The sequence below is a fragment of the Papaver somniferum genome, unplaced genomic scaffold (assembly GCF_003573695.1).
Source record: "Papaver somniferum cultivar HN1 unplaced genomic scaffold, ASM357369v1 unplaced-scaffold_24, whole genome shotgun sequence".
NCBI classification, from domain to species: Eukaryota; Viridiplantae; Streptophyta; class Magnoliopsida; order Ranunculales; family Papaveraceae; genus Papaver; species Papaver somniferum.
The window spans coordinates 4,453,853-4,525,941 of record NW_020634374.1 but is presented as its reverse complement, the minus strand read 5'-3'; the positions used below and the strand labels follow the sequence as shown (position 1 = coordinate 4,525,941).

The window sequence follows — 72,089 nt, the reverse complement described above, 5'->3', positions numbered from 1 at the left end:
AAATTGATTGATCCTTGGATATTGGTCTTTGGTACCATCCAAGTTTATTATCCTTGTATTTGATAAAGACTCACATATTTCTATTTACTTGAGTATAAATCAAATCAAGAGATAGAGATATTAACTCTTTGATATACTTTTTATTAAGATTGAGTCTGACTGTCTAGTTGATTCTCTTAAAAGTATATTAGAGTTCGTCCATACAGATTGCTAATCGAAATATTGGGTGTGGTTGTTAGACCCCCGCTTTTTCAATTAGGGTTTACACGTTCCATAACCTAATTTATTCTTCCTCACAAGATCATCACCTAGAAATAATCTAGTATCTAATGTTTATGAAAGTACCTAGAAAACAAGTTCTGTAACTATCACATAAGATAGCTTCCATGTGCTTTATGATCCCAAAGTAAAGTCTTTTGGAACCTCCTATTGTTCGTGAAGAACAAAAATGTGTGGAGAATAACCTTATGCAACACACACACAATTTTTCAAGGGATGGTTTGTGTGGTTACATGAAACCTCTATTTATAGTGAATAATCAAGGCTAGGTTGCTTGAAAACAAAACAACCTTTTATATGAAAGAAAATACCAATTACTTGACTAAAATAGGCTTTTAGTCACGTATTTACGGTTTTAGTTCGCGAACTATTGTCAAAAGTTTGTGTACAGTTTTCTATTCACCGAATCAACCTCAGCCATACATATAAGTGTTACTTTAATAAATCACTCATAACTTCTTCGTTATAACTCGGGATTGAGTGATTCTTGACTCGTTGCATTCATATTTTCATTCACTATAACATGAGGACCTTTCAGTAGACAAAGGTCATTGTCACTAAAGTATTAGGCTCAACTATCCTCAAGTGTATAGATAAATGTGTATTTACTTTCATAGGAATTGTTTCATAGAGTGAGCACTTGTTTTGATAGATAGAGATGTAGGGTGAACAAGAGAATCAATTGTTTGTTACTAACCTTTAATGAAGTTCTCCAATATGTCTTCGTGTATTCTTACAATATCCATTCTTCAAAGATAATTTGATTCTATATTCTACTTTTAAAACCTTATCTAGTCCGAAACTGACTTTTAGAAGACTAAACCAAGAATGCGTTTTGCCATCTAAATTTGATTACTAACTTGATACACCAACGCCAATGGTTTCAACCGAGCAATCCTCTAACATTCTTGATAAAGGCTTACAACCTGCTAGAATCATGAATTCAAAAAAAAACAAAAAAAAACTTGGAATTCCTCCATCAACTGCTATTGTTGATCATCCGAAATCTAATTCAAAGGGATCTTCTAATCGATCCATAAGGGAAGATCTTAAGGAATATAACTTTCAGCTACTTCAAAATACTCTTGTGAAAGTGTTAAAAGCAGTATCTTATCTTAAAGATATGGAATATCATTCTGCGGCAAACAAAGTATCCAAGTCTCAGATAAAACCTGTCAACTCTAAAGATCATGGAAAAAGAGTTTATAATCTCTTTTGGAAAAATATTGCTCCACATTTATGTCGGGATAGCCATGACTCACATGAAGGTTTATCACCTGTAGAGAACATCCAGAAGAAAAAGGAAAAATAAAGATTCTACCACCAAGGGAATCACTCAAAAATGGGTTCCATCATGACTTCTGGTGAAAGGACTGATATATGTTATAAGGAAATCCTTATAATGAGAAAATTTTATGAAAATCTCATTGACATAATAAAAAGAGATCTTAAGCTTCCGGTTATATCAATTTATTTCTTATTGACGATCCTCTTTGTAGCATCTCAAGTAAAGATCAGAGTGGAAAGAGGAATGATTATCGTGTTGGGCATAAATCCTTCAAGAGAAACATGAACAAAGTTTCTAATACTCTTTGTAAGCTTGGGACGGCTTACTCCAATGCAACCTAGTTTTATTTTGAAAGTGCGCCCTCATCTAATTAGTGCTCGGATAGAATAAGATGTGGAATCACATTAAATGAGAGCACAAATTTCTTGTGTTTGTAAATATCAGAATATTGTTTACTTTCAAAGTTTATCTTGATCAAGTAACTTAATTGTGGCTATGGGTCAGGTATTTACTGTTAGAGCACTGCTCGGTCGAACTCGCAAGCGTTGCTATCTCAAGCTTGTTTGTCAAGTTTAGTTGCTAAAACTATAAGTCTTGATTTCTAGTCTACTTATAGCTAAGTCTCGGACTAGGATAATAAGTGTAGTTGAGATCTAGACTCCACGACGTTCATAATGCAAAGACGAAGAACTACTCAAGGAACTGGTGGATCTTCATCGACAAAAAGGTATGTGTAGACTTGAACTTATCTATCACTCAAAAGTCTATCTACTCTATCTCCTATCTTGAGACAAAAGTCGTTTTGCTATATAGACTATGATTATATAAATTTGCTATTTCAAGCCGAGTTTATCTCGCTTATCTATTTCTCGAAATATGTGTTGGTAAGCTTTCGCTTTGGCCAAGTTCATCTTTACTCGTGACGAAAGTCATGTTGATTATTTCAATCTCTTGAAAATCGATGATAAATAGTTTGTGAATAACAACTATATAACATCCTCTAAGAATGTTTCAATGATTGAAATGAGAGTTTAGAATATATAACCATGAATGGATATAAACATTGTATGTGAACTCATACTTGTGTAAGTCCAAATTCCTTGAACCAAAGTATGCGCACTTTACTGGTTTAGGATGACCGGAGCTAAGTCCGCATACCTGTACGCGTACTGTCGGAAGTTCACATCCCTTGAATTTATGTTGGAGTTTGTAAACTAAAAAACAAGCTCAATCCGGGTACTTAAGTATGTGTACCGGTATGCGTACTTAGGTGGGTTATTTTCTAAAAATGGCTTATTCGTGAACTAAGACATTTATAAATTAAGGAATGCAATCTTTGCAAACCGTGGCTATAATGTTCATGAATTGATTCGAGTGAATCAAAATCGTTTTTGCTTCGACTGTATATTATGTACTTCTATGAGATCTAAGCAATTGAACAACTCTCTAACTAGTTCTTTTGAGTCATTTGAACTAGTTATGGTAAATATAGAAAAATAGTCACAAACACCTTCGTCTCATCGTTTGTAATTCCACAATATCTTGTTTCGCTAGTCGATTAAGATTATTGTGAGGTGATTGATATATCTATGCTGTTCTTCGGGAATATAAGTCTGGTATATCAATTGGTTCCTATTCACCTTGATTTATCAAAAGATGGAACAAAACTCATAGGTATTTATGTGGGAGACAGATTTATCTATTCCTGTAGACTTTTCTGTGTGAGACAGATTTGTTTATTAAAGTCTTCGACTTTGGGTCATAGCAACTCTTAGTTGTGGGTGAGATCAGCTAAAGGAATCAAGTGTGTAGTATCATGTTGGGATCAGAGACGTAAGGAGCGCAAATGTACCTTGGATCATTGTGAGATTGATTGGGGTTCAACTACAGTCCAGACCGAAGTTAGTTTGTAGTAGGCTAGTGTCTGTAGCAGCTTAATACAGTGTGGTGTTCAATCTGGACTAGGTCCCGGGGTTTTTCTGCGTTTGCGGTTTCCTCATTAACAAAACTTCTGGTGTCTGTGCTATTTCTTTTCCGCATTATATTTTGTTATATAATTGAAATATCACAGGTTGTGCGTTGAATCGATCAATTGGTAAATCCGACCTTTGGTTGTTGATTGAAATTGATTGATCCTTGAACATTGGTCTTTGGTACCTTTCAAGTTATTTCTCTTGTATTCAATCAGGTTCACAAATTTCTACTTGTTTTAGTGAGGAGTGAATCGAGAAATTGAAATACAACTCTTTGATATACTTTTCATTAAAGATTGAGTCTGACTGTCTAGTTGATTCTCTTAAAAGTATATTGGAGTTAGTCCATACAGATTGATAAGTGAAATATTGGGTGAGGTTGTTAGACCCCCGCTTTTTCATTTCCTTTGACTTAATGGGTAACTACAAATCCATAATGTCTAGGTTCATGTTAATACCGATTTTCGGTATTTAGAGTTTCGAAAATAAACTTCGATTTCGAAGATTATTGCCTAATGAAAAAAATTATATCTTCTTCTATATTTGAAATTTTTGGACAACAATTTTGTTTTTGAATTTTGGCAAAAAAAATATGCATATTTATTTTTGAATATCTTTCTCAAGAGAAACTCTTTGCTACTTTTGTAGGCAAAAATATTTTTCATTCCTTTAAGAAAATTCCTTACTTATAAGTATTTATAAACTCTTGTATAACTATTATTTAAAGCTTTGAACATTCCTCTTATAACTAGCAGTTTCACTCAGGCAAACAAAGAAGAAGCTCAAAAGGTTAAGAATTATCACGGGTTCAATACAGATAGGAAGCAAAAGATTGTCCCTAACACCATGTATGATTATTATTCTGATAGTTCTGAAGGATCACAAAAAGAATCGTGCATGCTTATTTTTTTATTATCAAGATCCTAAGGTAACCAAGTGGTTTTATATTGATGGAATGGGTGATTACATCGCCAGTTTCGAAGAACTATGAACTAATCTCATCATGTCGGTTCAAAATCAGGATTGGATAAAAGAAATGATTGAAGGGACTGCTACAGATCTTTCCCTGATGAAATAACAAGTTGAAAAACTTGAAAAATAAGAGATGATTGCTGACAAGTCTCTTGAAACTTGTTTTAAGAATTTGAACACTAAAGAAACTTCAGTAAACGACCAAATAGTTAATGGTAAGCTTTATTTAATGAATTTTGTATAATTCTTTTGATAGTTTGATTCTGCAACTTGTTTTCGTTCATATGTGTCTTTGCTTTGCGTTCTGTTATGAGATAACTTCATGTTTTCATTAACTATAAGCTTATGTTTCATATTAGCAATTTTATAATTTTGTGACTTTTTGATTTAGCGGATTTCATACATAACCTTTCGGGTTGCTTTATCAAAAATCATAAGAAGATGATGGTGATTAACTGATGTGTGATGTCACATTTATACTAATATCGATTTATGTTCTATAAATTGTGTATTTGGTATACACATGAGTTTCGGTTTTACTTTGTGACAGGTAATGACTAAGATCTATCTTTGTGAAACGAGTCTCATATTCTAGCTTTCTTTTATATGATTGAATGTAGTTATAGATGTATATTCGTCTATCGCACAAATCAACTATAAGATCCTTTTTTTTTGTTAATATTATAGATGAATATCTACATAATGCATTTTTGGAAAGGGGTGAAATCTTTTGTATCATGTTGTGCCTATTAAAGTCATGTTGTGATGGTCACAACAAGTTCACCTAGTTTTGCAAAAACGGGCAACTTTTTATATTAATTTATATTTGTAAGCCTTTACATCTCTACTGGATTACAAAAATGGTATATTTGTCACTACTATTTTTCACCTCTTGTTAATACAGGTTGTTACACAAGCTTAGCTATAATTTGTTTTTTATCTGGAAAAAGTTAAGGGTTGGCTTCCAATACAATGATGGAGAAAGATCGCAAAAAATTGCAAATAAATACTCATTGGCAGAAATAGTGATAATACCTCTTTTCCAGAATCGGTGGTAGTAATAATCAGACCCTAGGACTGAGAAAGTCCTGGCTACTTAAGCTGGCTATTATGGAGAAGAGAAGTAGGATGATTTAGACTTAAAACCGTGACATACAAAAAAGTTCCCTTTCTCTCTGATCGAAAGCAGGGAACAATATAGGAAAGATAAACACAGGCGAGGATTTAGTCCTCGTTGAGAAAAGTAAAAATGAGAGGTTCCGTTCCTCGCGAACTAATTTTTTATTTAAGACAATCTTATAAAAATATTATTAATCGATTTTGGTCCCACTTTTAAATAGAATATATCTAAAAAATCTCAAAAAGTAAATATAATATATTTGGGAGAGGATTTGATCCTCCCTCAAATAATCTTTCCCTCCCACACCACTAGACTCGGCCATTCCCCCTGCTCTACGTGGCACCACCGTACAAGTGGTAGAGGGAACTCCCCACTAGAGTCAGCTTTAATGACATTGACAGATCGGTTAGTAGGTACGGGTACACTCTCGTAGGCAAGGGGCAGTATTGACAAATCAAAAAACTATTACCGATCATTACTGGACCATGTCATCTGTTTCATTTATGTTGTACACTTTTTTCACATGATTGAATCAAAAATGGTGCTGCTATTACAAGAAAGCCCCGATTATTGCGAGAATTCTCTCCACCATAATCACACAGTGAGGAGAATTTCAATATCTCAATCGCGAACTTTAATTCGTGAAACCCTAACTCATAGATCTTCTAGTTTATAGAGAAATGTGATTTTTCGTCGTTACCGTAATCGTCCTACTTCTTCTTACGATTTTACTTCCTCCTTAAAGAATTCAGGTTCGTTTTTTTCCTTCTGTAATTAAATGCGTCTTGATTCTTCTATAATTTGATCTTCTTACAATTGTTTGCTAAGATGAACTTGATCGATCAATGATTGTAATTTTTTATTTAATTTTCTCTAATTTAGGTAATTATGGAGCTTTTTATTTATAAGGATTATGTTTTGAAATCTTTTAATATCAAATTCTAATGAAAAATTAAAAATTATGGGTCTTAGTTTTGTATAATTCATGCATGGAAAAAATATTATGTTGGATTCAAGGGTGGTGGAGCCGAGTTAGAGCGAGAGGGCACAGTTGCCCCCATTTTCCAAACTGGCTCTTAAAGGCTATTCATACCTATTTTATGTAAAACCCCCTTATTCACTCGGAGATCTTGGTGATGCTTGATCATGTTTTTTTGGATTGGATTTGTAAAGAAGACTTCTTAGTAAGTATAAGAGCTTGGTTGAAAGGGATACAACATGACCCCTTCCAATAAAAAGTGCATATTCAATTGAAGAATTTACTTGGGAGGTTGGAGCAGTACGAGAAAGATACGGAGGAATATCATGTATGTTTTTTTTTGTTGCTAGGTCTATTTTATTATTTGATGAAGTAATTGTTTTTCTGAGGCTCAATGTACTTAACTGGATTACAATAGAGCCTGGGATATATTCTTTTTATAAACCACTTGGTCTTAAAATTGAAATACTTACTAAGTGTATCTCTAGATTTAAAGGTCTTGCCACTGGTCTATGAAATAGCTCCATAAGTCCATCTTTTATCATCTCCAACCATATAAATCTCTGCACGAGAAACTCGAAATTTAAGGAGGGAACTTACAAGTAATAACAAAGCAACGACTTGGATGACCATGTTTACCCGAGACATCTCAAGATGAAAACTCAAAATTGAAAAACACACACACAATATGAAATGAAAATCGGCAAGAGAAACTTATGATGAACATGAAGAGAAATCTTAGAGACATTTATAAGGCATGGTAGATAATAATTAAGTAATCGGTAAATCATAATACATAAAATAAATTAAATCATACTGTCGTAATTATATACCAGAGAAAAAATTATATTATATTGTAGTAATCATCCAATGGCACCTTAATTGAGTCGTTGACCAGGGGCGAAGCCAACCCTAACCCTTGCATTCCCCCAACCCTTGATGGGAATTGTGTTTTGCAAGCCCAAAAAACAAAAAAAAATAATATTTGCACCCCCTAAAATCTCAAACCAAAAACAACTTTTTTTATATGTTTCTTTCTTCCTTTTAATTTATGTTAACTTGGCTTTTTTGGTTTTAATACTACTTCCATCCCAGGAAAAAAGATATTGTTACTTTTCATTTTAATAAACTAAAATTTAAAAAAAAATGATAATATTATTTTTTTTCTAGGATGGAAGTGTTAACAATTTTCAGTGTATTTGATTTTGAGGTTAAAAAGATAGTATGAGCCATCAATTTCATTTAAGGAGATGCCAAATTAGTATTCAATATCTGAAATGAGAACTTAAAAAGTTTAGATCTTTCAAAAAGTTTACATATTAGAATCACCTTTTGAATCATCTATGCAACAAGCTAAACAAGAAAAATTGTACTTTTACTTTTTAACATATGTTTATTTCCTTGGTTGCATATTTTCATTCCAGGCACTTTATGGTTTTCAAGATAGAAAATATAACACATGATGAATGTTTGGTTTATTCGTACTGAAATTAAATAATCCACCTTAGAAGGAACGTTACTAGTCCTTTGAACTCAACACTTCAAGATCTTTTACAAAAACATGGACGTGAACTTACAATGGTTGACTCTTTATTGAGTAGCTCCTCTAGAGCATTCATAAAATTGCCTGATTCTTCCAATAAATATATCTGCACTAAAGATATAAAAGGCAAATAGGTGTTAACCAAAATAACTCTATATGGAACTTCAAACAAATAAAACAAAAGAACATATACCCCACACAAACAAAGCTTAAAACTAGAATCAGAGAAATGTTGTGATAAAGAGTTCTAAATTTGTGTACATAACCTATAGAATCAAAGGACACCCTTTGTATAAAAAGATTTCTTCGTGTTTATCGACCATTGATTCTTTGATAATTCTAGGACATAACTTTCTTTTAAACAACTGTTGTTGCAAAATGGAAGAGTAATTATCGAAAACACAATAAAATTGTTAAGCATATAACAAAATAATGATCGCTAAGAAAATCATAATTAACTGATTCTTCAGTCGACCACAGAGTATTCATCGTATTACATACTTCTTGTTGATGTGGTGGGAGATTACACATGCAATTTGATGGGAGTACTCGATAGACTTTAAAGTAAAAATCCGACATTTACTCTCCAGAAACTTTGGCAGATCCCTAATTTTTACCTATTAATATTAAAATTGAATTAGGAACAAATTACCCATTACCGATAGAAAAATGATGTCTTTGATGATTATGAGAGAAAACAATAAATGGAAATAAGTGAACTTGTAATACCGAAATGTAAAGCAGTAGCTCAATATTTTTTTCAGTGTTGTTGACGGGATTAATCTCAATAGATTTATGAAAACATTCGATAGCCTCCGCATAATCAAAGTTGGATTCACATAGGAGGCCGAGAATTATCTAACATAAAGTACTTTGACGGTTTTCCTGCATAATTGCAAAAGATGAACATAGTAAACATAAGATACTTACGTAAACTATGTTTATATAAAGGCGGTCTAAATCATGAAAAAATGCGACAGCACGAGCACATTTATATGCCTCTAATGTGTTTCCCATCAGACTCCACATTAGTTCCTTGAATTTATGTTAATGCTTCTAACACGGTAAAGCGAATAAGAATTAGAAAATGATGTATGAAGAAAAAAATAATAGTGGGAAAAAGTTTTCAAACAACACTATTTATCAAACAATCTACTGAACTTACCTTTATGATTGTTTTGCATTTATCTTAAAGATATTATCAACCTCCTTCATGGTCGATTTATAGTTTTTGTTTTCATAGAGATTATTTCAACAAATAATATGTTAAGAATTTTAGCTCATACATGGTAAAAACAACACACAAAATCATGAAACCAATTACCGAACTACCCAAGATAAGAAAATTAGTAATGCTCGAACATTTCATATAAGAAAAGACAAAAACAGATTAACAAATATACTTCAGTTTTTGGGGTTTAAGCTCATTCATAGAACTAGAAACTAAATAGCTGACATACTAGATCCGGATGTAAGGAAACCGTCTCTAATTAGCACTTGGAGGGGTGAAATGTCTAACTTCCTAAGTCATTTTATTTTCTAAGATAATATAAATAATAGAAATGAAAGTAGCGTTGCTACTGTTAAAGGAACCACAAATGTAAGTCTGTTGTCAAAGGTGCTTATCAGAAAAATGTTCCATTTTGATAGTCTGACAACATTTTTGATCCTTATTGTGGTTCTTTTTATGTTTTTTTTCTTATGTTGCTTGTATTTCTGTTTTTTTTTTGTAATATATTATCATATTTATTCTCAAAAAAAGAAGATAATGATAAAATTCAAATTAATTAATTAATGCGGTAAATCATGCGTTGTTACAGTTCGGGTATGTAATTACTAGAAATAAGTTGTGCCATAACAGGGCTATTTCAATACGATCTACAACTAATGTAATTTTTCATTGATCATTGTTTCTTATTTTCAATACGATCTACAACTAATGCAATATATCATTGATCATTGTTTAGATAAATAAGGTTTTCTTATTTTCAAAGGTTAGTTACAGTTTATTGAATTTTGGGTAATTTCATAGCTTAGTTTCCTAGGTATGAAGTTTGATTACATTTGATATATACGAATGGGTATATGCTCATAACTACTGGAAAAATTCTTTTGTGTGTGTCACTCTGGACTAGTTCTTGATCATTTTTTAGATAAGTAAGGTTTTCTTATTTTTTTTGAAGGTCATTTACAGTTTATTTAATTCAGGATAACTTCATAGCTTAGTTTCTTTGATTACATTTGATATATATGGATAGGTAAATGGTCGATACTATTGGAAGGATTCTTCTTTGATTGGTCGTGATGATTGTTAAGTTTTTCTTTGTTTTTGTTTTGTTTTTGAAAAAGAAGGTTATATGAAAAGAGAAAAGTGTTTACAACAATATAATAAAGAAACTAATGCTTCAAGAAAAAAAATAAAGAAACTAATTTTAAAAACCATTACATCTGTAGAACTGAGCTCCAATACAATTAAACAAAATAAGATTTAAAGAAATATCTTTGAAAACATTAGTTTCAGACAACCAGAAAACCAGAGTTTTCCTAATCACAAGGAAAAGCTCATCCATCTCTTTATCTCTTCCACCAAAAGCTCTAGAGATCTTATCTTTCCAAAGATACCATAAGACTGCATAATAACCTGCTTACCAGACTTCCTTAGACATTCCTTTTAGATTATTCTGCTTCCATGCTTCAAATTGACCCTTAATATAGAATTAGGAGAAACCTATACCACTTTGAAAGCCTCCATAAAGATAGCTAGACCATTAAAATCATAATTGCATTGAAGAAACATATAATCTGCAGTTTCCTCCACAAAATTACAGAACAATCAATTATCACTTTGCACATTAATTCCCCTATTCTTAAGCATACTTAAAAGTAGGCAATGAGTTATGAGGGGACATGTTTCTTCCACAAATACTTATCAAAATCACAAACTACATCTTTCCGAAGCTGAATTTCATAACTTTTCTTTACTGATAATCCATCATAAAACTCAAATAAGTCAACATCATCATTCAAACCATGCACATGACCCATCTCATTGCACAACATGTCCCGCTCCAATTGTTCAACACCATACGGATTCCCTTTAGTACTACAATAAAATCATCCATTCACAATCATATCATCTACAAAAGCAAGCTTGTTATTATTTTATAGCTTCGCAAAAGAGGTCCAATTGTCCCATAAGAATCTTAATTATTTATCATTATTCATCTTAAAACTCATAAGTTCTTGCAAGAAAACAGATAAAATTTTTGGATCTTTTTCCATACACTCCCCCTATTAGGGCTTCACAACGTCACTTGGAACCAAAATCTATGGGTTATTGTTAAACTTTTCTTGAGCCAATTTCCTCAATAATACATTTCCCTCCTTTGTTTATCTCCATATCCACTTAGCCTTGAGTGATTTTCTAGTACATCTAAGATTCTTGATACCCAATCCACCAAACTTAATTGGTTTACAAACCTTCACCCAAGAAACCTGACACATCTTCCTTTTCTCAGTGTTAAAATCCCACAAAAATTCCACATAAGCCAATTTTATTTCAAAACCTTATTTGCTGGTATGTGAACAAGAAAAAGAAAGTAAATTGGTAAACTAGATAAACAACTTTTAATCAACACTAGTCTATCAGCCTTAGACGAAAACTTCTTTTTCTATGGAGCCAGTTTAACTTCCAATCTTTGTGCAACATCATCCCACACAGAAAAACACCTAGAAGTAGCTCCTACTGGTAATTCCAAATACTTTATTAGCAACTTATCCACCTTACAACCTAACCCTAAAGTGAAAAACTTCACCATATCATCATTTCCAACACTAATCATAAAGCTCTTCTTAGATTCAATTTTAACCCTGTCAACAATTCAAAAGTATTTAGGATAATAAAGAGACTTCTAATATCTTCAACATTTGCATCCAAAAAGATCAATGTATCATCTGCAAATTGCAAATGAGATATCATAATTCCATTCTCCACCACCTTAAACCCATGAATTTGACCTTTAAGAGTAGCATCCTTCAACAATTTTAACAAAACTTCCACCATTAACAGAAAAAGAAAAGGAGATAATGAGACTCCTTGTCTCAACCCTTTCGAGTGCCTAAATTTTTCAGTTGAGCTACCATTCACAAGAACCGCAATATTTTCAGAAGTTAACACCATCTAATCTAAGAAATCCGCCTCCTTCCAAAACCATGCTTCTCAATAATCCTCAATAAAGACTTCCACTTCACATGATCAAAAGCCTTCTCGATATCTGTAGCGCCCCCTAAGTTATCAGCTGACTAACCCAAGAGATTAACTATAACATGAGGCACTAAGGATCTAAAACATCTAATAAAACACTAAGAAAGAAGTTCTAAACAAATATTAACCCGGATCCAAAACCCTCTCTAAAATAAATACAATAACTCCTCTCAGATGATACATATATAATAATGATTTGGTTTGAAAATAATTTATAAACACAAAATAAACATAGCGGAAGCTAACTAACTAACGAAACTAAATCCTCGAAGCTTTCATCGCCACGTGCACATCTTGATCTGTCTCTGAAACTGAAAATGGGAATTGGGTGAGCACATCATCCCTAAAAGGGGTGCCTTGTAGGAATAACATTTAACTTTTAAGTAAACATCGACATGATTTGGAAAACAATCCATGTTTTCCCAAATAATAAAAGACAACCAACACACTAAACTAAACAACATGTATATGGAACTGACTAATCCAAGAGATTAAATATAACATGAGGCACTAAGGATCTAAAACATCTAATAAAACACTAAGAAAGAAGTTCGAAACAAAGATTAACCCGAATCTAAAACCCTCTCTGAAATTGAAAGTGGGAATTGGGTGAGCACATCATCCCTAAAACGGGTGCCCAGTAGGAATAACATTTAACTTTTAAGTAAACATCGGCATGATTTGGAAAACAATCCATGTTTTCCCAATTAATAAAAGAAAACCAACAATATCTATCTTACAAAGAACTCCAGGCCTATTGTAATACCCCGATATTCAGCGTTGGGTGGCCGAATGAAATATAAGTAATGGTTTGTCATTTCCTAACACCGAGGCCTTTTCAGCACAATTGGTTTCGGAGTTGGAAGAAAAAAGCGTGCTCGAGGGGGAGCAATCCAGGAATGGGTGATCTCCCGGGAAGATTCTGCTGGATGACCGCAAAGATGCCCGTGGGAAACCCTACACTGCTGGATAACCGCAGTGGCTAAATGGGGACAATATCGGTGGATGGTCGGGTCATTGCAAATGGTATCAGAGCATACGTTTCGATTTTCTTTGGGATTTTCGTTATTTTGGATAAAGTATTTTCCGCAATTTTACTCTGTTTTTTTTAGAATTTTGGTTATTAAAACGTTGATTTCATTCCACGTTTTTTAAAGAAGTGTTAAAAATTTATTTATCTTCGGAAATTTGAGGAAAAACAACTAGATATTGTGGTATGTGGATGATTGGGTTATCAGTAATGAGTAGTTACTAACAAAGTTAACCTTTTAAAAGTATGATTTGTTGATGTCAAATAGTATAGGTTCCGCTCGTTCTACTCAGGCTACGAAGAAGAAGGGTCTCAATAAGAGAATTGAGATTCTTGAAATGAAAAAGACTAACAAATTTGTGAAAGTTATTTGGCAGCATTACAACTTCGAAAATACAACTTGGGAGATATAATCCGAGATCCAGGGAAAACATCCAGAGTTACTAGGAGGTAATTCATAGGCCTCTTTCTTTGTATTGAATTTCGGGACGAAATTCTGTTTAAGTGGGTAGTATTAGGGTGCGAGCCCTATCCTTTTGGATTAGAAGACTAGGAGTAGAGCAATGTGGAGCATGAAACCTAGTTGTGTTTCGGTTGCGGAACACTTGAATTTTTCTTGAGAAAACTATATTTATTTTCACGTAAGCCTGGTCATAGCTTGTACGGACGCTAATACAGTTGTTTATACTTGAATTTGCAACAAATCGACACTTTCCTCGGGTATGTGCCGAGTTTAAGTCTAAAGAAGGGATTTTTGGACATTTAAATTTCTTTGATAAGCTTTAACTGTTGAATTTCGATTAAAATTCACATCTTTCTTTTCACTTCTGATTTTTCATTCTTCCTACAACAAATTAAAAAGAGAATTTATCACAAAACTTTAAATTTGAAGCTTGTTTTACATCGTTTGATTTGGTTTCTTTGGAAGCTATTGTTATACAAAAGGTTGGGGAAAATTCTTCTTTGGAATTGTTTTGATTTGATCTTCATGATTTTAATTCTCTGATTTCATGTTCAATGGAATTTGAAGCTTCTTTATACTTTTGTGATATTCTATGTGATGAATTAGAGATGTTGAAAACAAATTTATGCTTGTTCTTCTTGATTTTGTTTCTAGGGTTCATGAAATAAATTAGGGATTTTTTATAATTTGATGTTTAGAACCATATTACTTCTAAAAATTAGCTATTTTGACTCTCAATTTATTGGAATTGATCTTTACTTTATCTTGAAACTCAATTTAAATTAGCCATTTTGACTCTCAAGGATGGGTGACCTCCCAGGAAGTTTCTAATGGATGACCGCAACTATGTATGTGGAAAACCCCACACTACGGTATAACCACAGTGGCTAAGTGGAACAGTATCGGTGGAGGGTAGATATTAGAGCACTACTCGGTCGAACTCGCATACGTTGCTATCTCAAGCATGTTTGTCAATGTTAGTGATCAAAACTATAAGTCTTGATTTCTAGTCTACTATTAGCTAAGTGTCGGACTAGGATAGAAAGTGTAGTTGAGATCAAGAACTCCATGTCGATCATCATACAAGACGAAGAACTACTCAAGGAACTGGTGGAACTTCATCGACTAAAAGGTATGTGGAGACTTGAACTTATCTATCACTCAAAAGTCTATCTACTTTATCTCCTATCTTGAGACAAAAGTCGTTTTGTTATATAGACTATGATTATACACATTTGCTATTTCAAGCCGAGTTTATCTCGCTTATCTATTTCTCGAAATATGTGTTGGTAAGCTTTCGCTTTGGCCAAGTTCATCTTTACCTAGTGACGAAAGTCATGTTATGTTTCAATCACTTGAAAATGGCTTTGACGAAAAATGGGTTGTGAATAACAATCATATAACGTCCTCTAAGAATGTTTCAATGATTGAAATGAGAGTTTAGATTATATAACTATGGTTGGATATAAACATTGTGAGGTAACTCATACATGTATAAGTCCTTATTCCTTGAACCAAAGTATGCGTACTTTGTTGATCAGGAAAAACCGGAACAGAGTCCGCGAACACAGTCCGCGTACTGTCGGAGGTTCTCTTCCCGAGAAAACCTGATGGAGTTTGTGAACTTTTTACAAACTCATTCCGGGTAATTAAGTCCGCGTACTTAAGTTTGTTATTTTTTAAAAACGATTACTCGTGAACTTAAACTTATATAAACTAAGGAATGCAAGTTTGCAAACCGTGGCTATAAAGTTCATGAATCGATTCGAGTGAATCAAATTGTTTTTGTTTCAATTGTGTCTATTATAAAGATCTAAGCAATTGAAAAACTCTCTAACTAGTTCAATTGAGTCATTTGAACTAGTTATGGTAAAGAAGAATATGGTTGATATGAAAGTGCTCGTATGGCTAACTATTTGGTTAACTACTGTTGAACCAACTAGATGTACAAGTTTGGGTACGGTTAGACGAACCTAGATAAACGTGCATTTCATTTTTGTGTAACAAGCTAAGTTTCGATCTAACGATTGAAAGATATTAGCTTGAATCTAATCAGGTTTTCATCTAACAATGATTATTGAATGCTTTGTTACTAAGCTAACATTGATTACAAACCCTGATTTGAAAGACTATATAAGGGAGAACTCTAGAAACTGGGAAACCTAATCCCACACCTCCTGTATGATACTAGTTGTATTAGCTAGAGTCGATTCTCCTTTAACCTTAGGTTTCTACTGAGACCCTGTTGGTTAACGACTTGAAGACTTCATTGGGATTGTGAACCCAGACCGATAATACTTTTCTTGTAATTGTGTGATCTGATCTTACTGTTTCTATCGTACTAAGTACAATCGAAAGGATTGGCTTGAGATTGATTTCTCCGATAGGCAAGATATAAAAGTAATCACAAACAAACTTCGTCTCATCGTTTGTAATTCTACAATAACTTGTTTCGCTAGTCGATTAAGTTTATTGTGAGGTGATTGATAATACTAGGTTGTTCTTCAAGAATATAAGTCTGGTTTATCAATTGGTTCCTGTTCACCTTGATTTATCAAAAGATGGAACAAAAACTCGTAGGTATTTATGTGGGAGACAGATTTATCTATTACCGTAGACTTTTCTGTGCGATACATATTTGTTTATTAAAGTCTTCGACTTTGGGTCGTAGCAACTCTTAGTTGTGGGTGAGATCATCTAAGGGAATCAAGTGCGTAGTATCCTGCTGGGATCAGAGACGTAAGGAGCGCAACTGTACCTTGAATCAGTGTAAGATTGATTGGGGTTCAACTACAGTCCAGGCCGAAGTTAGTTTGTAGTAGGCTAGTGTCTGTAGCAGCTTAATACAGTGTGGTGTTCAATCTGGACTAGGTCCCGGGGTTTTTCTACATTTGCGGTTTCCTCGTTAACAAAACTTCTGGTGTTTGTGTTATTTCTTTTCCGCATTATATTTTGTTATATAATTGAAATATCACAGGTTGTGCGTTTGAATCAATCAATTGGGAAATCCAACCTTTGGTTGTTGATTGAAATTGATTGATACTTGAACATTGGTCTTTGGTACCGTTCAAGTGATTTCTCTCGTATTCAATTAGACTCGCAGATTTCTATTTGCTTGGGTAAGTATTAAATCGAGAAAGAGAGATATAACTATTTGATATACTTTTATTAAGATTGAGTCTGACTGTCTAGTTGATTATCTTAAAAGTATATTGGAGTTAGTCCATACAGATTGTTAATCGAAATATTGGGTGTGGTTGTTAGACCTCCGCTTTTTCAATTGGTATCAGAGCAGGCAAACACTACAAACCTGATAAGTTTTGTTTGTTTGATCCTTAAAAATTGCCCTATGGGAAATTTCTTTGGAAAACTTGCTCTTGGCATCTATAACGCATGCCAGAATTTCTTAAAGATTGTGCCAAGACTATTATGGTCAAAACCTTCGGTTTCTTATAATAATCTCATTTCATCTAAGAACTTGGAAAACTTAGATGATGAGAAACAATCTAAAGAAAAAAATAAAAAGAAAGGAAGATTGAGAAAACGTTCATTACGCTCAAAGATATGGACTGCTCACAAATATAAACCAGAAATGTTGCATGAGGATTCCTCTGGACATCATGCCTCTTGGTAACAAACCTGGCACTACCCCATTTGTATATATCTTGAGATGGGGCAAGAAATGGTTTGATTTGTGTACAATTGGGTTGAGAATGTTATTCTATCCTTTTTGGAATTCCGAATAGAGCTTTCTACTGCATCTGTCTTCTCTCACAAATTGTGTTGTCACGAGATGCAAAACCTTGATGTGCGAACTTCAAAGAAAATCCCACATTCCCTTTGTGGGTCGCGGTTCATAAACGGGTCCAACCCCATTAGTGGGTTTTATAAAAAGGAAGTACGCGCACCTTCTTCTTCATCCCATCAGTCCACGTACATGAACACCTTAGGGTTCTTGTGTTTCCACCATTGAAACTTCTTTGGAGCAAGATTAAAAAGAAGGGTGTTCAAGGTTCATTCCAAGTAAGTAATTTCCTCTTGGTTCCATCCAATTTCTAGATCTCATGATGAATCTTAAGGTTTCAAAAAGGATTTCAAAAGGCTTGAGTTCTTCTAGCATGAATCTTCCCTTGGACCAAAATTCTCTTAGGATTAGGTTTGTCAATGATTCTTGTGCTAATGTTTTTGAAAGTATTTCATCTATGGGTTTTATTGTAGAAAAGAAATTGGATTTTTCTAGTGGACATAAAGAGGATTTAGTTTGCTTTGAAAAATTCAATCTTGGAAACATCTTTGATGGTCTTGGTCAAGGATTTGATACTCTCACAAGAATTTTCTATGCCAACATTCATGATGTTGATCTCGGAAAAATGGAATTCAAAACCATGATAAATAGAGAAAGGTTTCTTGTTAATTGAGACTAGATTTTGAAAATTACCAAAATTATGTTGGGTAATGTTCGTCTACCTAGGCCAAGTGATAAACGACCATCACATGAAAACATCTCTCTTGGTCTTTGTGGTAAGAAAGTTGCGTGGAATCAAGGAAAGTTTCCTACTAATGTTCTTAGTGTGGCCTTTATGGCTTTTGGAAAACTTGGTATCTCTAATCTTTGTCCCTCCACAATTGAGAATTCTCGGTGGAGTCGCGAGTTTGCGGAATTGGTATATTTCCTTGAATTGGGTGTTCCGAGTCTCGATATTTGTGGCTTCATCATTTTTCAAATGACATCGATGACTTCACCCAACAAGAAGTTAGGTTATCCTTGCTTGATTAGTCAAATTTTCTTTGAACGTGGATTTGATTCTATTGGAAATTCTCTTGGAGTTCCCAAATCGGTTCGTCCCTGCACCTTCAAACGTATAAGGGAGAATGTATGCAAAAGACAAAGAGATGATTCCCATGATGATTCTTGTGATCCTACCACCTTGAGTCTTCTCCAAAAAATTCACAAGGGCGTGTGTAAGGTCAATACAACAGTGAAGTGCGTGCAAGAACAATTGTCATTGTTTGCAACTATAAGTTTCCCGAGCTCAAGGAAGAATTGAACATGATTCAAGCATCTTGGAGTGTTTTCGATGATGAATATGATAAGTAAATTGTGTTTTTATTTTTTCCAGTAAATCTTCCTATAAGAATTTTATTCTTGTGTTTTTAGGAAGAATAACTAGAGCTTGGAATAGCCATTATTGTGATTACACATAGCTATGTCCAACGTTTTCATCTTTATTTTTTAGGTTTATTTGATTAAATTCTAAAAAGTTGTTTGGAAGATGATTTTTGCAGTATTAATCTTTATAGTTTTATATATTGCAATATGTTATGGGATATGTGTGTTTGCGTCCGTGAACTATAATTGTCCCATACCTTGTCAAAAGTTAAGTCTTTCGTATGTCGATATGCGAGTATTGATAAAAGAATGAATGAACTTTTGACATGACAAAAGTTTTAAGCCTATTCTGTCATTATGCAAATTTTGATGGAAGATAAGATGAACTTTTGTTTACGAGAATTATGTCTATTGTATGTCATTGTGCAAATAGTGATGGAAAATAGAATGAATCCTTGTCTATTCCGCAGTATCGATGTTCCCTGATCCATATTTTATATGTATACTATGCGGCTCCGTAAGTTCTCTTATGTCGAGCATGACCAATTGAATTGATCACACTCTTGTGGTAATTTAGTTGTGTATTCTGATTAAATTAATCATGGGTCTTCTTGTGGTTAATTTAATTGAGTATTTTTGGATTCAAATTCATATTCTTATGTGATTTGTTATGTCCAAAGAAGTCCTTCTTTTCTTGTGAAAGTAAGGTCGCTCTTGTTGTTCTTTCGGGAATGACACTTTATGGAGGAGAGTTCTTAATTGAACTTGTGCTTAATTGCCAAATCTTTGTGGGGAGTGCGACTGTGGAATATTATAAGGGTTATCTTGTATCTTTATAAACTCCTTGATGAATGCATTTATCTTCGCCTATATGATGGCATCTAAAAAGTTGATATGTGCTTGCTTTTGGTCATGAAATGTCTCTATAGAAATTTCATTAGGATCCCACTAGTTTTCTTACCTTTGCCAATTTCATTGACAAAAAGGGGGAGAATTAATGTGTAGTTCACACTAAAAATACATATGGTTTAATGATCATTATGTAAGGGGGAGAGGTTTCCATGTGAGATGGAGTATTGACTAAGGGGGAGTGATACATATCACCATAGTATTGTTGTCGAAGTTGTGATACAATTGAACTTTGATGTTGTATAATAATACTATGACACTGAATAACAATGATTGAGAATTCTTGTTTTCTCATTGTTATATCTATGGATTTTCAACAACGATGATACTAAACTTACAACCTTTGGAATCATTGGAGTACTTTGAAGTGACGAAGATTTCGATTTCGAGTAATGTTGAAGAACCAAGAAGATCAGGCATGTGGAAGATAAGCTACAAAGTTTATTTATTTATTTTGTATTCCATATGTATTGATAGTTTTGTCACTAAAATTGACAAAGGGGGAGATTGTTAGAGCACTGCTCGGTCGAACTCGCATGCATTTCTATCTCAAGCATGTTTGTCAATGTTAGGGATCAAAACTATAAGTCTTGATTCTAGTCTACTATTAGCTAAGTCTCGGACTAGGATAGAAAGTGTAGTTGAGCTCAAGAAATCCATGGCGATCATCATACAAGACGAAGGACTACTCAAGGAACTTGTGGAACTTCATCGACTAAAAGGTATGTGGAGACTTGAACTTATCTATCACTCAAAAGTCTATCTACTCCATCTCCTATCTTGAGACAAAAGTCGTTTTGCTATATAGACTATGATTATACACATTTGCTATTTCGAGCTGAGTTTATCTCGCTTATCTATTTCTCAAAATATGTGTTGGTAAGATTTCGCTTTGGCCAAGTTCATCTTTACCTAGTGACGAAAGTCATGTTATGTTTCAATCACTTGAAAATGGCTTTGACGAAAAATGGTTTGTGAAGAACAATCATATAACGTCTTCTAAGAATGTTTCAATGATTGAAATGAGAGTTTAGATTATATAACTATGGTTGGATATAAACATTGCGAGGTAACTCATACATGTATAAGTCCTTATTCCTTGAACCAAAGTATGTGTACTTTGTTGATCCGGAAAACCGGAACAGAGTCCGCGAACCCAGTTCGCGTACTGTCGGAAGTTCTCTTCCCAAGAAAATCTGCTGGAGTTTGTGAACTTTTTACAAACTCATTCCGGGTAATTAAGTCCGCGTACCAGTCCGCGTACTTAAGTTTGTTATTTTTTAAAAACGATTACTCGTAAACTAAGGAATGCAAGTTTGCAAACCGTGGCTATAAAGTTCATGAATCGATTCGAGTGAATCAAATCGTTTTTGTTTCAATTGTGTCTATTATAAAGATCTAAGCAATTGAACAACTCTCTAACTAGTTCATTTGAGTCATTTGAACTAGTTACGGTAAAGAAGAATATGGTTGATATGAAAGTGCTCATATGGCTAACCATTTGGTTAACTACTGTTGAACCAACTAGATGTACAAGTTTGGGTACGGTTAGACGAACCTAGATAAACGTGCATTTCATTTGTGTGTAACAAGCTAAGTTTCGATCTAACGGTTGAAAGGTATTAGCTTGAATCTAATCAGGTTTTCGTCTACCAGTGATTATTGAATGCTTTGTTACTAAGCTAATATTGATTGCAAATCCTGATTTGAAAGATTATATAAGGGAGAACTCTAGCAACTGGGAAACCTAATCCCACACCTCCTGTGTGATACTGGTTGTATTAGCTAGAGTCGATTCTCCTTTAACCTTAGGTTTGTATCGAGACCCTATTGGTTAACGACTTGAAGACTTCATTGGGATTGTGAAGCCAGACCGGTACCACTTCTCTTGTAGTTGTGTGACCTGATCTTACTGTTTCTATCGTACTAAGTACAATCGAAAGGATTGGATTGAGATTGATTTCTCCGATAGGCAAGATACAAAAGTAATCACAAACAAACTTCGTCTCATCGTTTTTGATTCCACAATAACTTGTTTCGCTAGTCGATTAAGTTTTTTGTGAGGTGATTGATAATACTAGGTTGTTCTTCGGGAATATAAGTCTGGTTTATCAATTGGTTCCTGTTCACCTTGATTTATCAAAAGACGTAACAAAAACTCGTAGGTATTTCTGTGGGAGACAGATTTATCTATTACCGTAGACTTTTCTGTGTGATATAAATTTGTTTGTTAAAGTCTTCGACTTTTGGTCGTAGTAACTCTTAGTTGTGGGTGAGATAAGCTAAAGGAATCAAGTGCGTAGTATCATGCTGGGTTCAGAGATGTAAGGAGCGCAACTGTACCTTTAATTAGTGTGAGATTGATTGGGGTTCAACTACAGTCCAGACCGAAGTTAGTTTGTAGTAGGCTAGTATCTGTAGCGGCTTAATACAGTGTGGTGTTCAATCTGGACTAGGTCCCGGGGTTTTTATGCATTTGCAGTTTCCTCGTTAACAAAACTTCTGGTGTCTTTGTTATTTCTTTTCCGCATTATATTTTGTTATATAATTGAAATATCACAGGTTGTGCGTTTGAATCAATCAATTGGGAAATCCAACCTTTGGTTGTTGATTGAAATTGATTGATACTTGAACATTGGTCTTTGGTACCGTTCAAGTGATTTCTCTCGTATTCAATTAGACTCGCAGATTTCTATTTGCTTGAGTAAGTATTGAATCGAGAAAGAGAGATATAACTCTTTGATATACTTTTATTAAGATAGAGTCTGACTGTCTAGTTGATTCTCTTAAAAGTATATTGGAGTTAGTCCATACAGAATGTTAATCGAAATATTGGGTGTGGTTGTTATACCCCCGCTTTTTCAGTCGGGTCATTACAAATGGTATCAACGCCGACAACGTGTCACTTGCCGAGGGTGATAGAGTACGCTGGATGGGATATGTCAGGTACTGGTCTCATGAGGGGCAGTGAACGTCAAAGATCTGGGATTGTGTATATTTCGGAGCCGAGGACGACTCCAATTTAAAGTGATGGTATTGCAATACCCCGATATTCGACAGTGGTTGGCCGAATGGTATGCGCTACACAACAAACTCAATGGACTAAAATCTTTAGGTGCACTTTAATCCTCCTTCTTAGGAATTAATGAGATAAAAAAAAAACAATTGAGTCTTCAATCCCATGAGCCAAATATGTAAAATTCACCCATCAACTTCATAAAGTCATCCTTAATGATAAACCAACAACACTTATAAAAATCCATTGAGAAGCCATCAGGATTTGGAGATTTATTACCACCAAACTGCTTAATGCCATTGTAGACTTCATCCTTAGAAAACTCCACCTTCTCCTCCTCTTCAATATTGGGAAAGTACAAGCTATCAAGTGATAAAGGCACATTATCTTTAGCATATTTATCAGCAAATAAATTCCTCATCTCCAACTTAATACTATCTTGATTAAAGCATTCAACACCATCCACATCTAACTTGACAATAATATTTCTCTTATTCCTAGCATTAACAATTTCAAAAAAATATGAAGAAATAGAACATCCCCACCTGAAATCATTTTGCTTAGCCTTGCATTCCATTTCTTGCTTCCATAACTGATATGTTCTTCAACTTAAGTAAACTCTGCAATCTGTCACCAAACTGCTCCTTTGTCAGAGGATGAGTCTCCTCCATTTGATCAAGGAAACCAATCTTTTCTGTCAATTCATCTTTCTCCCTCCCGACACCACCAAACTCCTCTCTACTCCAACATGTATTTGAGATTTTGAATCTTCTTGAAGAAAATAAAACTAACAGATCCTTGAAATTTCATCATACCCCACCACTGCTCCATCTTCATAATAAACTCTCTATGCAAAATCCAATTGTTTTGAAACTTAAAATAAGTCTTACACACAATGGCAAGTTTATTTACAAACATGAAACGCTTATGATCTGAGATAACTCACGATAAGCACCATCTGCACTGCTTCAGGAAGCGTTACATTAAAATCCACACTCAACATAAATTTGATGATTGTTAAGTTGAAATTAATGTTTTTATTTCTTTGTTGTTTTTAATTTTGAGTTATTTTAAAGACGGTTTGGATGTAATAACTTCTTAGTATCCATCTCTCATATTTTCAGAGTTTGAATGTCAAACGGTAATCGTGGAAGTTCATACCCATGATATAAAAACCCATAGATTTGACGAATCATATATCTCATTGATAGAAAAAACCAAAAAAAAAATGCTAGAAATAAATAATAATTCACATTTTGTTTTCAAATTTAAAAAACATGCAATCATTAATATTTAAGGTGCATTTTTTTGGTACCTCTATATACGTATCATACGAGTTGAATACTCTCCAACGAAAAGATCAGCAGAGAAACAAAAGAAGAATACCAACAAAATGATCAACCAAGAATTATATGAGATAGAGGAAACATGTAAAGAAGCCAAAAGTATTCACTGGCTTCCAATAAAGAGTACAAAGTTGAAAAGATCATAGGGATATATTACTGTAACCAAAACATGAAGGTACATGCCATCGGGTTCCTCTTCGGGTTACCAAACATAACCCTATAATCTTTCCAATATCCACTAGCAACGACTTTTTTTAGGCACATTTTGTCCATTTTTGTTTTGTTTTGTTAATCTCATTATTTATTTAATTTCATCTCTTTTAGGAAAATCTCTTGGAAGAAATTTGTTCACGTTGTTCGAGCATTTTTGATATAGCAACATCACAACCAATCATATTAAGATATTAACGACAATTAAGCAGTCCAGTGAATTTAGGAAAGTTTTTTAGTTATCAAATATTTTTACAAGTATTATCACAATTAACTATCTGTAAAATTGTTGATTATGATGCTGCTAGATAAAAATTATTCAAGAATCGCGAGCAAAATATTTTCCCACATTAACTTACATCAAAGATTCAAGGGAGCATTCATTCACGAGAGGAAGATAAATGATGGAATCCTTATTGCAACAGAGTTGATTGATTCAAGGATTAAAGAAAACAAGCCTGAAATTATTTGCAGAGTGGATTTTGAGAAGGCCTTTGATAGCATAAATTGGAATTGTGTTGATATAGTGCTACAAAGATTTGGATTTGGTAATATTTGGAGAGGTTGGATAAAATGGTGCATAAATCAAGCAAGGTTTGCTGTTTTAATTAATGGGGAATCTACACCAATGTTCAAGAACTATAAAGGCATCAGGCAGGGAGATCCAATTTCTCCTTTTATTTTCATTTTGGTGGCTAAGATACTTTCCAAATTGATTTCAAAAGATGCTTCAGATGGGCTTCTTTCTGGGTTTCAAGTGGCTACTGATGGTACTACCATAACTCATTTGCAATTTGCAGACGATTTAATGGTGTTTCTAGATGATTCTACAAATCAGGTAACAGACTTGAAAGATGTCCTTTTTGCTTTTCAATTGATAATCGGTTAGAAGGTCAATTATAAAAAAAGTGCTATAGCTGGCATTGGTGATGATCATAATAGGTTGGAGTGTGCTGAATCTTTGGGGTGTGAGTTGGTATCTCTACCAATCAATTACCTAAGGATACCACTGGGAAGTAAGTCCAAAAACAGAGATGTGTGGGATGTGATATTACAGAGGTGTCAACAAAAGTTAAGTACGTGGAAGTGAAGGTACTTATCAAAAGGTCAAAGGTTAATCATGATAAATAATGTCATTACAAGCCTACCGATATATTATTTATCTATGTTTCAAATATCGGTTTCAATTACGAAAGAAATAGAGAGGATAATGAGAAACTTCTTGTGGAGTTCTTCAACAACAACAAAGAAAATGAGTTGGATTTCCTGCTCAAAATCTAATGTTCCTAAGAAGCAAGGTGGATTTGGAATCAAAAAATTGAAGATCATGAATAAGTCATTGCATTGCAAGTGGATTTGGAGATACAGAGGGGAGAAAGATGATCCATGGAGAAAAATAGTTCATGAGAAGTTTGGAGGTAATGTAAACTCATACTTACCTAATACTTATACTAAACCTGTTGGTCATAGATTATCGGAAGGAATTCTTAAAGCAAGAAGTTATGTGCAAGATAATACAACTATAATTTTGAAGAATGTTGCTTCTCTACAATATTGGACTGATAAGTGGGCTGGTAATTTTGCTTTAAAAGACAGATTTCACTCTCTTTATAAATTATCAAAGCAAAGGAAAATTTCTGTGAAAGATATGGTGTCAGTTCATGGGCATTGGAATTTCAACTTCAAGAGGAACTTAAATGAGCAAGAGGTAGGGGAGGTTGCTGCTATGTTGCAGGTTCTTGAAGGGTTTGCCTCCACTATTCATAATAATACATAGGAGGATTGAAGGAAATGGGATTTTGCTGATGAGTTCTCTGTGGCAAGTTGTTATTCTTCTTTAGAGATTGATGGGTTCTTGGTATTTCCCCATAAGCAACTTTGGAACCCAAAAATCCCACTTAAAGTTTCATTCTTGGTTTGGTGTTTATGTCACGACGGAACGCCAACTATGGAGTTTCTGTATCAAGATGGTAAAGTAAATTCAACTACTTGTCAACTGTGTAATGTGGAGTCAGAAAATTAGGGACAATAATTTCTTCATTATTCGGAAAAAAGAAAGGTTTGGAAATATTTTCTAGACAGTTTTGGCGTTAAATGGGTGTTCTCTGAGTCTATAAAATCAAATCTTTGGGAATGGTCTATTAAGAAGAATAGGATTATGATAAAGAGAATTTTGGGAATTCTACCTTTCGCAATCTGGTGGACGATTTGAAAAGAGCGTAATAACAGGGTGTATAATAACAAAAAGAGAAGTATTGAGTAGCTGATAGTGCCAGTCAAATATACACTCTTTAATTGGTCCTTGGGTTCTGAAACTTTTAAAGGATACTCGTTAAGTACTCTTATTTGTAATTGGAAGCTGTAAATGAAAACAACTGGTTTTTTGTAACTTTTCTATACCTTTTAACTTTCATCTTTCTGATGAAACTAATTCTTAATCAAATTTGTTCTTTTCCCGTCAAAAAAAAAAAACTTAGGCCGGTTCCTATGGGGACTGGCTAATCCATAGAAATACCATGCTAGGTGGACTGGAAAACATTGTGCGCAACTATGGGAAATTGCTCTAAGCGACTGACACTAAATCGAGCGTTATAGACTATACCGAGGGCGAGAGAGATTACACCGAGTGATCGATACTCGATCGCCCAGAATAATTAAATATAATATAAAATAGATTAATATTATTAATATAATAGTTTTATAAACGAGTGGAAGAGTTTACTTTTTTTAAAACCGAGTATAATAGGGTATACTCATTTCGAAAATGAGTATTATATTACATGTAATAAGGTAATGGTTGTGAGTCAGAGTATAAATTATTTTTATATTAGTAAGCGATCTAGTTTCGCTCGTTGGCGACCCTTACTCGACCGGGAGATCAAGACTTGACCGAGTGGTCGAGTGTCGACCGCTCGATAGAAACTTAACCTGGCTTGGCTAAGTGGTAAATTTGCCACTTAGCCAGCTCAGTTTGTGTGTTTGCCAGCTTCATAGTAGGTGCAAAACTGGCAAACTCGTTGGTTTGCCATGTCCATAGGAACTGGCCTTACACCAAATATATTTCTCCCATCCCCCATCCCATCTGGTGATTTGGTATTCCACCGGGAATGCCCCAACTTTTTTTTTTTTGATGAAAAACACCATTATGTTACTAAGATTAATTTACATAACTTACAGTCATAGATTGTTGATATTCTTTTATAGTTTGACAAAATATATCTGGGAAATTACTAGAGTAATCAAAAGAAGATCTATCCATCCTAGAGGAGTTTACAATAACATGAGCAACATTATTAGCTGTTCTCTTTACATAGCTAACAGAAAACCAAGAAAAAACATTTAGCAGGTGTCGTATTTCATCTATTATCCCTTGGTTCATCTAGTGAACTGAGGAAGTATCCTTCTTTATAGAGCTAATTACATTGAGGCAATCTCCTTCAAAAGTAACTTTTTGCAAACCACATTGTCCAGCCCATAATATAGCTTCTTTCATGGCTAGACTTTCAGCTTGCTCTGCATCTATTCCTCCATTGAAGTATCTCCCTCTGATGGCTTAGCATTGACCTGTTGAATCACAAATTATGAGACCAATTGCAAATTCAGAAGTGTGAGGATTAAATGAGGCATCTACATTAAATTTCAGTACATGCAAAGGAGGGGGAAACCAGGATTGATGCATTATATTTTTGGCACAAGACTAGTATTTAAACATCTCTGGACCATGTTTTGAATTGAAGAAACTTTTACGAGGACATTTTGATTCCTACTTTGGAAGAGCTTTGAACATCTGTTTTTCCAAATATGCCATGCTGTAATCATTAAAGTCAGTAACCATCTTTGATCATCCTCCTCCGAAGAAGAAACAGAATCATTAAACCAGCTAGCAATCCAGACTGCAATATCAATATTCTGATTTTGTAAGGTTGCTACATTTATATTCATAGCTAACCAAACAGATCTAGAATAATCACATTGTACTAGCATATGATGTAGTGTCTCTTCCACTTGAAAACATCTAGGACAAGTAATGTCTATAACTACTGAGCTTTACTCTTGTTGGGACAATATGTTTAAGACATTTCCATATGAACAAATTAACCCTATGAGGGGCTAAAGATTTCCACAATTTTCTCCAATTAACTTGTAGACTAATTGTGTTCCTCAGGTGAGTTTCATTTGAAAGATTTGTTAGAGCCTTATAAGTAGATTTAACCGTAAAGATACCACTCCTACTTGGTTCCCATATTAGTTTATATTTACCATGTTGAACTAAATGCATTCTAAGAATTAATTATGTTGTTTCCTCTAGGAAGAGATCAGAGATAAGACAAGTGTTCCATCTTCTAGGGTTCTGCAACATCAAATCAGAAACATAAACCAATCTAGCTGGCTCCCTAAAAGTTGCATTTAGTGTAGGTGCAGAGTCAAGGAAAATTATCCATTTATCATACCAGATTAAAATACTATTCCCATCTCTCACATTCCATATGTAAAACTTCCTTACATATAACAAACCATCTTCTAAACCTTTCCAAATCCAAGAGGAGTTATAAGGGGATGCTTGTAAGTGAAGAAAATTGAAGTATGGAGAATATTTAGCTTTCATGATTTGTACTCAAGGATTATCTTCCTATGTACATAATCTCCAGGCCAACTTGATGATGAGATCTAAGTTAAATTTTTCAAGATTTCTAAAGGACAAACTTCCTTCATCCACAGGGATACATAGAGAATTCCATGCTACCATGTTTAAACCACGATTAGACTTGTGACCCCACCAAAATTTTCTTTGTGCTGAGTCTAGTTTATGGATAACATTCTTGGGTAATCTGAAACTACTCATATAATGAGTAGGGATGGAATTAAGAACTGATTTCACTAATGTTGATCTAGCTGCTTGATTTAGTGTTTTAGAGCACCATCCTTGGAACCTATTCTCATATGAATCCTGATTTAACTTAAAAGAAGTAGATTTGGATTTACCTAAAAGAATAGGCAAACCCAAAGATTTATCTATCGAACTAAGCTGCTTCACTCCAAGTCTATTTCTAATAGACATCTTTGCTTCTTCAGATAAATCACCAGTAAAAAATTCCGATGACTTTGAAAATTGACTAACTGACCAAAAATGTTACAAAAATCTTGTAAACAAGACTGTACTTGAGCAATACTCGATTGATCAGCCCGAAAGAAAAGAATGCAATCATCTGCGTAAAGTAGGTGATTAATAGACAACGAATTTTTCCTAACTTGGATACCACATAGTGATTTTTTAGCTTCAGCTTGCATCAACAATCTCGCTAGATATTCCATAGAGATGATCAATAGATAGGGGGATAATGGATCCCTCTGCCTCAGCCCCCTAGTAGGAATATAAGATTGGCATATGATACCATTAAGCCTTATCGAAACCGTAGTTGTGGAAATGCACTGAGAAATGATAGTACGCCAGTCTTCACAGAATCCCACTGAAGAAAGCATTCTATCTATTAAACACCATTCAACCTTGTCGAAAGCTTTCGACATATCTAATTTTAGTGTTACCAAACCAGTCTTCTTTTTAGACTTCTTCATTGAATGAATTAATTCATGTGCCATAACAATGTTGTCATTAATGTACCTCTTAGGAACATAAGCGGCTTGAGTTGGAGAAATTATTTTCTCCATTAGAGGCTTCATTCTCATAACTATGAGATTTGAGATTATCTTGTATGATATATTACACAGACCAATCGGTCTGTAGTCATACAGAGTTGATGGATGCTTATTTTTTTGGAATTAAGCAGATAACAGTCTGGTTTATGCTTTGCGGCATTTGCTTTGTAGTAAAGAATTGCTTCACCAACCTAACTACATCCTTACCAACTGTTTGCCATTGTGAGAAGTAGAATCCAGCTGGGAATCCATATGGTCCCGGTGAATTCCAACTTGGCATATCTCTAAGCACATTAAAAATCTCTTCTTCAGAAGGTATAGAAAGTAAAAAAGCATTTTCCTCTTGAGATATAATTGGAGAGATAATATCAAAAGAGTTTTGCTTAAATTGAGGATTGGTAATCTTAGCAATGAATGAAAAATGATTAGTAAGAAGGAATTCTAGATCTTGATGAGAGTGAAACCAATTAACCTTATCATCTCTAAGAGCCGATATATGATTCCTAGATCTTCTCCTGTTGGCTAAAGAATGAAAATAAGCTGTATTATTGTCAGAATCTTTTAGCCAATGATCTCCTGACTTTTGTTGCCAAAAGTCAGCCTCCATCTTTTTCCAATAGTTCAACCTTTGAATAGTAAGATGAATCTTCTGAGAGATGGCATCACTATAAGGATGATCTTAAAGATAAGACAACTGGTTTTTGATATATTTTAAGTGAAAACCAATTTTTCCAAAATATTCTTTATTCCACCTAGAATGTTTTCTTCTAGTATTGCATAGTTTCTGAGTTAAATTAAGGTCAGCTGAAGAAGAGTCCCAAGTATTTGCAATAAGTTCAGAGCAGTGTGGATCTCTCAACCAACATCTGTAGAACTTCCAAACATTTCTAGGCTTAATGGAATCCGATTCTGTAATAAGGAGAATAGGCCTGTGATCTGATCCTAGAAATGGAAGATGCAACAATTTAGAATCTGGAAATTCTCTAATCCAATTAGAATTATGGAGAGACATATATATTCTTGCTCTTTTAAATCCCTTTCCGGTAATTCTATTTGACCAAGTATGCTGAGGTCCGGCATATCCTAAATCCATGAGACCAGCATCATTTAGAATGTTACAAACCCAATTATCTAGAGTACCCACACTTGTTGAAGCATCAGACTTTGAGCTATGGATATTTAAGTCTCCTAAGATAACCCATGGTTGGAAAATATTTTCACCTATATCCTTAATAAACTCCCATTGTTGTTGCTTGAGTTCATAATGAGTAGACCCATAAACACAAGAAAGAAGCCATTCTTGTTTTGATGGATTAAAGAAGCCATTCTTGTTTTGATGGACTACCAGTGACTAACAAGTGAATCATATTATCATCGCTGCAGACAATATCACAAGGGAAACCATATTTCCACAATAATGCAATCCCACCAGATAAACCTATTGAACTAACAAAATCATAATTAGGGTAATTATACTTTTGAGTAAGAAATTTGGATTTATCTAAACCAGTCTTAGTTTTTACCAGAAAGACTACATCAGGATTATGCGTTTTGATAATATTTCCTAAATGATGTCTTGTATCCTTGCCAGCCAAACCTTGGACATTCCAAGATAAGATTTTCATGATTTGAAAGGAGCAATATCTAATTTGACTCAAATAAGGAGAAAAATGAATAACAAAAGTTAAACTAAAGGTGGATGAATTGTAATAATTAAAATTTAGAATGAAAGTGGAGGATACCTGGTCATCAGTGCTTGAGGGAATTGCTTTGAGCCTTTTAAATTGGTTTTTCTCTGAAACAGTGCCATGAAATGAATTGAAAGAGTTAGGAGATGGAGTATTCACATCTAAACTAACTTGTTCATTCCCTGAAATTTCTGCATTAACATCACTGGGATTATGACTGGACATATTATCTTCAAAATGAGCCAGTAATGCTTGGAGTGATTTTGCAAAAGCTCTAGATGCATGACGACTATCTGGGTCAACATTATCAGCATTGAAATCATCAAAAGAGACATCCAGATCTCCTAGAGCAATATATGATTTTAAAATATCCATATGTGATCCAAACCCACTTCCCTGACCCATGGATGATTTAAAATCCTGAATTTGTTGCTCCATATTTAACTCAGAGTTATAAATTAAATTGTCACTTCTTTCTGTATTTAAAAGTTTTGGACCACTAGATTGACCATCTTCAAGTCTGATTCTCTTACTCTGCTTCTGAATCATATCCTCTCTCTCTGTGAGTTTATTAATTTAACTTGTATCATACCTTGGTCATTGCAGTCCACTACAGCCGCTGGAGAAGAATAAGACAAAGGAATATTTTTCAAGTTGTTGTCTGCACTCTACTCTTTAAAAGAAACCATATCTCTAGAAACCTCCAACATAAATTGAGCCGGGTTAACAGCAGCAGCTTCTGCATGCATGATAGTAGGTTGATGAACTATCATTGCAGCTGTATGGATGTCTTGGTCTTGTACCTGAGTCACTTCCAGGTTGCTTTTCTCTCCATGAATAACCATTGCATGTTGATCTTCTTTCTCATGTTGAATTTGGATTCATGTGGAATTACTAGCCCTTTTCCTTCTCATATCTGGATTCGTCCATGATGACTCATCAAGAATTGAAGTGGAAGAGAGATATCCCCTCTGTTGTTGAAGCAAAAAAGCAACAATAATTTCACATTCAAGTTCCTTGTGATCAATAGTATAGCAGTATCCACACAGATTAAAAGGTTGTTTTTCATAATATAATATGATCCAAACTTCTTCACCAGCTGCGTTCTTCATCCAGAAGCCTCTACGAAGTGGGTTTCTCACATCAAGAAGAACCAAAGCTTTTTGCACCTTCCCTTTCTGAACAATACAATCAGGTGGATTTAACTCTTTAACTTCTCCCATTACTGATGCTATCTCCATAACAATGTTGTAGTTAGCAAAACCCGACTGCATGTTATAAAGACGTAACTATAAGAGTTTCTTGGTTAAATCAACAACAGATTTTGGTATTTTTGGATTCCAAGGTTCAAGCACTAATAAGTCACCGTCTAGGAACCAAGGACGAAATTTTAAAATCACCTCATATTCATCTTGAGTATGAAACTTTATAAGAAATCAGTCATTCTCTTCTTTTTTGATAAAAATATCTTTACTTTTGGACCAAAGGAGTTTTAACTGTTTGTCTAGTTCACTAATTGTGTAAGTCTTGGCAGAATATGGCTTGCACAAAAAGATAAATTTGAATTGTTCTACCAAGAATCAAATCTTCTGAAGAAAGTTGAGGTTCTTTTAATGCTCTGAGACGATCAGTAATCGAAGTAAACTCCATTCTTTTTTGGACTTGTGTGAGCTCAGCTTCCATGATGGTGATACTCAAGGAATAAGAAAAGAAATGGGAGAAGAGAACGAAGTACACATAAATGATAAATAAAGATCCACCGAATAGAAGATTAGTGAATGTTAAACACCTGGTAGAAAGTTTCTTACAACCCATTAAATTATTATTGGAGTTAAATGAGAGGCGTCTATCTTGGATACAACAGGTTGTAAGAGAATCATAAAGTATTTTTGTCCAAAAGACTAGAAAATTTTTCGACGCGTGATAAAACTTCATCGAAAGTGCAGCCATAATCCAAAACAGAATAAGGATTACCAGATTGATAAGGAAAAACTGTTAATATATATCCTTATTTAAGGATAATATATTGTTTCCTAGTATATATGATCTTTGCTTTATCATAATATTGGGCTCTATATATTCATGAGTTGTGTAACCAGAATCGATAAGATTATCATAATAAGAATTATATTCTCCTTGATCCTATATTTTTGAAGATGGTATCTGTGAGCTAGGGTTCTTGAATCATGGGTAGTGATTCAGAATTATACCAAAATAAATCAAAACAAAAAGGAAAGATGGAAAACAAATTTGCTCCTATTATCGTTCAATCTGAAGGTGCAGTATTCAAGCCTGGGATTGTTCTTGATGAAACAAACTATGATTTGTGGTCACAAATCATGAAGATGCATATTTCTGAAAAAGAAAAAACCTCCTTTATTATGGGAAGGACAAGAAAACCTACCGAGGAAGATCCAAGATATGAGAAGTGGCACACAGATAATCAAAAAGTCAAGAGATGGTTTCTGATGTCTATGTCACCTGAAATCATGAAGAAATATATTCGGTTACCTACTGCTAAAGAGATTTGAGATGCATTATCTAAAGCCTTTTATGATGGAGATGATGAGATGCAGGTATTTACTCTAAATCGACGAGCGTTTTCGGCAAAACAAAATGGCAGAGCACTCTCAATTTATTATGGAGAACTAACTGAAATATTTGGAGAGCTGGATCATCGTGACAAGGTGGTTATGTAGAATTATAATGATATTGAAGCCTATCGAAAATCAATCCAGCGCCTAAGGGTGCATATATTCCTTGCTGGATTAGATGAAAGTTTTGAACAGATCTGTGTTGAAATCTTGAGAAAGGATCCTATTCCTGAATTGGAATCATGTTATTCACTCGTTCGTCGTGAATCTGTTCGACGTACAACGATGGCAAAAGAATCGGAAGAAGTTGAACCTGCTGCTATGCAACTCGAAACCGGTACAATAAAAAAGGGTCTTTTCAGAGATACTCAAAAACTGAGGTGGACAAGTCATCACTTAAGTGTACACACTGTAATCAATCTGTACATACAATTGACATGTGTTTCGAGTTGGTTGGATATCCAGATTGGTGGGATCAACATCTGGAGAGGAAGAAGGAAACAAAGAAAAATTCTGGTGCTCCAATGGCTTCAACAAAGAAAGGAAAGGATTCCATGGTAATATCTGCATCAGTAGCAAGGACAGGTAACGATGGTAAGTTTTTAAATGTTTCTTCACTTGTTTCGAATAATTCATGGATAGTTGATTTCGGTGCCACAGACCATATGACATGTGATTCTAAAAAAATTTCTTCCCTTAAACCATCCTTACAAAAAACAGTCTCTATTGCAAATGGCTCACAAGCTCCAATTACTGGTGAAGGGTCAATATCTCTCACTAAAACTTTAAACTTAGATTCTGTCTTAGTAGTTCCTACATTAGACTGTAATCTCCTATCAGTTTCCCAAATAACTAATACTTTACATTGTATAGTGATATTTTGGCCTGACTGTTGTGTTTTTAAGGACATCACAACGAAGCAAACGATTGGTTATGGTGTTAAGCGTGGGAAGTTGTATTATCTGGATTTGGCATCAAGTAGTTCGGATAAGCTGCGTCAAACTCTTCTTGCTGATGGTTCTGAGGGGGAGAGACAAAAATCTCAAATTTTGTTATGGCATCGACGATTGGGACATGCGTCGTTTGGTTATTTAAAAAAACTATTTTCTAGTTTGTTTGTAATACTTGATATTTCTAGTTTTCATTGTGAAGTATGTGAACTTGCAAAAAGCCATCGTGCTTCTTTTCCATTATCATTCAATAAGAGTCCAGTTCCTTTTATGATCATACACTCTGATGTTTGGGGGCCATCTAAAACTACTACCCTTGGTGGTTCAAGATGGTTTGTTACTTTTATTGATGATTGCACTAGAATGACGTGGGTGTGTCTCATGAAAAACAAAAGTGAAGTTACCGCCTTGTTTCAAAAGTTCCATAAGATGATTAACACTCAGTACAACAAACAAATTCAAGTACTTCGTAGTGATAATGGTGGTGAATATATGGATTCTGACCTTCAACATTATTTTGAGGGACACAGAATTATTCATCAAACTACTTGCTCTAATACGCCTCAGCAGAATGAAGTAACAGAGATAAAGAATCGTCACTTACTGGAAGTGGTCCGTGCTTCATTGATAGAAGCACATATGCCACTGATGTATTGGGGAGAGGCACTTACTTCTGCAGCATATCTTATCAATCGAGTGCCATCCAGTACCATTGTGTTTCAAACACCCCATCAAGCTCTTGCTGAAGCAGTTGTGGCTCCAACTGTTCATAATCTTCCACTTCATGTGTTTGGTTGTGTATCTTATGTTCATCTGCACAAGAACCAACGTGATAAGTTGGCTCATAGAGCTCTGAAGTGTGTATTTGTGGGATATGCAACAACTAAAAAGGGATACCGTTGCTATCATCCTCCAACCAAAAGAATGTTTGTTACTTTGGATGTTGTATTTCATGAAGATACTATGTATTTTTCATGTGAGTCTGAACTTCAGGGGGAATACCGTAAGGAAATTCAGACTCTTAACTATGATGAAGATATATCGGAAATTGATGTATCTGTTATTGTCAACTCTGATGATATGGTAAGAGAATCTGTTGATGAAAGTTCTCCACGAGAAGAAACAGAAAGTACAATATTAGATCGTGATATAGAGATTCAAGATAAGGTTATGATAGAAGAGATTCCAGAGTCTATGTTACCTCAAGAAGATGAAACACCAAACCAATCGTCTGCTACGGATGTTCTTGAAGAATCTAGGAGACAACTTCCACAACGTGTAAACAGAGGTATTCCTAAACCCAGATATGAACCTGAAATCTCTAGTAAGGTTAAGTACCCTATGAGTCATTATGTCTCTCACCATCGTTTGTCTAAAGCTAATAAGGCATTCGCGAATCAACTATCTACTGTTTTTATTCCTAACAATGTTCAGGAAGCATTAGCTGATCCAAAATGGAGAGAAACTATAGAAGAAGAAATGAGGTCCCTTTTTCAGAATGATACTTGGGATTATGTTGATTGTCCAGAAGGAAGAAAGATTGTGGGGTGTCGTTGGATTTTCACCATTAAATACAAGGCAAATGGTGAGATTGAACGTTATAAAGCAACATTAGTTGCTAAAGGGTACAGCCAAACTTATGGTATCGACTATACAGAAACTTTTGCTCCAGTAGCGAAAATCAACACAATACGAGTATTGTTATCGCTTGCTGCAAACTTGGATTGGCCTTTGCAACAGTTTGATGTAAAGAATGCCTTCTTGCATGGTGAATTAACTGAAGAAGTTTACATGGAGCTCCCACCTGGTATTTCAGTTCCAGGATCTCATGGTAAGAAGGTATGTAAGCTAAACAAGTCATTGTATGGACTAAACAATCTCCAAGGGCATGGTTTGGCAGATTCACCAAATCTATGAGGAACTTTGGATATCGTCAGAGTAATTCTGATCATACTTTGTTCATAAAGAAAAGGAAGGATAAAATTACTGCTCTTATCATATATGTAGATGATATGGTGGTGACAGGAAATGATCCAGAGGAGAGGAAATCTTTGCAAAGATACTTATCAAAGGAATTTCAAATGAAAGATCTTGGTTCTTTGAAATACTTCCTTGGGAATGAAGTTTCTCGATCCAGTGAAGGAATTTTCTTATCACAAAGGAAATATGTTCTTGATCTGCTAAAAGAAGTGGGCATGTCAACATGTCAGCCAATCCATACACCTTTAGAAGAAAAGGTAAATCTGTGTATTGAACCTGATCAAGTTCCTGCTGATAAAAGGAGATATCAAAGACTTGTGGGGAGATTGATGTATCTATCTCACACAAGGCCAGATCTTGCTTATGCACTCAGTGTTGTTAGTCAATTCATGCACAATCCAGGTGAACAACACATGGATGCAGTATTACGTATTTTGAGGTATTTGAAGTCTGCTCCTGGAAAAGAAATTTTATTCTCTAAATATGAAGATTATAAAAAGGTTGTGGCATATACAGATTTTGACTATGCAGGAGAAATAGATGGCAGACGTTCTACTGCAGGCTACTTTACCTTTGTGGGAGGTAACTTAGTTACTTGGAGAAGTAAGAAACAAAATATTGTTACACGATCAAGCGCAGAGGCTGAATTCAGAGGTATGGAAGATGACATTTGTGAAACTTTGTGGTTGAGGCTTCTCCTTAAGGATTTGGGGGTTCCTCTCAAGGATCTTATTACTCTGTATTGTGATAACAAAGCTGCGCGTGATATTGCTCATAATCCTGTTCAGCATGATCGTACTAAACATGTGGAGGTTGACATGTTCTTCATCAAAGAGAAGCTGGACAACAACATTATTGAGCTGCCACCGGTTCGGTCTGAAGAACAACTTGCAGATATTCTCACAAATGGAGTGTCATGCAAAAAATACTTGAGTTTTCTGGACAAGTTGGGCATGTGTGATATCTATGCACCAACTTGAGGGGGAGTGTTAATATATATCCTTATTTAAGGATAATATATTGTTTCCTAGTATATAGGATCTTTGTTTTATCATAATATTGGGCTCTATATATTCATGAGCTGTGTAACCAGAATCGATAAAATTATCATAATAAGAATTATCTTATCCTTGATCCTATATTTGTGAAGAAAAACCACTCAAATCAACTAGTAAACCCCAAACACCAACGACCTGTACTCAAAGAGAAATTGAAAAAAACTCCATTAAGAAAATGATTAAAGAAATTATAGGAACTAGAAAAGAAGATAGAAGGTCTAGAAATTCAAAGATCGAACATTAGAATAAAAAAAATCAAGATTGAATTTTTCTGAATTGCGCCGATTCAATCGCCGAGTTAGTCGCCCGATTTATCCGGAGGGGGAATGCCCCAACTTGCTAGTAGGTGTCGTACACTCTCTTAAAACCAACCGGTCACTAATAAACCACGTCACCTGCTTCATTTATGTTTACACTTTTTCCCCATGCCATGATTCAATCAAAAATGGCGCTACTTCAGGAAAACCCCGATCATTTGGAGAACTCTCTTCTTCTCGGTAATACTTCACACAATGAGGAGAATTTCAATATCTCTATCACGAACTTTAATTCGTGAAACCCTAGCTCGCAGATCTCCTAATGTTCACAGAAATGTGATTCTTCGTTGTTACTGTAATCATCCTTCTTCTAACAATTCATCTTCCTCCTCAAAGAATCCAGGTTCGAATTGTTTACTTCTATAACTTTAATCATCTTGATTCTTCTATAATGTGATTCTCTTACGATTGTTTACTGAGTTCAAATTTGATATTGTTTTTGTATCAAATTTAGGTAATTTTGAAGCTTAGGATTATGTTTGAAACCTCGTAATTTTTCAAAATCCAACCAAAAATTGTAAATTATAAGATTCACTGTTGTATAATACATGAGAAAAATCCTATGTTGGATCCAATGGTGGTGGGGGCAACTGCCCCCACTCCCCAAATTGGCTCCAAAAGCTTATTAATACATATTTTTACACAAATATGTAAATAGTGGAATGAATATTTCCAAAAGCTTGTGAGATATAGTGGTACTTGATCATGTTTCTGATTGTGTTTTGTTGACTTTTGGATTTGGTTTTGTAAATAGGACCTCTTATTAAGTACAAGAGCTTGGTTGAACAAGGGAAGCTACAACATGACCCATTCCAAGAAAAAGTGGCTATTGAATTGCAGAATTTACTTGGGAGGTTGGAGCAGTATGAGAAAGATATGGAGGAATATCATGTATGCCTTTTTCGTGTCAATGATGTTATTCGATGAAGTATTTGCTTTTCTGAACTTGTTTTGTAACATAAAAAATAACTCTCACTTTTCCATGTTGCAGTTAAAGCTGGACAAATGGGAAAAGAGTAGAGAGGATGAGAGACGAAGGCTTTTGACAGAGGAAGCTGAGGCTAGGCAACAGGGTGGTGTATGGACAGCAGCCAACAAAAAAAGGAGTTCCTTTATGGAAAAGTATATTATACGGTTAGTTCTAGCTTCTATAGGAGTTTATATACATATCTGTGCGAGAGGTTTTTGATTCTTAATTAGAGGGGGATGAAAATACGATGCCTGCTCTTGGAAAATCTACTTTTGTATGTGCAGTTTTGATATAATTTCTGGAAAGCCTTCCATTAGGAATTATCTAGTTTTCTTTTCTAGTTTCTTTAGCTATCTTGTTTAAGTTTAATGGACTGAAATACTGTTGATATTCTAAAGAGTAGATTGAATTATATTAACCGTGGGAAAGAAGTGCTTGTTTGTTTTATTAATAAATTATGTTCTGTGGCTCAGGAAACGAAACGATAGTGTAGAACCAGGAGTGGGTAAATGGGTCTCATATCTTAATCGAGAGAGGAGGCTGGATTCCGCAGTTGGTCACGGTCCAGTTGCTCCAGTTGCCCCTAAAGGATTATATTTGTATGGAAATGTTGGAAGTGGTATGTTATTTGGACATTGACCATGTGCTTCTGTAGAGCAAATGGTTTTAGTATGATTATTTCTTATCTGTCCTGAGAAATTCCAGTTACTAGGCTGTTTATAATGGAACCTTTATCCATATTTCCATCATTTGCTTGAGTCATTATCTAGGAAAAACCTTCTGTCATTGTCTAAAAAATTCCAGTTATTAGGATATTAATAATGGAACCTTTATCCATATTTCCAGTATTTGCTTGAGTCATTGTCTAAGAAAAACCTCTTGTCTCTTCCTTTTCTATTATTTTTGTTTACAATTTCTTAAGAAAATATGTTGCAGTCTCTCTATTACCTTATCTTATCTAGTAAATTATTATCTTTTGCTGATATGTGGAATTCATATCTAAAATACATACTCGTGCATTGTGCATTTCCAGGAAAAACTATGCTGATGGACATGTTTTATAGTTCCACTGAAGGTATTATTCCACACAGGCAAAGGTATCACTTTCACGAGGTGAGGAATTGTTACCAATCACGCTTCTCTGTGTATATATATATATCTTCCCTACCTGAGAACACTGTATTGTTGTCCTCACAATCGAAAAGGTAAAGAAACAGGAGAAGATAAACTGCTCCTGTTTCACATGCCAAAGCATTATTATTTGGGCCTTATTATTTTTAAGTTTGAAGAGAGTGGGGAAGGTAAATGCATGCATATGCTTTAATCTGCCACCCGTTGTCTGGAAGCAAACAGTATTTGCAGGAGTAATGGTTTTGCAGAACTGAACACTCTCCAAGAAACATGTCCTTGAAATCATGTGGTCTTCCTCTCTTGAATTGGGATTGACTTTAACTTGAAAAGAAGTCACAGAGATCATATGTGACATTTATATACTACTGTGATGTATATCCATGCATCTTTCAGCTCATTTTTGTACCTCTAGTTATGAAACTTACGCCTTCTTAATGTTATTTGTAGGCCATGCTTGAAATAAATGAACATATGCATAACCTATGGAAGAAACAAGTGGAGGAGAAGTCTTCACAGTCAAGCATTTCTAGCTGGATTATGAACCTTCCTTTCGATACAAAGGTGAAAGAATGGTTGGCCGCAGAAGAAAGATATAAACAAGAAGTGCAGCTGAAAAACATTCTCCCTGCTGTAGCAGACAAATTTCTTCTAGATCGCCAAGCAGGTCAAAAAGGAGCCAGCATTCTTTGCTTTGATGAGATACAGGTGCTGCAAAAAAGCAGGTCTAGTACTTGCAAAATGGACTAAGTAATCCTTTTACGAGGCTTAGGGAAACAATATTATAAATGTGGTTACAGACATACAGATTAATTGATAATCTGTTTTGTGTTTTTCTATCGCAGACATTTGATGTGTTCGCTATCATCGCCTTATCTGGAATTCTGAGCAGATTGTTAACTACTGGGACTGTTCTTGTGGCTACCAGTAATAGAGCACCCGAAGATTTAAATCAGGTATTTTGTTTCGTTGATAGTCGCTACCAACCCAATTCCATCTATTGGTGCTAGCTACTTAATTTAATATAACATCATGGTGCTCTGTAATCGTACTGTAGAACATAATCATATTTTTTTTTTGTACTTCCTCACTAGGGGTGATTCTTGTACTTAGATATGCACGTTTTTTCCAGTAGAAGCTTTCCTTTTCACTCTCGCATTTGATTTTTTTTTTTTTCTTTTTTTTGCAACACTAGGATGGCATGCAGAAGGAAATTTTCCTGAAACTGGTACGCAAATTGGATGAGCATTGTCAGAATGTTTTGATTGGAAGTGAGATTGATTATCGCCGTTTTATAGCAAAAAGCAGCATAGATCAGGTGAAGAGTTTTAATTGTGTGCTAATTATTTGTGTTGTTACCTGTCTATGCCCGCGTTCATGATTGTGTATCTGTTAGCTGTTATCTGTTGATTCTTGCATGATTTTATCATCTGCAGATTTATGATTCTATCTGTCTTTGGTACTAACTTACTTGACAAATGACCAATTGATGATGAACTTACTGCAATTCCCCAAGGGTGTCCTTGATTTCCTCTTCCTCCACCTATCTCCAATGCTGAATATTCCAAAAAGATCCCGGTGTTTTACAGAATTTACTAAAATATTCATTTTCCTTCTTTTTCTAAATATTTTCGTGTGCTTCATATAGGCAAAGAACATTATAGATTTCGAAAAGGTTCTGGATGAAGTTTGTAACCTTCATTTGGATTTACTTTATTAGATAACATCATCCTAACTGATGATCTCTACAAAGGCTGGAATGGTGATGCTGAAAGCATGAGAAAAATGAGAAGCAGTAAATCATATCTGTTGAACTTACTATGATAAATATAACCAACGATTGGCCTTCAATGTCTTGTCCTTAGGTTCGCTACCTGTCACCTTTGGATGATAAGGCAGCTAAAGAATTTGAGAAAATGTGGTCTAAAGTCATCAACCAATCTGGTGGAAAGATTGTATCCAATACTATCCCTGTGATGTTCGGAAGGTATACACTTAAACGTTGCTTGATTAAACCCGCAAATAAACATCTGCCAACTGATGCTGTCATGCTTTCTGCTCAGGTATTTGGAAGTTCCTGAAAGCTGTAATGGGGTAGCGCGCTTCACATTTGACTATCTATGTGGTCGCCCGGTAATATATCTATAAACTTAATCCTAATAAAGAAACTGTATTCGATGAAGTCAGTAGTAATAAATGAGATTACTTTAACAATCTCAATTCTATCGGTACTTTATCTACCATTTGCCATAATTAAGAAAATGTTGTTGATGTTGAAATGTGATAAGAATGCGAGAGAATCAATTTGCAGAAGTAACAAAACAGCTTTTCTTTCCCATACAAAAAGACCTCTTTTCCTCATCTAATGCAGAACATATACAACCATAAGTTTTCTCTTCTAACTTTTTGTCCTGCCACATCATGTTTTCTGAAGACATGCCCTTATCTTTATCTTGCAGGTTGGAGCAGCAGACTATATTGCAATAGCAAAAAATTACCACACTATTTTTGTATCAGACATTCCCGTGATGAGTATGCGCATTAGGGACAAGGTATTTCTTTGTTATTTTTATGGATTTTTCTTTCAATTCGTTTCGAACAACTCTGATCTTGCTCAGACTAATTAAAAGAACTGTGGTTATAGTTGAAGCCACCTGTAGAAAGCCGAAATAATTAGTTAGAGTTGGCATAAATGAGCTAATTGCTAAATAGCCGGGGTTACCAATTTGTTCTGTTTTAGACACCTTATTTGTCCAAAAGAAATGTGTATCTGTTTATCATGGTTCTTAATCAATTTCTTATGTATCAGGCACGCCGATTTATCACCCTCGTCGATGAGTTATACAATCATCACTGCAGCCTTTTCTGTACTGCAGCTTCTTCTATCGATAATCTATTTCAAGGGACAGATGAGGGAACACTTTTTGATTTGGAGAGGTAATTTTTCTTGTTTTCAGCTGCAAATACATTATCATCAAACCCTGTGCGGTTTACCATGAACGTTAGGCCTTAGGATGTCCAGTTATAAAACTGTGGCAACATATTTTACATTTATTATCCAGCAATAGGCTTAAAACGAGTTCTTTACTGGGAAATTTGAGTAGTTACCCTTGAATAACAAATATAAATGTCAAGAGTGAAGCAAAAGAGGTCACCACAGTGTTTGTGCAAAATCTGAAAGAAATAGCATACTCTACATTATGCAATGTCGGGGTTGGTTTAGACATTCATGGTTTGATGCTAGCAAAAAAAAATTTATATTTTATTTTTTCAGTTTTCAATTCGAGACAGAGACAGAGGGTGGGGCACTACGTCGAGATGTGTTAGCAAAAGGAAGTGTGAGTTCAAGTGGTGCACCATCTGGTATTCAGTCCCTATTATCAGGACAAGAAGAGATGTTTGCCTTCCGTAGAGCAGTAAGTTACCTGAATCTAGCCATTTATGTTATTGTGAGTTTGTTTGATCCGTGTATAATGGTGATCAAAATTAACCACACCTTTTGATTAACCGTAAGGTAGACGGCCAACTAAACCACAAGACCATGCATTCATGTCTTCCCCAGTCACTGTGGGGTTCTTACAACCCATGCTAATGATATGAGTTTAATCCTGGCTTCTATCTCTTTTTCCTGTCTTTCTGAATGCACTAGAACACTTTATAATCGTCTTTAGTGGCGTCCCATGTGTTGATTTACAGTAATTACATCTGACAACCTTTATCGTCCTGTAGGTTTCAAGACTGATTGAAATGCAGAGCTCTTTGTACTTGGAAAAAGTTTCACAGATACATCCCTATTTCCAAAAGAATCAACATGTAGTGAGTGATGCTCATCCAAGAACTTCAAAACCTATACCTTCATCTGAACCAGCAGTCTCATTTTAGTTGCTCCATTCATCCTCATGATTTATTGTTGTTCATGTTTCACAAAATAAGTTCCAACTTTTGTAGTTTGTATCATTTTAATAAATGGGTTCATAGATTGCTGCTGCAGCTTTCTATTATGGATCAGTTGTAGTGTGTAATGCAAACTGTTGTCCCTCATTTAAACTGATCTTAGTGATTTAAAGTCTTAACCGAGTAAAATCAAGGTTGCGAAAGTTGGACCATTATGGAAGCTTAGTCAGTTTCATGCCTGTTAGTCTAGTCATGAAGACATTTTTATGAGATGTGTCTTCAAAATTTTCTTATTCTGAGGAGGTTTAAGTACAAAGTTGGTTAGAATTTGCTTTATGATTTTTTTTTTTTTGACCATTTCTCTGTCAGCCAGTTTTTAACAAGGCCAAGATGATCATGGCTGCCAATGGGGAGTGTACCAAAATCCATTTAAGATGAATTTTGATGCTCTCCCTAGTAATCTGGTACGTAGTTGAAGATGTCGATGAGAGACATTATCATTTCATATATATACGAAAACCTTTAGATCCATAAGGTAGTTGTGTGGATTCCATTATTAGAAAAGGGGAGTGGAGTAAAATGTAATTGAGGTCCATGGTGAATCACCACTCTTAAACAAAACTCTTAAGATACCCTACATTGAAAGGTAAGGTACTCCACATCATTTTCTTTGGGTTGCTTCTACCGACCGCAGCATCCCATGCACCTCTCTAAAGTCTAAATCTTTTGCACGCCAAAAACCGCACCATGACACCAGTATATACATCATACCCAAGCGACAGAATCATAGATCGACTGAGTCACACATAATGTTGCAGAGTGCTACAAATTTAATATCCTGCGTAGGATTAACCACTCTATTCCTGTCGTTTTTCTGGGTGAATTCTAGCCCCCCAGATGATCCTATAAACTGTTTGTCATCCAAAACCAGTTCACATTGTACTGTAACCAACTCTTATGGAGAATTTCCTGATAGGACTATATGTGAAGTTTCAAATGTTTACTACCCAAAAACAGAACAAGAACTTCTTGCATTTGTATCAATGGCTTCTAAGAACAAAACCAAGGTCAAGGTTTCAACTCGTTACTCTCACAGTATACCCAAATTGGTCTGTCCTGACAGTCAAAAAGGGAATAACATGCTCATAAGCACTCTATATCTCAACCGTACGCTGGCAATCAATGCATCCACTATGACGATGACTGTTGAGTCTGGCGCAACTCTTAAAGACGTGATCGAGGGTTCTGCCAAGTTCGGCATGGCACTGCCCAACGGACCTTACTGGTGGGGTTTAACCATTGGTGGGTTGATCTCGACTGGTGCTCATGGTAGTAGTTTGTGGGGTGTTGGAAGTTCTGTTCATGATTATATCGAACAACTTCGAATCATCACTCCTGCCGGAAGCAGTGAAGGTTACGCAAAGATCCGGATAATTGACAGTAGTCACCCACATATTAATGCAGCCAAGGTGTCATTAGGAGTGCTTGGAGTCATTTCGCAGGTAATATATTTTCTTATCATATTGCAGAGCTCATTCTCTAATCTGAGTATCAAAACCATCTTTTACGTCTTTGCAGGTTACTCTAAGGTTGGAACCAATGTTCAAAAGGTCCATTACAATGTTCCAGAGCAACGACTCAGATTTGGAAGAACAGGCAGTCAACTTTGGTAAAGAACACGAGTTTGCAGACATAACATGGTACCCTAGCCAACGAAAGGCGGTATACCGGATTGATGACCGCGTCTCATCTAATGTATCCGGAAATGGTCTCAACAATTTCATCGGTTTCCGGTCTACACCAACCTTGTTAATGGCTATAATCAGATCTTTAGGTGCGTACATTAATCGATCGTTCTTGCATGCATGGCGTACCGTCATTAATTTATAAGACTTACCACTTGTTTATGTTTGTCTATATGCATGGTGTGTTTTTTTTGTTTAACAGAAGAGAGTCAAGAATCAACACGCGATGTTAATGGAAAATGCATAACTGCAAAGATGACAACCTCCATTTTAGCGACAGCCGGATTAAGCTTTACAAACGACGGCAAGACATTTAAGGGATATCCGGTAATAGGTTTCCAGAATCGCTTACAAGCCTCCGGCAGCTGCCTGGATAGTCCACATGATAATCAAATAACAGCATGTCCATGGGATCACAGAGTTAAAAGTCAATACTTTCATCAAACAACAATTAGCATTGCACTACCAAACGTTAAGAACTTCATCGAAGATATACAGAAACTACGAGATATAGAACCGCAATCTTTCTGTAACGCGGAGCTCTATAATGGAATACTAATGAGATACGTAAAAGCTTCCAATGCTTACTTAGGTAAACAAGAAGACGCCATAGATTTCGATATAACTTATTACAGAAGTAAAAATCCTAATAAACCACGACTTCACGAAGACGTATTCGAAGAAGTAGAACAGCTTGGTATTTTCAAGCATGGTGGAATACCACATTGGGGTAAGAACCGGAATGTTGCATTTGAAGGTGTGATCAGAAAGTTTGCTAAAGCCGGAGAGTTTTTGAAGGTGAAAAACTTGTACGATCCGTTCGGGATATTTTCTAGTGAATGGACTGATCAAATTCTTGGTTTGGGCGACGGAGTAAGCATAGTCAAGGGAGGTTGTGCATTGGAAGGCTTGTGTATATGCTCGGACGACTTACATTGTGCACCGGAGAAGGGATATTTTTGTCGACCTGGTCGTGATTATAAGGATGCTAGAGTATGTAGACATTTTAAACAAGTCTGATTCACAGTCGCTCGTATGAACCACCAGCGACTGCAACACCTAGTATTCTAACTCGCTTGTTAATTTATTTGTTGTATTAAGAGTGTGTTGTATATGCGGTTGAGTCTGATACCACTTCTGGATCCCTGTTCTCGGGCAAGTAGAATTGCTAATTTAGCATAGGTTGGGCGGTCGGCAAGCCACATGTGAAAAATTGTAAAGATAGCAAACTTAACTTGAGTTGGATACAAAATTTTGATGTAATGTGGGGTAGCTTATGATTCATGAAAGCTTGTAAAAGCATCCACAAGGATCACAACAACCATCATGCCCGGCTCAACCAATACTTGAAAATTTTAACTTTTGCACCTATCTATGTAGAGCAGGGGCCATAACACAGTGTTCTCTGACCGCAACAGGCAAACGCTCAATTTTGGCAAATTAGTTGGCTTGGTGCTTCCTCCAGGGAGCAACATTTGGCTTTGCTTTCTCGAGAAAGCAACAATGGATTCCATGGGCTGAAACCACATATGCATGAAACCTGATACCTCCTTTGATGCTTTCGGTGGAGAACCTGATACCTCTTTTGATGTGTGAGTGGGTGGTGCTGTTTCGTCTCCTCTCTCTTCGCTTCTTCATCTCATCTTTGTCCTCATTCTTTACGCCATCAAAATAATTCAACAATTCAGTGAGTTTCCCCAATATAAATAGTCCCACTCCTCTACTCAACAGTTCAGTGAATTTCAATGGCTCCGTCAAAATCAAAGCTGTAGTAAGCAATAACACACTGAGAATTATGTATCAAATGGTCCGGAAAGAAGCAAAAGCACTAATCACTTGGTCGACGGTGAAGACACCATCACCTGGAATTTGATTTGGACCAACAGTTTCATTTAAAAATTCATCAAAGGTCCGTGTTGATGATCCCTTCTTTCCGAAGAATTTGATACCTAATTCTCGAGTGAGTTATGGCTTCCTCCAGCGTTAATATTGATGGAGCCCGGGGCTCAACCTCTTTCCGATGATATCATTTCTAACCTTTACGATCAAAACATTATGTAATTTTGTCCGCTTTATTCATCCTAGCATTTTTAGGGGGACCCAAAAAAAAATAGGGACGACTTTTTTATTCCAAACCCATATACACCGTTAACGGATGTCCAAAAATACGGAGAATACGTTAATGCCCTTACATAATCGGAAGTTATTTTGTGCCCGGTTATTATAAAGAAATCGGAAGCTTAGTAACGATATTATACTACCGATTAATATCGATTTTGTGTCATACTCGTATCTGGCTTCTATAACAATCGGTAGGAAAAAGAACCTCACGAGACTACCGATTGCTAAAGTATAGAAATAAGAAATCTTTAGAATTTTGCAATGGTGAAATTTGGGGCTCCTGTATAATCGGACGAACAAAAAAATGTCTAAGCTAACGATTTAGGGCTTCCCATAATCGGGAGGGTAAAAGTAACAATTCCTACCGATTATGGTAGATTTCAAATTTCCTGCAATGAAGGATTATAGAAAAAACTCATTTTGGGGCAACCTATAATCGGGAGTTTGGTAATCTATTTATCTTTCGATTATGGCTACATCCAAAAGACGAACCAAATGGTTATGGTCGGCTCTGTACCTTCGAAACTATAGAATTTGACAAAGGTTCAATTTGGGGCTTTCAATAATCGGTAGGTTATAAGTAACCCCCTCTACAGATTTTGGGCTACTCAACAATCAGTAGCTAATGAGGTGGTATTACCTACCGATTAATAACCGTTTGACAGATAAAATCAATGTCAATCTAAATTCATTTCATTTCATTTCATTTCAACTTCAACTCCTCTTCTCCTCTTCCCTTCCGATTTCAGAGAGGAAAACTTCCCCCTCGTTAAACTCCGGTTCAATACATCGTTAATCGTCGAATCGAATCATCATCGATTATTCTCTATAAAGATGAAAGAAAAGGAATGTAAGAAAGCTCGAACCAAAAACGTAGTGCACGGTGAGGATCCGAATATTGGATTGCATGTCCGTAATAAAGAGGTTTTAACTCACGAACCCGAAGAACACGAAGAAGATGAAGTCCCTGATGTAGGCGACACTGATAGCCAAACTCCAAGGCAACTTGAAATGGCGCCGATTAGGTAAGATTCTTCCATTAATTTGGTTTATATTGCTTCAATTCGACGAATCAATGTTTTTTTTTAGGGTTTTCGGTTATTGCCCAGATTCGGTAGGTTAGTTACTGTTTTAAACTCCTGATTGTGGTCGAATTCTTCATTTCACAAGAACATTTTTCATATTCGGGTGGTAAATATTTATGTTGCCTACCGATTGTAGACCGTTTTTCATTACTGAGGTCTAAATCGATCATAATCGGAAGTTAATTGTGCAAGGATAGCTAGGACTGCTAAAGCCGCTTCAAGTGCTCAAGATGGAACTCAACAAGCAAGTCAAGAAGGTGTTCAACCAAGTGCCCCTCAATCAGAACCGGTTCAAGAAGGTGTTCAACCAAGTGCCTCTCAATCACAACCAGTTCAAGAAGGTGTTCAACCAAGTGCTCCACAATCACAACCAGAAATTCAACTAGAAGAACCCGAAGATAGAGTACCAGAAGTAGGACAAGGTAATGGTGCGCAAGAAGAAGGAGAAGCCGAAAAGAAAATCCTCCTCGAAAGAAAGCGAAACACCTTGTCCCACAAAGACTGAAGGTGCAGATATTCCAGAAGGTGTAATCCTTGGGCTGCCGGAGGATGAAGGACAATTGTTATTTGGATACAAAGACTCCTGGGCCACAGAAATATATGAAACCGAGGTAATAACCGTTTCCATTTTATTTACCTATTATCTTTTTCTTCGTAATAGTTTTAAGGGTTATAGTTTTAGGTTATTTTTTTTTAATTGTCATGTGTTTAATAGTATCATTCCGATGCGGTTCGTATACTCAAACCGACCGCCGCACCAACTAAAATGCTGGATTGGCCTTTGAAGGATGAATGTGAAAGGTTTAAGAGAATTATTGCAAATTCTGGGTTGGTTGATGCTGCGGAGAACTCTATGTTAGAACATGACCGGGTGGTATATCGGCGTTTGTGAAGAGACTTTATCCGGAGACCGACACCTTCCATATGCCGTTTCGGGAGATGACGATTACCCCAGATGATGTTGTGCAGATTCTTAGACTCTCTGTCGATGGCAAAGATGTCAGGGATGAGTTCACAAAGTTGTTGGAATGGCCCAAACTTTATTCTCTAACTAAAAAGTGTTTGGGTTGGGATGAAGAAACATCAACAACTGAGTTCAAAAGATGCATGAAATATAGAACTAGACAGTTCAACATGGGTACTCTGATTGATATGTTCAAGGGCACCAAGGAAAAAGAAGAGAAAGGAACTTTAACCGATGAGAAAGTCAACCACGCAGCTACCGCATATCTCTTACGTGTATTGGGATGTGTCATTTTCCCCAATACCAGTGGAAATCGGGTCGACGCCAACCTTTTACAACTTCTGGATCCTCTCGATAAAGTGCATGAGTACTCTTGGGGAACGGCATGCCATGCGTGGTTGACGAAAGAGTCGAGAAAGGCGTCGAGGCTTGGAATTAGCCAAGTGGCCGGGAACGTGAGTCTACTACAGGTATGGTTTATTAACTCTACATGTGGCTATTTTTTAATTTTTCTACCATTGAAGAATCAATTTCCTAATACTTGCAAAAATGACAATATAGACATGGATCTACGACCACTTCCATATCTTGGGATTGGCCATTGAAAACCCGACATGGGCGAAAGGTGACCCTAGAGGAACAAAGTACGTCTTCGATGACAACCATTCTAGGACAAAGGAACAACAACTGATTCGTTTGAGGGAGATTTTGGATGAACTGAAAGCCCAAGACGTATGCTTTTATCCATACAAGGAAGACCGAGCTGATGGACATATCGCGGGTCGATCAGATTTGGCTCTTTATTTTGGACCGTTGTGGCACCCCACATGATATGTGATGTACAGTGCCTCAAGGGTGATGCGACAACACGGGTTTGTACAATGTATACCAAATGATCAAATCCATGGAAATTTCACTTTGAAACTGGAGGAGTGCAAGTCGGATAAAGATTCTATCACGGTGGTTTACAATGGTACACCATCCTGTAAATTCCATTGGGATAGAAGGACGCATTACTTTATCAACCAAGGAAGGGCAGCCAACCAAGGTGAAAAAGCGAGGGTCTAACAACACCACCCAATATTTCGCTTAGCAATCTGTATGGACTAACTCCAAAATACTTTGCTAGAGAATCAACCAGACAGTAAGACTCAATCTAGTATAAAGTATCTCAAGGAGTTAATTTCTCTCTCTGGATTTGATTTTTACTCAAGCTAAAAACAATAACGAGTCTTTATCAAATACAAGGAATAACTTGGACGGTACCAAAGACCAATATCCAAGGACCAATCAATATCAATCAACAACCAAAGGTTGGATTTACAATTGATAATCTTAACGCACAACCTGTATTATTTCAATTATATAAAATATAATGCAGAAAAGAAATAATACAAACACCAGTTTGTTAACGAGGAAACCGCAAATGCAGAAAAACCCAGGGACCTAGTACAGATTGAATACACATTGTATTAAGCCGCTACAGACACTAGCCTACTACAAGCTAACTTCGGACTGGACTATAGCTGAACCCCAATCAGTCTCCCACTAATTCAAGGTACAATTGTACTCCTACGCCTCTGATCCCAGTAGGATACTGCGCACTCGATTCCCTTAGCTGATCTCACCCACAACTAAGAGTTGCTACAACCCAAAATCACAGACTTGATAATAAACAAATCTGTCTCACACAGAAAAATCTATCAAAGGATAAATCTGTCTCTCACAGAAAAACCCTAGGTTTTTGTTCCGTCTTAAGATATAAAATCAAGGTGAACATGAACCAATTGATAATACGGTCTTATATTCCTGAAGAACAGCCTAGATTAATCAATCACCTTTCAACAATCCTGCTTGACTACACAAGCGGTTTGTCGAGGAATCACAAACAGTGAGACGAAGATGTTTGCCTATCGGAGAACTCTCACGATCTCAAGACAGTCAAATATTGTACTCGTACGATAGAAGATGCAAGATCAGATCACACAACTACGATAAAAGTAGTATCGGTTTGGCTTCACAATCCCAAGGAAGTCTTTAAGTCGTTAACCTGGTTTTAGAGAAGAAAACCAAAGGTTAAAGGAGAATCGACTCTAGCGAGTGCACTAGTATCACACATACATGTGGGGATTAGTTTTGCACAATGCTAGATGTCTCCTTTATATAGCTTTCAAATCAGGGTTTTGCCTTAGTTACAAAGCAATCCATATTTACCGTTAGATAAAAACCTGATTTAGATTCAAGCTAATATTTCTCAACCGTTAGATCGAATACTTAGCCTGTCACACACACTTGGGTAGACATTTAATGGGTTTGTGAAAACCATGCCCAAACGTGTACGTGTATGTTGGTTCAACATAGTAACCCAAAAGGTTAACCATATGAGCAATTCATATTAACCTAGTTCTTCTTCACCATAACTAGTTAAATTGACTCAAATGAACTAGTTAGAGAGTTGTTCAATTGCTATGAGATCTTATGTAACTACACAAGACACAATTGAAACAAAGATGATTCGATGAATCGGCTCACGAACTTTATAGCCACGGTTTGCATAAAGCATTCCTTAGTAATTTAAGTTTCATCTTCATAGCACATCTTTAGATCATAACCACTTAAGCTCACAAACAAGTTCGCGGACTTAAGGCAACCGGCAGAGTTTTCCAAACTCAGCAGAAAATCTCGGCAAAGAGACTTCCGCCAGTTCGCGTACTAAACACGCAAACGAGTTTTTGGAAAATCCCAGCAGAAATTCTCGGTAAGAGAACTTCCGTCAGTTCGCGGACTGAGTTCGCAAACTCAGTTCGCGGACTTGGCAAAGCCAATTCCTCCGGTTTCTCTCAATCAACAAAGTTCGAAAACTTCGGATTAAGGAATACATGGTTATGTAATCTAAACTCTCATTCCAATCATTGAGACATTCTCAGAGGACGTTATATAGCCGTTATTCATAGATCGTTTCACGTCAGAGCAATTCTCAAAGTAATTGAAACCTTTCATGACTTTCATCACTAGGTGAAGATAAACTTGATCAAAGCGAAACACTTTACCAATACACGATTTCGAGAAAAAGATAAGTAGTGAATACTCAGCTCGAAATGTCAAATGTGTATGATCCAGTCTATATAGCATACGACTTTTTGTCTCATAAGAAGTAGGAGATAGAATAGATAGACTTTTGAGTGATAGATAAGTTCAAGTCTCCACATACCTTTTTGTTGATGAAGTTCCACGGTTCCTTGAGTAGATCTTCGTCATTGTATGATGAATCGCCATGAAGTCCTTGAGCTCAACTATACTTTTCTATCCTAGTCCGTGACTTAGCTATAATTGACTAGAAATCAGGACTCATAGTTTTGATCACTAACATTGACAAACATGCTTGATATAGCAACGCATGCGAGGAAGACCGAGCTATGCTCTAACAATCTCCCCCTTTGTCAATTTTAGTGACAAAACTTTTAATACATATGGAATACAAAAAATATAAACTTTAGTGGCTCCTATTCCATAGTCTAATCTTCAACGTTCCTTGAAATCTTCGTCCTTCCAAGTACTCCACTGATCCCAAAGGTTGTAAGTTTAGCACCACCGTTGTTGAAGATTCATAGATATAACAATGAGAGAAATCGAGATTCTCCATCATTATTATACAGTGTCATAGTATCATTATGTAACATCAAAGTCCAATTGCATCACGACTTTAACAACAATACTATGGTGATATGTATCACTCCCCCTTAGTCAATACTCCATCTCGATCATGGAAACCACTCCCCCTTACACAATGATCCTAAAACCATATGTATTTGTAGTATGAACTACATTATTTCTCCCTCTTTTTGTCAATAAAATTGGCAAAGGTAAAAGAACGGGATCATAATGAAATTTCCACAAGAGACATTTCATAGACTAAAAGAAAAAATACATACCAACTTAATTTAGATGCAATATAAAGCCGAAGCTAAATGCATTCATCAAGGATTTTTAAGATACAAGATAACCCCTATAAAATTCCACAACCGCACACCTCGCAAGATATTACCATTAAGCACTAGTTCAGAAGAACTCTCCCCCATTTGATGTCATTCCCGAAAGAACAACAAGAGCGACCTTAATTTCGAAAGAAAAGAAGGATTTTTTAATTGGACACCAAAAACCATGGAAATGATTTTTTATATCCAAAACTCAACCAAATTAATCACAAGTAAACCCATGATTAATTTAACGCAACTAAATCAAACCACAAAAGTGATCAATTTAACTGATTGTGCTCAACATAAGAAAACCCACGGAGCTACGACTAAGATAACCACACAGAGATGACTACCTTAATCGTTCAAATACTCAACATAAGGAAAACCTTACGGAATATACGACTACATCAACCAATAGAACATGATTAATATAACCGTTCATATACTCAACACAAGAACTTGTGGAATATATGAAAACTCAACTAGATTAATTACAAGAGAACCTACAATTAATCTAATTGGAATACACAATCAAACTAATCACCGAAGCAATCAATTTAATTGTCAAAAGATTTTGTTCGACAAAAGAAGACTTTCGGAGCAAATAACTAAATAACCAATCAAGATGATTAATTTAGTTCAAGAATGCTCAACATATAACATCTCATGGAACAACCAACAAGGCCAATATTAATCGACATAGTTGTAAGGTGCTCAACATAAGATACACAATAGAGCCTTCACGGTAAAACATAACAAAATGGATAAATGAAGATCAATACCGTGGATAACATACAAGGATCTATTCTATTTTCCATCACTATTTGCATAACAACATAATAGAATTTATCCTTGTCAAACAAAAGATTTCATCCTATTTTCTATCAAACAAATGACTGCATAGGCATAACTTTTGTAATTGTCAAAAGTCCATTCGTCCTTTCATCAATACGAATATCAATTTATGAACGACTTTACTTTTGACACAATATGGGACCTTCAAGTTCACGGACGCAAACAATACATATCCCATAAAAATATTGCAATACTTCAATACAGATTAATACTGCAATAATATCATCCTCCAAATATTTTTAGAATTTAAAAACCAATAAACCTAAGAAGAGGAAAACAAAAATAGCTAAGTGTAGTCACAATCTTCGTTATTCAAAGCACTAGTTATTCTTCCAACTCAAAAGAAGACATACTAGGTATCTGAAAATATCCTCAGTTTTCCTTGATAATTTCATACCTCTGAAATGGTCCATCAAAGTATGAGTCACTGATATCCTTGATTATGTTGACTGTAGACACACCATGTTCATACGTCAGAACATTAACTTTCTGATCAATAATGCGAGCATAATGACGAGCCTTTGCACAATCAAGGATAACTTTCTTCTGATTTCTGATCAAGATATAATGAGTACCAAGGATTTTCGCATGTCCATCAATAAGCTGGTTTATATGCAATCCAAGAGTTATACTCTTTTCTTTCAAGCATCTTCTTCAGTATAAACTCTTGACCAGAATCACATCCTTTGAGATCATCCTCAACCATAGGGTTAACTTCTTCTTTGGGAACAATTTCCATAGAGCTCCTTTCTGAAGAAAAATGAAACACGTATAAGAGTTATATATGTTTGTGAAGGCCCTGGCTAGAAAACCTAGAGTTCCTTGAGGAGATGTGGACGTTCGTGGGCCGACCAAAAGACAAATGTCCCTAAGAGGAAATATTGCACACTGTGCAGCTTTCAAAGATTCTCCATCCCAAAAGGTCATAGTGACAAAAGAAAAGGTAACTAGAGAAGAGAATTACATCAAAATATATACAAGCTAGAGAAAAATAGCACAATACTTGAGCATCTCTCAAATCCTTATCCTTGTATCTCTCAAGTTAGATACAAGAATATAACATTCTGATGTTAGGTAGCAGAGGGAGACATAGTCTCACCATAGGTTCTGAGAGAGTAGCTGTAATTTCCTCCAGGATATCTTATCTCAGCATTTCTTGTCCTTTCACCGTAGCTTCCAGGGAAAATGGTGCGTCTTGCAGTCCTTCTAAGAATCACTGGTGAGAAACCTTTCTGATAACAAAGTCTAGGACCTCTAAAAATAGGTTCTAGGGGATTTTCCGAAATTGGTCTCCACACACTAGACTTAGATATACCAGATTTGTTCTTATAAGCACATGAGATGCTTTCATAGGTATCCCGAGAGTTTACAAATGTCCTGTAATGATTTCTAGGAGAGAGATCATTTTTATAAGATGCTGGTTTCCTGTGAAAGGGACCTTCACTGTAGCAGTCGTCCGACTATTTACTCCATTGACAGTAGAAAGGAGCAATTTTTGAAGTTCAGAAACACGTTTGTTTCTAGCAAAACAATGGATAGCATAGTGATTTCCTTTTCCACATAAGGTACATATTCGTGGAGGATAAGCAATAACTGGTACTTGTTTAAACTTCATAGCTACCGGAGAAGATTGTAAGTTATGAAAGCTTTTCTTGACACAATCTTCATCTGAAGAAAATTTCATTCTCCACAGTAACTCATGAGAATTAGTTTGTGAAGGAGAATTTTTCTTTAAAACAGAGTTTTCCTTTTCCAAGGAATTGCACTGTCCATTGGCTATGACAAGTGATGCTTCAAGTTTCTTTTTCTCAACATGAAGTCTGTCAAGATCAGATGAATGCGTCTTGATCAAACATTTTTCTCTAATTGAGCCTTCTTTAACCAGCTTTTCAAGATCACAAATCTTTTCACGCTGTATATTGTTTTCTTGAAGAAGTTTCTCAATTTCCTTAGAGAATGATCCTATAATGTTATAGAGTACCTGTTCAAGATCAATAGACTTTTCAAATTCATCAATGAGCTGTACATGATCCTTGAGATCAACAAACTCTGTAGATTTTTTTGAAATTCTGGTGAGCTCCTTTCAGCCTTTTCCATTATGTCCAATGTCTCATTGGAGGAAGAATGACCAACACAGGATGGAACAATCTTCTTACCTCGGGATTCGGAAGAATCATCTAAGGAGTGACCCTTTGAGGTATTTCCGAGACACTTGACAAAGTTGACAGCTTTAGGAGGCATTTTTGGTATGCGTATGAGATTCTATCCACAGACTCAGATTGCTACAAACACAGACTTATAAGGTCTTAACGTGTTTTCCTGCTCTGATACCAATAGAAAAAGCGGGGGTCTAACAACACCACCCAATATTTCGCTTAGAAATCTGTATGGACTAACTCCTAAATACTTTGCTAGAGAATCAACTAGACAGTCAGACTCAATCCAGATTAAAGTATCTCAAGGAGTTAATATCTCTCTCTTGATTTGATTTTTACTCAAGCTAAAAACAATAGCGAGTCTTTATCAAATACAAGGAATAACTTGGACGGTACCAAAGACCAATATCCAAGGACCAATCAATATCAATCAACAACCAAAGGTTGGATTTCCAATTGATGATCTTAACGCACAACCTGTATTATTTCAATTATATAAAATATAATGTGGAAAAGAAATAACACAGACACCAGAAGTTTTGTTAACGAGGAAACCGAAAATGCAGAAAAACCCGGGACCTAGTCCAGATTGAATACACACTATGTTAAGCCGCTACAGACACTAGCCTACTACAAGCTAACTTCGGACTGGACTATAGTTGAACCCCAATCAGTCTCACACTAATTCAAGGTACAGTTGTACTCCTACGCCTCTGATCCCAGCAGGATACTGCGCACTTGATTCCCTTAGCTGATCTCACCCACAACTAAGAGTTGCTGCAACCCAAAATCGCAGACTTGATAATAAAAAAATCTGTCTCACACAGAAAAGTCTATCAAAGGATAAATATGTCTCCCACAGAAAAACCCTAGGTTTTTGTTCCGTCTTAAGATATAAAATCAAGGTGAACATGAACCAATTGATAACCGGTCTTATATTCCCGAAGAACAACCTAGATTAATCAATCACCTTTCAACAATCCTTCTTGACTACACAAGCGGTTTGTCGAGGAATCACAAATAGTGAGACGGAGATGTTTGTGACTTCTTTATCTTGCCTATCGTAGAACTCTCACGATATCAAGCCAATCAAAGATTGTACTCGTACGATAGAAGATGCAAGATCAGATCACACAACTACGATAAAAGTAGTATCGGTCTGGCTTCACAATCCCAATGAAGTCTTTAAGTCGTTAACCTGGTTTTAGAGAGGAAACCAAATGTTAAAGGAGAATCGACTCTAGCGAGCGCACTAGTATCACACAGACGTGTGGGGATTAGTTTTGCACAATGCTAGATGTCTCCTTTATATAGCCTTCAAATCAGGGTTTTGCCTTAATTACAAAGCAATCCATATTCACCGTTAGATGAAAACCTGATTTAGATTCAAGCTAATATTTCTCAATCATTAGATCGAAAACTTAGCTTGTCACACACACTTGGGTAGACGTTTACTGGGTTTGTGAAAACCATGCCCAAACGTGTACGTTATGTTGGTTCAACATAGTAACCCAAAAGGTTAACCATATGAGCAATTCATATTAACCTAGTTCTTCTTCACCATAACTAGTTCAATTGACTCAAATGAACTAGTTAGAGAGTTATTCAATTGCTATGAGATCTTATGTAACTACACAAGACACAATTGAAACAAAGATGATTCGATTCGATGAATCGGCTCATGAACTTTATAGCCACGCTTTGCATAAAGCATTCCTTAGTAATTTAAGTTTTATGTTCAGAGCACATCTTTAGATCATAACCACTTAAGCTCACAAACAAGTTCGCGGACTTAAGGCAACCGGCAGAGTTTTCCAAACTCAACAGAAAATCTCGGCAAAGAGACTTCCGCCAGTTCGCGGACTAAACACGCAAATGAGTTTTTGGAAAATCCCAGCAGAAATTCTCGGTAACAGAACTTCCGTCAGTTCGCGGACTTGGCAAAGCCAATTCCTCCGGTTTCTCTTAATCAACAAAGTTCGAAAACTTCAGATTAAGGAATACATGGTTATGTAAGCTAAACTCTCATTCCAATCATTGAGACATTCTCAGAGGACGTTATATAGCCGTTATTCACAGAACGTTTCACGTCAGAGCAATTCTCAAAGTAACTGAAACATTTCATGACTTTCGTCACTAGGTGAAGATAAACTTGATGAAAGCGAAATGCTTTACCAACACACGATTTCGAGAAAAAGATAAGTAGTGAATACTCAACTCGAAATGTCAAATGTTTATGATCCAGTATATATAGCATACGAATTTTTGTCTCATAAGAAGTAGGAGATAGAATAGATAGACTTTTGAGTGATAGATAAGTTGAAGTCTGCACATATCTTTTTGTTAATGATGTTTCACGGTTCCTTGAGTAGATCTTCGTCGTTGTATGATGAATCACCATGAAGTCCTTGATCTCAACTACACTTTAATATCCTAGTCCGAGACTTAGCTATAATAGACTAGAAATCAGGACTCATAGTTTTGATCACTAACATTGAAAAACATGCTTGATATAGCAACGCACGCGAGGACGACCGAGCTATGCTCTAACACAAGGTTTTGAAAATGCTCCCAACTATATGGATTGGTACCGGAATGTTTTTCATCTTCGTGTAATACGTGATTTTAAAGCAAAGCCAGCTTCCTACAAGAGTATCCTCAAAGATAAGCCTCCGGGTTTTGATAGATTGGTACGTGTTGTTTTGTTAATTTAGTTTAATATTATGGGTCAAAATAGAGTAATAACTGTTTGATGGGATGCTATGTTTTAAAAAAGATGAGCAGGTTCAAGCCTTTGTCCAAATGGTGCACTAATTGCATAAACGACGGAGTGCCTGTTCCACTTTAGAAGATAAAAAAGCACCAAGAGTTGATTGATAACATTGACAATGAAGATTATGCATCTCAATTTGGGGAAAAAGGCAAGCAACCTACAAAGAAGGTAACCAAAAGAACTCGGGTGTCATCGAGCACTCAAGTTGATGAAACCAATGATAATGTTGGTCCAAGTCATAGAGGTAGTAAAGCTCGCAAAGTCAAAGCAAATAGGAAAAACTAAACTCTCGGTGTTTTGTTAACTTTATGGATAACTTTGTTTATGTCGGATTATGTGGGATTATAAGTTGGTACGTTATGTTTATGGTTTGTGAATGGTTCGTTTTATGAATTATGAATGGTTTTATTGCTATCTTTATACATTTAACGATGAATCGCAAGCGAATCAGATGCAGAGATATGAAACTGTTGAATTTTATACAAACAATCGGAAGGCTACTTTATATACAAAGCTCCCGATTATGGGGATATTGCAAATTTATTGTCAGAATCGGGAGCTATTGATATTATGTACCTACCGAATCTGGGGATTTTGCAAAAAAACATCAGATTCGGAAGATTATGAATTTCGTTGCCTACCGATTATGCTTTGTGAACAAATAATTTTTTTTTTTGTAACCAAACCACACCATATTCGGGAACTAATGTAACTTATTAAACTTCCGATTAGTATCATTGGTAGTGTTAGTTTATATTATTCCTACGATTATTCTTTGTGAAGAAAATTTTGTTTTCTGTATCCAAACAACACCATAATCGGGAACTGACATGATTCCTTAGCCTCCGATTATGACACTCTAAAGTCCTTTGTGATCTGTAACCAAACAACACCATATTCGGTAACGAGGTGAACTTCTTAAACTTCCGATTATAGTATTCGGTAGGTTTATTTTATATGTTTCCTTCGATTATGACAATGTGAAGAAAACTTTGTTTTCTGTATCCAAGCAACATAACATTCGGAAACCAAATTAACTCATAAGGTATCCGATTGTAGTAATCGGTTGCTTATTTAACCAAATAAACTACCGCTTATAGATAATCGGTAGGGTGTTATATTAATAATATTCCGATTGTAGCAATTACATAAAGACAGATCATAACTTCCATATTACAATCACATTAAAACCACTCTTACAATCACTTAAAAGTATTAAAACAGATCATAACTTCCAGTGACCATAGAAATTGTCCCTCTTGATTTTGTAGCATCATTCATGTTCAAATCATTTCCCGTAGAGGTCCATATACCGGCGATCCGTAAGATTTCTCTGAAATTACGAATGAGTAACAAGTTAGTACTAACTTGTGTTAATGTGAGTCGGAGTTACAGAGATACTTACTCGTTTTTCATACGTCCACCAAGAAAAATTGTCCCTAACAAATCGTTCCTCATCTTCAAGTTTGTCAATCTCCTTGTCGACCGCCTTCTTTCTCATCTTAATGTCATTGGATGATCTTCGAATTCGATTACCATCTAACGCCTCAAATACCATTAAAATACGGTTCCATAACTGCTCTTCGAATTCCCGTTTGTGGAGCTTGTGAACACAATCGTGAGTAGTTACCACAATGTACGCTCTATAAATAGCACAATCTTCTTCTTCGGCAAAAGTAATATCCATGTTTTTGTTTTCAAAGTTAGAACTGAAGAGAGGAAAGAGTTTGGTGCAATTTGGTTGATAGATATGAGTTTCTTTATATAGGTTTAGGATCCAACGGCTCTTTTTCTTTTTCCTAAAAGCTCCAACGGATATTTCTTAAATTTGGTTTAAACTGCAACAGCTAATTTGACGAAGGTTGAATTTGGGGAAACCAATAATAGGTAGGTTATTAAGTTAGAATATCTACCGATTATGGTAGCTTTCAAAATTTGAATATGGGGCAACCTATAATCGGAGGTTTTGTAACCTATTGGTATTACGATTATGACTACATCCAAGTTTTGGTGAATCTGGGGCCACTTATAATCGGGAGGTTATAAGTTTTATCATCTACCGATTATGCAGATTTTTAAATTTTGAAAAAAGGGATTTTAGCAAAAACTCATTTTGGGACAACCTATAATCGGAAGTTTTGGTAATATATTTATCTTTCGATTAAGGATACATCCAAAACACGAACCAAGTGGTTATGGTTGGCTCTGTACCCTCATAACGTATGCAATTTGGCAAAGGTTGAATCTGGAGCCACTTATAATCGGTAGTACAAGAGTTAGACAAGCTACCGATTATGGCAGATTTCAAAGTTTTTCAAATAAAGGATTTTAGAAAAATCTTATTTTGGGGCAACCCATAATCGGGAGGTTATGTAACCAATTTGACCTCCGATTATGGCTACATCCAAAACACAAACCATATGGTTATGGTAGGGCTATGTACCCTCAAACCTATGGAATTTGGCCAAGTTTGAATTTGGGACTACTTATAATCGGTAACCATATAAATTATTTATGCTACCGATCATAGAATGGCATAATAGCCGAAATATGCACACAATAATCGGAAACTAATTAGTATATATGTTTCTACCGATTGTTGGTAAGCTACCGATTATATAAGGGCATATCAGCCATTTCGAAAAATCGAAAATAAGGGGTAGCTTAGATTTACGTTTGGATGACCTTTTTTGTCTTTTAGTGTCGTCCCTAAATTTTTTGTGGTCGCTCCTAAAAGTGCCAAGTTATTCATGTCAGTGATGGTCGATACGTAAATGCAATTGGGTCGTTTTGGATATATGGAGCGAAGAAAACGCTAAATTTTTTGGAATGGTGGATGTTGGTATTCTTACTTTAACTATGTGGCACGGAAGGGTGTTTCATTAGAGGATATTAATTCTCAGGAGAATCTCCTTGAGTGTAGGCTTCAAGAAAGGGTGTTTGGTGAACTCGTTTGACCGTGGAAAAAAAAAAGTATGATGTGAACAATGTATGATAATATTTACTTTTATCGTTCTTCAATGAAAAATGGCCCAATAATAGTAGGAAGTGACAAGTGACAACCTAGTTATAAGAGATACGAAACTGATGTCTTTCGAACATTTTTAGTTCAGAAATGATTAACGCACCGAAAATTTACACCGTGGGGCGCATCGTGTGAGAGGGAATGGTGAGGTCCATTTCTGCCTGCTCCTATCCCGATATTAAACACGCGTATCGGGACCGTTCATTACCCTCACGGTGCATTTCACGGTGAAATGCTTCGTTCAACGTATCAAAGTTGTTTTTAGTTGGCCATAACATGCGAGTTCGAGTACTAGTTAAGGTAGCTAGGTACTGGGTGTACTAAGCAAAGTATGCATCAAATATTTAGTCGGTTTCTGTTTTGGTTGATGAAAATTTTAATCTGAAATTTAAGAGTAAGTCTTATGGTGGAAAAATTCCATCTTCCAACTTTCATGACACCTCACCATTTGGAATAGATTATGGAAGTCTAAGTCAAATGGTTAGGTGATGAAAATATTCCAAAATGGCAAAGAAAATAGTGTTTGACGCTAATTGAAATAAAATAGCGTTTTCTAAGAAAGAAAAAGTACGAGGAAAAAAACGGCTTGAAATAATCCGTGTAGTATAGCATACCTACAAACAAATAGCTTAGATTCTACCATTAGACTTGTTCTAATACTACTGTTGCTTAGATTCTACCATTAGACTTGTTCTAATACTACTGCTGCTACACATGTCATGTTGCCAAGTAGTAGATATAATGTAATGAATGACATCCAAGATGTAGGCGGTACAGTAACCAATATCTGACAGTACTTGGCAAAACATGACGAAAAAGTTGAAACTTTGTATCAAGATGACTGTTCTATCAAACTTAGTAAAATAATGGTAACAATAAGAGCATTTCCTATGGACTCAACAATTTTGGATTTGTTCATTTTGTCCCTATTATGGACTCAACAAACATGAAAAACGAGTGAACAATTTTATTAGTTTATTGAGTGTGGACGAAGAAGAGACACGCGTTTGATTTAAAACCGCACGGACGTAGTCCACCCATTGGCGGATGCGGCAGAATCGCGCAGATTGATTTTATCCTCCAGCGGGTTGATATCAAACGCCATCGCTATATCGCAACGGCTACAAACTTTTATCATCCAACGGCTAAAATTTTAATCTCTATAAATACTCTTCACTTCAACTCCAAATTTCCATATTCTACATCTCTAGTCTCTTTACTCTTATTTGTGCTTAAAAAAAAACTCTTCACTTCAACAAGTCTGTCGAAAGATGTCTCTCCCCTTGTTAGTTCGACAAGCTCCGTATACTCCATAAGAAGATGAAGCTATTTGTAGAAACTATATTTTGTCACAACAAAAACTTGCTTCAGCACATTATCCGGGTGTGAATTCCTGTGCAGTTATTCAGGAGGGCTCCTGCAGCGACACTCGTAATCTGAGTTGTCGTGTTATATGCGACATAGACAATCGTGTTAAATCGATTAAGAAAGAAGTAGATGAATTTGTAGCTTTAACCATGCAAGTCAATCGTTTTAGACTCCGGAGTGAAACAAATGACGAGTTGGTAACAAGATCAAAAGAGGAATGATGAAGATGGAAAAAAATGGTTTTTTGTTTCGAAAATCATTACGAAATCCTTAAGGTGTTGAAAAATTTCAACCACTTCTTTGTTGTTCCACCTAATACTTCTCAGTGATGTTAATGTAATGCTTAATTTTAAATATATGTAATTTGACTTCAACGAAAAGTCGTACTTTTAATTGATTAAAATTATAATTACATAGGTAGCAAAATTAGCAGTTACAATTTCTTTAACGTCGTCCATTGTTATCTTCTTGGCATGTAGCCCATTCTCCAAGACCCGGGATGTCCCCACCTTCCAAAAAATTTGCAAAATTTGAATAAGGAGAAGGAGATGCTTGAACATCACTAGGCGATTGGAAAGTACTCGGTCCTCCAAACGTATAACTGGTTTGTTGTTGTGTTGGTGTTGTAACAGTGTAGTAAGGGTCATTTGGGTTGAAGGGAGAGAACGGTGATGAAATGCGCCTAACATCTGGGTGTTATACTCGAAGTTGAGATAAAAGCATAGTTTGTGGTGAAGTACTGTGCGGTACTTGTGTTTCTCCCACTATTGTATCATTCTCGTGCCATAATCTATTGCTTCTTGTAGAATCAGAAGACTGTGAATGCCCATCAACATTTACAGTTGGATTCAATCCAAATATTGTAGAATTTCCGACACACATTCAAATGTATAACCACCATTTGCCAAGTCAGCCAATACATATCGTTAGGTTGTCTCTTCAACTCATCCTTACTGACATCCACATTGTAGTAAGGATAATCACGTTCCATAGCTTGGGAAACAATGGGGATCATGGTTGGCTCACCTTTTGAAGTAATACATGGAATCTCCCAACGGATTTCGGGAAAATTTGACGAAGATGATGAAGAACTTGCACCTGTGATAGGGTAAGTCATAAAGCATGGATCTTTTGGAGCAGGCTGCCTAGGAACGATGTTTGTATCAAGGCCAATGACGATAACCCTGAGAAATCAAACCCATTGATGTGCATGTTGTGTGTACCAATTACAGGATTTGCAATCGACTTGTACTAGTTCACATACTGCGCTTCATTAATATCCACCTTTGTATTTAGTTCATACCTCACCAACGACGTCTATCTCAACCGACCGAAATCTGATGCAGAAGTTTGCATCTGCCGTGGGGGGTTAATTTGGATTGCAAGCATCCCATGTAACTGGTACAACATTCTTTCTCCCCGATACCAAACCCCCTTTTCCATTTCTGAAGTGAAAGAACAACTCTTCGGAGAGAAATATCAAGAATAACTTGTGCATTTTGATTTGAAAACTCATGAAAATTCTCGTAAGGGTGAACAACAACATTGTTGTGGCTCCGAGTCATCTGTTGATACCTCTGAACAAAACTGGAAACCGATACGTCGCCACCAGTGTCCTTCGCCCAGATACTCGTATAGTACATGTACATGATTGGAAGTTTATGGGTATTGTCTTTACGAATTGGTTTACCAACACGGGAGTAAGTATACCACCAGTACCGCAAATTACTCCATAATTTAGTATTTTAACTTAATCCACATTTATTCATAAAAATCCTTTAAATTTAAAAATAATAATTTAGATATTTACCTCTATGATGCCTCAGAAACCAGTGAAGTTAGGTATACCTATGGATGCTTAATCAACTAATGATGGAGCAGCAACGACATTCGGCGAAGCAAACTCTGCTTCACCATTCTGAGTATAATCTATATTTGTGGGAGGCCTCAGTATAGGCTCATGTTTGCGAATTTTTTTTTCCTTAAACTGTTTGCGAATTTTCTGACCAGATTGCTCATTTTGTAGCAAGATTTTGTTTTAGAAGAGAATAGAGTGGCATGAGTGAAACAAGTTTCAAAATAGGGAATTTATAGGTTTCAAAGATGTAGTCGTTGAGAATAGAGCCGTTAGATTTTTAACCGTTGGAGGATTCTCATCACCCGTCTGCAGATGTCAGCACCCGTCTGCAGATGTCAGCACCCGCCTGCGGATTCTGATCGACCACCCGAGGTTTTTGGTCGCCCACGCGTTTGATCACCCACCGCACACTGCTTTCCAATACTGCAATCTTACGTTTGCCCATCCACCTGGCTCAACAAATGAAATTTTTTGCTGATAGCAATAAGAATTTCCCAAACAATCCCAATTTACACTTAAAATGTCAAAGCCAAAAAAAAAACACCACTAAACATTTTATTTCTTTTCATAATTTATATTTCTCTTATCAAGAAATATAGATACACCATGTTAGATTTAGTCCAGTTACTTTGGGACCGATCACTATTCGGTCATCGCTCCACTACAGAGGGAAGCATGATTTTAATTTTTGTAGGACATTTATAAGTAAATTAGAAATACCCTTATCCAAATATATATCTTAATGACGATATTCTCCTTTTTAATTAAGTTAGTGTAATGATTAGTTGAATCATTAAGTTAAGCTAATTAGAATTAGTGTAAAACTAAGTAAATAAGTTGGTTTAAAAAAATAAATTTAAATTACTGAGAAGAAGAAATATTAAATTAATTAGAGAGAATAAAAACAATAAATGTTTTGGAAAAACCTTTTTGGACTAATTTGCGTTACCTGCTGGCGAAGATCATAATTTGCGTTACCTCCCCTATAGAGATAAAATTAGTGAAACCTCCCCTCGTTACATTTTCCGTCCAAGGCTGGTTATCTGAGACAACAGTTTTGTACAGCTGGACTAAGATATACACGTGGTGCTTAGCTGTCAAAAACACCATCATCTTCTCAATCTTCGTCTTCTTTTTATTTCTGAAAAATAAAATAAAAATACAATCACTTTTGAAAAAGTGGGGGTACAACAACCACACCCAATATTTCGCTAAGCAATCTGTATGGAAAAACTCCAATATACTATCTAGAGAATCAACTAGACAGTCAAACTCAATCTAGATAAAAAGTATATCAAAGAGTTTATATCTCAATCTCTCGATTTGATATATACTCAAGCAAATAGAAATCTGCGAGTCTTTATCAAATACTAGAGAGATAACTTGGATGGTACCAAAGACCAATATCCAAGTGTCAATCAATTTAAATCAACAACCAAAAGGTCGGATATTCTAATTGATTGAACAATGCACAACCTGTGATATTTCAATTATATAACAAAATATAATGCAGAAAAGAAATAACACAGACACCAGAATTTTGTTAACGAGGAAATCGCAAATGCAGAAAAACCCCGGGACCTAGTCCAGATTGAACATACACTGTATTAAGCCGCTACAGACATTATCCTACTCCAAACTAACTTCAGTCTGGACTGTAGTGGAACCCCAATCAATCTCACACTGATCCAAGGTACAGTTATGCTCCTACGCCTCTCATCCCAGCAGGATGCTACGTACTTGATTCCCTTAGCTGATCTCACCCACAACTAAGAGTTGCTACGACCCAAAGTCGAAGACTTTAATAAACAAATCTGTATCACACAGAAAATTCTACGGTGATAGATAAATCCGTCTCCCACGAATATACCTATGAGTTTTGTTCCGTCTTTTAATAAATCAAGGTGAACATGAATCAATTGATAAACTGGACTTATATTCCCGAAGAACAGCCTAGTATTATCAATCACCTCAAAATAATCCTAATCGACGCAGCGAAAAAAATATTGTGGAATCACAAACGATGAGACGAAGTGTTTGTGATTACTTTTCTATCTTGCCTATCGGAGATTTAAATCTCGAGCCAATTATTACAATCGTACTCGTAACGATAGAATATGCAAGATCAGATCACACAACTACAAGAAACGTAGTATCGGTCTGGCTTCACAATCCCAATGAAGTCTTTAAGTCGTTAACCTGGTTTTAGAAGAAGAAACCAAAGGTTAAAGGAGAATCGAATCTAGCTATGCAACTAGTATCACACGTAAGGTGTGGGATTAGGTTTCCCAGTTTTTAGAGTTCTCCTTTATATAGTCTTTCAAATCAGGGTTTGCAATCAATGTTAGCTTGGTAACAAAGCATTCAATATTCACTATTAGATGAAAACCTGATTAGATTCAAGCTAATATTTCTCAACCGTTGGATCGAAAACTTAGCTTGTTACACACAAATGAAATGTCCAATTTTCGGTTTATGTAGCCGTTCCCAAACATTAACATTTGTTGGTTCAACAATAGTTAACCAAATGGTTATCCATATGATCACTTTCATATCCACCATATTCTTCTTCACCATAACTAGTTCAAATGACTCAAATGAACTAGTTAGAGAATTGTTCAATTGCTTAGATCTTATGTCACACAAGACACAATCGAAGCAAAAACGGTTTGATTCACTCGAATCGGTTCATGAACTTTATAGCCATGATTTTCAAAAGCATTCCTTAGTTTATATAAACATGAGTTCAAGAACAACCGATTTTAGATATAACCTTCTCAAGTTCGCGAACTGGGTTCGCGGACTTCTGCTCACGGAAGGAGTTCACAAACTCCAGCAGAAATTCTCGGGTCGAGAACTTCCGCCAGTTCGCGGACTGAGTTCGCGGACTTGGCTCACGCCACATTCCGTTTCTCTTGATCAACAAAGTTCGCAAACTTTGGTTCAAGGAATAAGGAATTATGCATATATGTGTTTCCACAATAATGCTTATATCCTACCAATGGTTATGTAATCTAAACTCTCATTTAAATCATTGAAACATTCTCAGAGGACGTTATGTAGCCGTTATTCACAGACCATTTTTCGTCAGAGCAATTTTCAAAGTGATCGAAACATAACATGACATTCGTCACTAGGTAAAGATGAATTTGGCTAAATCGAAAGCTTACCAACACATATTTCGATAAATAGATAGGCGAGTTAAACTCGACTCGAAATAGCAAATGTGTATAATGAAAGTCTATACATCAACACGACTTTTGTCTCAAGAGTAGGAGATAGAATAGATATACTTTTGAGTGACAGATAAGTTCAAGTCTCCACATACCTTTTAGTCGATGAAGATCCACCAGTTCCATGAGTAGTCCTTCGTCTTGTATGATGATTTCCATGGAGTCTTGAGCTCAGCTACACTTTTTATTAGTCCGAGACCTTTAGCTATGTAGGCTAGAAATCGAGACTTATAGTGTTGATTACTAACATTGACAAACATGCTTGAGATAAAAACGCATGCGAGTTTGACCGAGCGATGCTCTAACAATCTCTACCTTTGTCAATTTTAGTGACAAAACTATTAATACATATGGAATACAAAAAATAAATAAATAAACTTTTGTAGCTCCTATTCCACATGCCTAATCTTCAACATTACTCGAAATTTTTGTCACTTCCAAGTACTCCAATGATCCCAAAGGTTGTAAGTATAGCATCATCGTTGTTGAAAATACGTAGCTATAACAACAAGAAAACAATAGTTCTCAATCATTGTTACACAGTGTCATAGTATCATTACACATCGTCAAAGTCCAATTGTATCACAACTTCAACAACAATACTATGGTAATATGTATCACTCCCCCTTATACAATTCTCCATCTCACATGGAAACCACTTCCCCTTACATAATGATCTGAAAACCATATGTATTTGTAGTGTGAACTACATATTAATTCTCCCCCTTTTTGTCAATAAAATTGGCAAAGGTACAAGAACGAGATCCTAATGAAATTTCTGAAAGAGATATTTCTTGACCAAAAGAAAGCAAAAGTATATCATCTTATTTAGATGCAATCATAAAGCCGAAGCTAAATGGATTCATCAAGGAGTTTGTAAAGATACAAGATAACCCCTATAATATTCCACAGCCACACTCCCCACAAAGATTTGGAAATTAAGCACGAGTTCAAAAGAACTCTCTCCCATAAGATGTCATTCCCGAAAGAACAACAAGAGCGACCTTAATTTCGAAGGAAAAGAAGGATTTCATTGGACATAACAAATCACATACAAGTATGAATTTGAATCCAAAATATTCAATTAAACTAACCACAAGAGAACCCATGATTAATTTAATCGACAAATGCTCAACATAAGTGAACTTATGGAGACTCAAAATATACAATTAGATTAACCACAAGAGAACCCATAATTAATCTAATCGAAATACACAATCAAACTAATCACAAAAGTAATCAATTTAATTGGTCATGCTCGACATAAGAAAACTTACGGAGCAACAACTAAATAACCAAACAAGATGATCAATTTAGTTGAATATGCTCGACATAAAGTACCTTACGGAACAACAACATAGCTAATCATGAAAATAATCAACTTGGTCGTTCAATGCTCAACATAAGACACTTTAAGGAGCCTCACAATAATACATAAAATATGGATCTAGGAAGATCAGTTACTGCGGAATACACAAGGATTCATTCTATTTTCATCACTATTTGCATAACGATATTTAATAGACATAATCCTTGCAAACAAAAGATTTTAACCTATCTTCCATCAATAATTGACATAATAGGCTTAACTTTTGTATTTGTTAAAAGTTTATTCATTGTTTTATAAATACATGCATATCGACATACGAAAGAATTTACTTTTGACAAGGTATGGGATAGTCATAGTTCACGGACGCAAACACACATATCCCATAACAAATTTGCAATATATAAAACCATAAAGATTAATACTGCAAAAATCATCTTCCAAACAAATTTAGAATTTAAACCAATAAATCTAAAAACATGAAGATGAAAATGTTGGACATAGCTACGTGTAATCACAATAATGGCTATTCCAAGCACTAGTCATTCTTCTAATAGAAAGAAAATAGAAGATTTACTAGACAAATAGGAACACAAATTACTCTTCTTCCTCATCGGAGATACTCCAAGATGCTTGAATTGTGTTCAATTCTTCGTTGAGCTCGGGAAACTTCGTTGCAACCAAAGACAATTGTTCTTGGACACACTTCACCCTTGAATCGACCTTACACACACCCTTATGAATTTTTTAAAGAAAACTCAAAGTAGTAGGGTCACAATCATTAATTGAAGCATCTCTTTGTCTTTTGCACACATTCTCCCTTATGCGTCTAAAGTTACACGGACGAACCGGTATGGGAACCCCTA

At 35.7% G+C, this 72,089-nt stretch overlaps 3 protein-coding genes across 3 annotated transcripts; all 3 read left to right on the top strand.

The window, feature by feature from the left end:
• Positions 1 to 38,843: 38,843 nt before the first annotated feature.
• LOC113341083 (putative ATPase N2B) lies at positions 38,844 to 44,850 on the top strand. The gene is made up of 14 exons (XM_026586111.1): positions 38,844 to 39,087; positions 39,499 to 39,635; positions 39,736 to 39,878; positions 40,188 to 40,333; positions 40,748 to 40,827; positions 41,293 to 41,550; positions 41,688 to 41,798; positions 42,038 to 42,160; positions 42,708 to 42,829; positions 42,906 to 42,975; positions 43,302 to 43,394; positions 43,652 to 43,779; positions 44,117 to 44,258; positions 44,572 to 44,850. The coding sequence occupies exons 1-14, from the start codon at positions 38,940 to 38,942 to the stop codon at positions 44,722 to 44,724; spliced, it is 1,854 nt and encodes a 617-aa protein (XP_026441896.1). The 5' UTR covers positions 38,844 to 38,939; the 3' UTR covers positions 44,725 to 44,850.
• A 695-nt stretch (positions 44,851 to 45,545) lies between these two features.
• On the top strand, positions 45,546 to 47,664 carry LOC113340946 (L-gulonolactone oxidase 2-like). The gene is made up of 3 exons (XM_026585995.1): positions 45,546 to 46,238; positions 46,315 to 46,570; positions 46,684 to 47,664. The coding sequence occupies exons 1-3, from the start codon at positions 45,546 to 45,548 to the stop codon at positions 47,499 to 47,501; spliced, it is 1,767 nt and encodes a 588-aa protein (XP_026441780.1). The 3' UTR covers positions 47,502 to 47,664.
• A 2,962-nt stretch (positions 47,665 to 50,626) lies between these two features.
• LOC113340945 (protein MAINTENANCE OF MERISTEMS-like) lies at positions 50,627 to 51,482 on the top strand. The gene is made up of 2 exons (XM_026585994.1): positions 50,627 to 51,121; positions 51,213 to 51,482. Exons 1-2 carry the CDS (start codon positions 50,627 to 50,629, stop codon positions 51,480 to 51,482), a joined length of 765 nt encoding a protein of 254 aa, XP_026441779.1.
• Positions 51,483 to 72,089: the final 20,607 nt, after the last annotated feature.

Excerpts from the sequence above, each read along its gene's own strand:
- LOC113341083 (XM_026586111.1), top strand. The coding sequence starts at position 38,940 with ATGAGGAGAATTTCAATATCTCTATCACGAACTTTAATTCGTGAAACC. Across the intron at positions 41,551-41,687 it reads TTTGCTTTGATGAGATACAG|ACATTTGATGTGTTCGCTAT; the intron begins GTGCTGCAAAAA and ends TTTCTATCGCAG. Across the intron at positions 42,976-43,301 it reads ACTATCTATGTGGTCGCCCG|GTTGGAGCAGCAGACTATAT; the intron begins GTAATATATCTA and ends TTTATCTTGCAG.
- LOC113340946 (XM_026585995.1), top strand. The coding sequence starts at position 45,546 with ATGTTGCAGAGTGCTACAAATTTAATATCCTGCGTAGGATTAACCACT. Across the intron at positions 46,239-46,314 it reads TGCTTGGAGTCATTTCGCAG|GTTACTCTAAGGTTGGAACC; the intron begins GTAATATATTTT and ends ACGTCTTTGCAG. Across the intron at positions 46,571-46,683 it reads GGCTATAATCAGATCTTTAG|AAGAGAGTCAAGAATCAACA; the intron begins GTGCGTACATTA and ends TTTGTTTAACAG.
- LOC113340945 (XM_026585994.1), top strand. The coding sequence starts at position 50,627 with ATGACGATTACCCCAGATGATGTTGTGCAGATTCTTAGACTCTCTGTC. Across the intron at positions 51,122-51,212 it reads GGAACGTGAGTCTACTACAG|ACATGGATCTACGACCACTT; the intron begins GTATGGTTTATT and ends ATGACAATATAG.